General features: G+C 34.1%; 10 protein-coding genes and 1 pseudogene across 17 annotated transcripts; 6 read left to right on the forward strand and 5 right to left on the reverse strand.

Moving 5' to 3' along the window:
• Positions 1-3,002: 3,002 nt before the first annotated feature.
• On the reverse strand, positions 3,003-6,616 carry LOC114931537 (odorant receptor 30a-like). Its single transcript, XM_029303619.2, has 7 exons — positions 6,586-6,616; positions 5,899-6,168; positions 5,316-5,790; positions 4,324-4,423; positions 3,637-3,759; positions 3,410-3,565; positions 3,003-3,252 (listed from the first exon to the last, which is right to left on the reverse strand). The coding sequence occupies exons 1-7, from the start codon at positions 6,614-6,616 to the stop codon at positions 3,202-3,204; spliced, it is 1,206 nt and encodes a 401-aa protein (XP_029159452.2). The 3' UTR covers positions 3,003-3,201.
• Positions 6,617-7,666: 1,050 nt separating this feature from the next.
• On the reverse strand, positions 7,667-9,489 carry LOC114931513 (uncharacterized; annotated as a pseudogene).
• A 1,919-nt stretch (positions 9,490-11,408) lies between these two features.
• LOC114931539 (odorant receptor 10-like) lies at positions 11,409-14,119 on the forward strand. The gene is made up of 6 exons (XM_029303620.2): positions 11,409-11,538; positions 11,838-12,306; positions 12,740-12,839; positions 13,137-13,256; positions 13,717-13,872; positions 14,022-14,119. Exons 1-6 carry the CDS (start codon positions 11,412-11,414, stop codon positions 14,070-14,072), a joined length of 1,023 nt encoding a protein of 340 aa, XP_029159453.2. The 5' UTR covers positions 11,409-11,411; the 3' UTR covers positions 14,073-14,119.
• A 1,073-nt stretch (positions 14,120-15,192) lies between these two features.
• LOC114931532 (odorant receptor 30a-like) lies at positions 15,193-18,659 on the forward strand. Its single transcript, XM_029303615.2, has 7 exons — positions 15,193-15,224; positions 15,637-15,906; positions 16,009-16,480; positions 17,246-17,345; positions 17,953-18,075; positions 18,147-18,302; positions 18,460-18,659. Exons 1-7 carry the CDS (start codon positions 15,194-15,196, stop codon positions 18,508-18,510), a joined length of 1,203 nt encoding a protein of 400 aa, XP_029159448.1. The 5' UTR covers position 15,193; the 3' UTR covers positions 18,511-18,659.
• Positions 18,660-20,004: 1,345 nt separating this feature from the next.
• On the forward strand, positions 20,005-22,858 carry shu (inactive peptidyl-prolyl cis-trans isomerase shutdown). Of its 2 annotated transcripts, none has more exons than XM_029303422.2 (6): positions 20,005-20,238; positions 20,332-20,584; positions 20,782-21,242; positions 21,335-21,523; positions 21,604-21,715; positions 21,803-22,858. In XM_029303422.2, exons 1-6 carry the CDS (start codon positions 20,195-20,197, stop codon positions 22,103-22,105), a joined length of 1,362 nt encoding a protein of 453 aa, XP_029159255.1. In that variant the 5' UTR covers positions 20,005-20,194; the 3' UTR covers positions 22,106-22,858. The 2 variants fall into 2 exon arrangements, with proteins under 2 accessions (XP_029159255.1, XP_085339948.1); XM_085483822.1 differs by having other exon boundaries at positions 21,335-21,513; positions 21,588-21,715.
• Positions 22,859-22,931: 73 nt separating this feature from the next.
• On the forward strand, positions 22,932-24,620 carry LOC114931424 (pancreatic lipase-related protein 2). Its single transcript, XM_029303423.2, has 4 exons — positions 22,932-23,032; positions 23,146-23,585; positions 23,774-24,125; positions 24,207-24,620. Exons 1-4 carry the CDS (start codon positions 22,993-22,995, stop codon positions 24,422-24,424), a joined length of 1,050 nt encoding a protein of 349 aa, XP_029159256.1. The 5' UTR covers positions 22,932-22,992; the 3' UTR covers positions 24,425-24,620.
• On the reverse strand, positions 24,250-29,560 carry LOC114931421 (no mechanoreceptor potential C). Its single transcript, XM_085483823.1, has 5 exons — positions 29,499-29,560; positions 25,834-25,961; positions 25,600-25,748; positions 25,167-25,332; positions 24,250-24,918 (listed from the first exon to the last, which is right to left on the reverse strand). Coding segments are annotated over exons 1-5 (660 nt in total). The 5' UTR covers positions 29,500-29,560; the 3' UTR covers positions 24,250-24,702.
• Positions 27,650-28,597, reverse strand: LOC146722800 (uncharacterized). Its single transcript, XM_085483824.1, has 2 exons — positions 28,411-28,597; positions 27,650-28,294 (listed from the first exon to the last, which is right to left on the reverse strand). Exons 1-2 carry the CDS (start codon positions 28,539-28,541, stop codon positions 27,856-27,858), a joined length of 570 nt encoding a protein of 189 aa, XP_085339950.1. The 5' UTR covers positions 28,542-28,597; the 3' UTR covers positions 27,650-27,855.
• Positions 28,578-47,059, reverse strand: nompC (no mechanoreceptor potential C). Of its 2 annotated transcripts, XM_029303421.2 has the most exons (14): positions 46,102-47,059; positions 45,762-45,863; positions 42,013-42,114; positions 41,541-41,657; positions 40,241-40,441; positions 38,685-39,068; positions 38,213-38,533; positions 36,803-38,030; positions 36,404-36,579; positions 35,713-36,141; positions 33,589-34,621; positions 32,701-32,811; positions 30,593-30,860; positions 29,809-30,274 (listed from the first exon to the last, which is right to left on the reverse strand). In XM_029303421.2, exons 1-14 carry the CDS (start codon positions 46,432-46,434, stop codon positions 29,809-29,811), a joined length of 5,271 nt encoding a protein of 1,756 aa, XP_029159254.1. In that variant the 5' UTR covers positions 46,435-47,059. The 2 variants fall into 2 exon arrangements, with proteins under 2 accessions (XP_029159252.2, XP_029159254.1); XM_029303419.2 differs by lacking the exons at positions 29,809-30,274; positions 30,593-30,860; positions 32,701-32,811 and adding an exon at positions 28,578-28,678.
• Positions 47,060-47,850: 791 nt separating this feature from the next.
• Acsf2 (Acyl-CoA synthetase family member 2) lies at positions 47,851-55,189 on the forward strand. Of its 6 annotated transcripts, none has more exons than XM_029303518.2 (9): positions 47,851-47,910; positions 48,990-49,148; positions 49,664-50,186; positions 51,622-51,805; positions 52,438-52,647; positions 53,223-53,357; positions 53,531-53,644; positions 53,726-53,962; positions 54,241-55,189. In XM_029303518.2, exons 2-9 carry the CDS (start codon positions 49,046-49,048, stop codon positions 54,535-54,537), a joined length of 1,803 nt encoding a protein of 600 aa, XP_029159351.1. In that variant the 5' UTR covers positions 47,851-47,910; positions 48,990-49,045; the 3' UTR covers positions 54,538-55,189. The 6 variants fall into 6 exon arrangements, with proteins under 6 accessions (XP_029159351.1, XP_029159347.1, XP_029159350.1 ...); XM_029303514.2 differs by lacking the exon at positions 47,851-47,910 and adding an exon at positions 48,129-48,398; XM_029303517.2 differs by lacking the exon at positions 47,851-47,910 and adding an exon at positions 48,129-48,337.
• Positions 55,190-55,284: 95 nt separating this feature from the next.
• On the forward strand, positions 55,285-57,256 carry LOC114931467 (splicing factor U2af 38 kDa subunit-like). The gene is made up of 5 exons (XM_029303521.2): positions 55,285-55,486; positions 55,576-55,663; positions 55,971-56,037; positions 56,186-56,474; positions 56,603-57,256. The coding sequence occupies exons 1-5, from the start codon at positions 55,443-55,445 to the stop codon at positions 56,835-56,837; spliced, it is 723 nt and encodes a 240-aa protein (XP_029159354.1). The 5' UTR covers positions 55,285-55,442; the 3' UTR covers positions 56,838-57,256.
• Positions 57,257-69,546: the final 12,290 nt, after the last annotated feature.

Consider the following 69,546-nt stretch of genomic DNA (forward strand, 5'->3'; position numbering starts at 1 on the left):
CCACAAGAAACGATTCTAAACACGACTGAGCATGTATATTTTACATATCTTAAAGCTTGTCATTCTTTAAACTTTTCTTTTCAACATCGAAATCGATCTATCTTCGCTTAAAGACTTTGAACGCATATGAAAATGTGTTTTTACTATATATTAATGTGAATCTGACAGCTGACTATAAGGAATTAATTTTTTTAATACCGAAAATGATAGTACGTCGATCGCTTGCGTCGTGTATAGAAAAATCAAAATTTCAAGTTTTTCCCCAAATTAAAAATAACGCAAATCCAAATCAGCAGTCTTATTAAGAATCGTTTATAGATGTGTGAAGTGAATTTCGTTTCGCTTTAAGTTGCACACTTTAAAAAATACAGCAGTTTAAACAAAACTGTCAAAGATGAATTTTTTCAAATTTTAAGATTTTTAATTTCTGTTTTGTACATCGATGTAACATTTGAATGCAATTGTTGCAAACCACAAGAAGCGATTCTAAACACTACTGAGCATGTAAATTTGAGATATTTTTAAGTTGGTTTGTTTTTAAATTATTTGTTTCAAAATCGATATCGATCTATCACCGCTCGAAGACATATTCGCTATTGCAAATGTCGTGTTTTTAGTTATATACATACCTACATTTGCCGCTTGACTTTTAAGATTTATTTTTTTAATACGGGAACTATAATTTTGCGCTATGCGCCCGCTATTTCTCAATTTTTAATTTTATATATCTTTTAGAACTTGGCTATAATACATTTTTTTTTATATTATTTTTTCTAATATTAGTTTTATTTTTCATAATTTTAGTTTTATTTTTCCTAGTATTATTATATTATTTTTCTTAAGATTGGTATTGTTCTTCCTGATATTATTATTATAATTTCTAATATTAATTTTATATTTTTTGACATTAGTATTATTTTTCCTCAAGTTAATTTTATTATTTCTCATGTTAGTTTTATTTTTCTTAATGTTAGTTTTTAATATTAATTAATTGAAAAAAGGATAGTCGCTGTGAAGTAATTCCCTCCCAGAAAAGAAAAAAAATTTTTAGTGTTCTGCATTTAAATGAATTATTTTTTTAACAGTGTAACCTAACCAAAAATAACCTCTTATTGCGTTTAGTCGATTGTCTAAACTTACTCTGCTTTGATATATCCACTTTAATGTTCCACTGCTGCTCTGCTATAATCCTATATGGTTGGCACTGATCACTGCACGGTTTTTTTTATTATTTTATATTTATTTATCACATTTCACTACACACTATTGCACTTCGAAATGAACGTACGATACGAAAAAAAATAAGATCACTCGTGAATGCATTCGGCACTTTCGATCCCACTCGATCACGTTCGATATCGCATTCGCGAATAAAAACACGGAGAAAATATTGTTGAAAAAATATACATTTCCGATTCCGTGAAAGCGAGCGTTTGAATATTAATCACATTAAACGCATCGAAATACCCATTAACTCGATACATCTATGAAAGTGTATTATGGCGACATCTCTCGGCGCGCCGCGGCGTTACGTATCATGGCGAAGCGACACTTGCGCGCCACAGACGGTTACGCGGATGGTTTCGGTACCACAATTTCTCAAGCAACGGTCTCCAGAATTTGAATTTCTGATTTCGATAAATTTCAACTTCACGGACACTTTCACCGACACTCGGACACCCTGGAGATGCTGGAGCACTCGCGAAAGCTCCTCGTCGAGCTGATAATGACGAAATACCGCACGAGAGTTACTGTAATATGTCCAAATATAGTCAAAATACAGCCGGAAACGATATCTCAAGCGGCGGTCTCTGTCCCCTTTCCCCCCACTAGCTTGCTTCCACGAATTCGCGAATTCCGAAACTCCTGGACACCCGTCGACGCCGGGATACCCTTCGGGACGATACAGATACCTCGTGAGGCTCTCTGGCGAGCGAATAGGGCCGAAAAATGCGCGAGTATCACGGCAGAACGTCCTTCTCCCTTCCCCTCGCCCATCAACTCGCGATCCCTCCGAGACTCCCGGGTCCCCGTCGACGCCCGGATGCTCTTCGACAAGATTATTCGATTATCGCGAAACACGACACTCCCGGACTGCACTCCCGGACTGTTTATTCGCGTTTCTCGCGCACGAAATCCTGACGAGACGCGGAGCATTCGCGACGCACCTTTACTCCTCCGCCGCAGGACTTGCACTAATTGGTGGCGGCGCTGGCTGAAGTTCGTGACGTGGTGACGCCACGTCAGAATCGGCCGATTTCATGTACTACTACGCGCGGGAGTTTTCCACGCGTAAATAATAAATAATTTATAATCAGCAAATGTACATAATTTTAATTCGCCGAATATCAATTATGTACATAATTTTATTATGAGGGAATACATAATTTTAATTCTCGATTTTCTATTATGTACATAATTTTAATTTTTTATTTTTTATTATATATACATAATTTAAAATTCGGCGTATTTCTATTATGTAAATAATTCAAATTGTACATAATAGAAATCCGATCAATTAATATTATGTACATAATAAAGCTTCGGGAATTAAAATTATTTACATAATGGAAATTCAGGTATTAAAATTATGTATAATGTATATTTTAAATTCATTAATATAAATAAAGATTTAACTATAAAAAAATAAATATTAAGAATAAAAAGTAAATTTTATATATTATAATTTGTATATTTTCTATTATTCGTATTATGTGAGTTGTTTTATCATTAAATCATAATATATACAAATCTTGGTTGAATTGCATTTATCTAATACAAAATGACCATTTATAATATATTTTACGAATAGTATTAAACACAATAAAATATGAATAAATTAATTTATCTTAATGTATTTAATACAAAGAAAAAGATACAGATTTTCTTACTTCTTATATAATTAATTATAATTATTATTATAGTGAGAAAAAAATAATCAATATTGAGTCGAAATCGACTTATTCTGAGTCGATAAATTATCGAAAATTCAGATATAAATCAATCGAAATCGATGATATATCATTTAGATTTCGATATAGGTTTTGACGTTGATTCGACATCAATTCGGAAAACCATTTCTCGCTGGTATAAATGTCAAATGAATTAATATAAGTACTTAATAAATAATCGTTTCTTTTTGGAATTGTTCACGATACACTATTTTCACTATCTGAATATCTAATTAATATCGCAGAATTATTATCGATTAGCCATCAAAACAGATATGTAACCAGCTGACGTCTTGATTAACTGAAAACATGATATAATAAATAATACAGTACAGTGATAATAATGATAAATAATTATAAATCAAAAGAAAGAGGAAAATAATTTTTTTTTAATTATCTCCGTTTATAATAATCGCATTTATATATACGGGCACTAAAATTAATTAAAAGAATCTTACGCTGCAAAACATAGACAATGTCATGGGAAATATTCTGCCCGCAGTAATGAGAAGAGGTTTTTCAGAACGAATCATTATCATTAACATGTTCCTGGCTTCATTTGGCTTTAGCAAATACCACGTATAACTGTACGCCGCATAATACACTCCTTCGGCCTTCGAAGAGACAATTCTATAATATCATCATATCGAGATCAATTATTTTTATATTAACAATGTATACTTACTTTGGCTATAAGAATCTCCCCGACCACACAATATACGCACATGTGAACGAATGTATTAATAAGAATCGAAACAAGCCAACATAATCGCATAAAGGTAATATCACCACCATTTCCGTCAAGCATCTATAAGCACACAGAGACAATTTTTTTTCTTAGAATTTACCCTGAAAAATCATGGTAATCCTGGGACAATATTGGAGGAATATCATAAGAGTTTCTCTGATTAATATATTTATTATATAATAATAAAAGTATTAATATCTACCATAATAAGATATATAGAATATGTCATTCGATTAATTTTACTATGTACATATTAATATTTTTTGTTACAATAAGTATTAATCACAGAAACTTTTATAAAAATTCTTCCAATACCATATTGTCTCTAGATTATCATGATTTTCAGAGTAAATTCTAAAAGAAAGTCCTCTCCCTGCATGCATTAATATATGTACGTATGATTTCCTACGCAATTATTCGATTCTTTTGTTTGTCTAATTTATTTTAACAATCTAATTAATTTTTTTTAATGTATATGTATTATTTGCACAAAGAATTTTGAAATGATCAAGGTCACAAGTCTTTTCACCTCGTCTTCGTTTCCATTGCAACAAAAAATTGTGGACGTTTTATACTACCTTGAGACTACAATTTAATTAGCTCTTCTCCCTTTCGGCAACTTACGGAAACTAATAGAAATCCTTGAACGCAAAATAACATAGCGAAATACACTAACAATGAGAGGAGCATCAAGTTGAACGTGTTGTCAATGACATCAACGGACCTATAAAATATCACATACTGTAACATCGAATAATTTTAATATATAATAAAAGAAATTTCTTAAAGACACATTTTTGAGATATAACATATTAGAGTATAATAAATTAGCATACAAAAAGCTGCTACAAACGGATGCATTTGACATAATAATAAAAAGCGATATAAAGGTATCGTATATACATAAATGAAATAATATATGTATTGTATTATTTCTTAATATATAATTTTCAAAATATATGATATTATCATATATGAATATCAGATAAAAATGTGAAATATACTTATTTAATAAGTTGAGTGTTTGGCAAAACTGTAACATCGTTAGGAGTCGTATCATTTAATGCAAAAATGCACATAATATAAAATTTGTTTGTTACCAGTTTCTACATATATTATGACACTATAATTATATGAATAATTAGTAAAAATTAAAAATATCATTAAGGGTATCCTGAATGAATATATTTGAATTTTTTTAAATCATATACACGGAGAGAATTTTGTCTTAAAGTTTACCCTGAAAATCATAGTAATCGTAGTAAATAATATAGAATTAAAAGAATTTTATAAGAATTTCTCTGATTTATATTTACCACAATAAAAAATATTAATAATATATACATAATAAAATTAATCAAACTTTTTTTATATCTTGTTATGATAAATACTATTATTTTTTATTATAGTAAGTATTAATCAGAGAAACTCTTATAAGATTCTTACAATATTATAAAGTTCCACGATTACCATGATTTTTAATGTAAAATCTAATAAAAGAAATCTTTCTATATATACATAAAAATATATTAGAAATATTTCAGCACAATATTTAAATTTTTATACATTTGTAAATGTTTAAATAACATTTATGAACAGCGAAAATTTAAAACAACCTAATGAGACGTAAGTGATCCTCAACATTGAAGGCTATTGCGGCGCTGAAGTTTTTGAAGTCGTTCAAATTCAAAATTCGCACTTTAAGAATATCCAGTTGAGCGCAGATATGAAATACAAGCAGCCCCAAGAAATTATCAACCCCCGTGTAAGAAACCGCGGCCATCATGATCGCAATAGCTTGAGAAACGAAAATAGTTTCGTAATACGGGCTGTCCGACATGTCTCGCAAGTAATATGTTTGAAATAGAAACGGTCTTGAACCATCTCCATCTGTGAGATTCGTAAGATATCTCATCGAGTATCCAAAGATAGGAGGAATGATGAGAATGATAGCTGCAAAACCCATCATAATACATCCGAACATAATGATTGCTTTCGAAAGTTTTGCTTGCTTTCTCATGGTATTTCGTTCTTGCTCAGTCTTCGCTTTGATCCAATCATTTATCACCATGTTTATGATCGGTACAAGACCTTCGGAGAAGAAATTTAAAAATTTAATGGATAAAACTGCAATGCTCTTGAGAAATGAATGCAATAAAAATATTGCTAAAGTATACATTAATATTCATGCAGACTTACTTTCTTTGCGTTGCCACAGAAGGCCAAATTTCATGACAGTCACCGTAAAAGGTAAAGCGATCTGCAGATTGTCTGCCATCGCTAGTATGTTACCCCAGACCTTCACTAACGCGAATATTCCGGGTACAACTGCTGTGATAAACATCGTGACAAAGATAATGAAAGCGCGTAGATTTGCCAAAAATTTTTCTCGACGAGTTAACTTATCATCCGGCCAGAGACCGATGATCTTCAGAGAAGTCCGATTTACTCCGATCGCCCAATCCAAGTCTATTTCCATTTTCCTTATTAAATCACGTGATATTTGTAACAATTTTTTTAATAATTAATTTTTTTTAATGATTATATGCTCGAGTAATTAATTAAATTTAAGTGGAAAAATGGTGAAATTTCATGATAAACTTTTCCACATAAACGGCGATATTAAGATGTACCTAAATGATTAACTTGCAATTGTTTTCATCATTTAATCTTTAAATAAAATTTTTTGTCCCTTTATGTTACCGCGAAAATAAATTTCAGATTATTCCCATAAAATAGAATTTACCATAAAATCTCACCAATATTTTTAAATAACAATATATAAAAATATTATACAGATCTCTGTCAATCTCGAATCTCAAACGGCTTACATTAAATGCACCTTTGATTTATTACGATACAGAATAAAAATGAAAATATAAAGACCTGCGTATGCCAATTCCTTCGAATCGTCCATGTCGGAGGTTAAACAGAGACTGACATTTTTTATGAATTTAGCATTTCTCCCTCATTTCTCAAGACGCAGCAATTACGCATGCCCACGGCAAAAGTTTCGAAGCCCACGTGCCGTGGTGCAAAGTATCGGGCATGCATAAATATTTTAAATACCAATGTTCGCGATATCTTTTTTATTACGCTCGTCTTTTTACATGTAATTTCTCGTTCGAAGAATCGAATTCGTGGCCCCCCTACAGCATTGCTAAATAGTTCATAAATATCTAAATGGGTGCAACGGCCTCCAATTTTCCCGACATTTATTACTAATTTATCCTCCCGTGTCTTTTCTTACTGAACTTGCTCTTTTTTTTCATCAATTTAAATTTTATGAAACTTAACTAGCGCATCTTTTTTTGAGCAAACTTTAAAAATGCAGAAAAATTAATTTCGCCAAGTTTTACAAGCGATGCTTTTGAGTAGAATTTTATATCGCTAAAAGATGACAACTAAAATGCAAATGTAAGATCATTTTAAGAAGTAATAAAGAATGAATTATACGTGCAGAAGGAAACGTGTCGTGCATTTAACATTCAATAAAAGATAAAAAGATAATTGCATAAAATACAAATTGTGTGTGACAGATAACATTCATTAACAATTATTGTTTGAAGTGGTGCGATTAATATACTATGTAATGAGTAATGAAAGATAATACATTTAATAACAATTCCAAAATGTAAATTGCTATGTTAAATATGTCTGAGCTATGTATATAATTTATTAATTTAACATACATATACATATATAAACAATTATAATGTTAATTTAAAATTTATTTTAATTTGCTTCTATAATTTGTGTAGAGTCTAAATCAATTAAACAACTTGAATTGTAAAATTATATATAAGACAGTTTTATATAAAATTAGGTATATAATTTAATATACATTCGACTCGAAGTAATGATGATAAATTGATTACATATACGAAAATTTCTTTTGCTCGAGTTAGCGATATCACTTTATCACATAAATACGAATTTAATCAATTTTACACGAATTTTACGCATTAATTAAACGCTGTTTGACGCTGTATTTTTATTGCTTTATTCTATCAAAGATTGTTCAAGTCAGTGTCCAAGTATTATTAATGATTAGCATGCAATACAGATATATAACCAGCTGACGTCTTGAGTAACTGAAAACAAAATGTAATAAAACACAATTAGTGTTCAGATAAATATTTACAAAAAATTTCGTATAAAATATGTTTTAAAAAATATTTCAATCTAAGAGTGTGCAAAAAAATTATGTGAATACTTAAATAAGAATATCAGGGCTATCTTACGCTACAAAACATGGATAACGTCATTGGAAATATTTTTCCAGCGGTAATATAAAGAGGCTTTTCGGCGCGAATCATTATCAGCATCAAGCTTCTGGCTTCATTCGGTTTCAGCGTGTACCATGCAAAATCATATACCGCGTAAAATATGTCATCACACTGTATATACATTATTATTATCGAAACAAGTGTTTATTAAGATCTCACTTTCATATATGATAAAGAAAATTCACACCATCATTATTACACGTTAACTGCTGATCTACCTGATGAACCTGGCGCTTATCTTAATAAAAATTAAAAATAAATAATATAGTTCATTTGTGCTTTGTTTCTACCTGTTTGTACCGTTTGTTTTTTTGTTTGCATCTCAAAGGGTTAAATATTATCAGGGGGTTTAAAAATAATCAGCGCCTAATTTTAAGATGTTTTAATTCCATTACCTTAAAATTAGGCGCGCACTATTTATTTTTAATTTTTATTATGTTAGGCGCCAGGTTCACATTGGTGTAGACTAAAGAGCTAATATCGTTTAATTAAGAAATAATCACGATTTGTAGATATTTATGGATAAGATCAAATGATGAAAACTTTCTCATAATTCAAATATGATACTTTTTTAATGAGCATGTCACCGACCACGCAATAAACGCACATGTGAACGATACAAAATACACTAATAGTGCCAGGAGCATTAAATTGAACGTTTTGTCAATGATTTCGACAGACCTATGGAGTAACTCTTTTTTGTGCCTATGATTAAATCGAAATGCATCCTAATATAGACGTATATTTATCAAGGCTTTTAATTTTATTATAAAATGTTTGCTCGATCGTATATATGCGACTTTAATAAAGTATCGTTTAGAGAAAATTATTCCAATTTTGTCTGTGGTTTTAAGAAATTAGAATACAAGTAATACAAATAAACATAAATCGGCTAACGTTAGATTAGCGTTGAATCTGAACTATTCATTTTTTATCTGTTATAAAATAATCATGAAAAAAGATAACAAAACGCTCTTTAAGAAGAGAGATTAAGTAATAATCCGATCTGCGTCGGTGACCATAATAAATAAGGAGAATTCAATTTGCAATCTGATGAGACGTACGTGATTCCGGACATTCATGGATAATCCAACATTGAAGTCTTTAAATTCGTCAAAATTGAGCAATCGTTTTTTGAGGATCTCCATTTGACCGCAGATATGAAAGACGAGCAGTCCCAGAAAATTGTCGATACCCGTATAAGTGAAAGCGCTTAATATGATGGCCATAGCTTGAGCAAAGAACATTATCTTTAAATTTGGGCTCATCGACATATATCACGAAAATAATATGTTTGCAGTAACAATGGTTTTCCCGGATTTGTTATATTCGTCACATATCTTATGGAATATTCGAAGCACGGTGGGACGATGAGAGTAAATATCGCTATTACCATCATGATGTATCCTAATGTGATGAGTATTTTTGCAATTTTAACATTTCTCATCATGGTGACGCGTTCCTTCTCCGTCTTCTTTCGAGTCCAGTCTGTCACGATCATGTTTATGACCGACTCGAGATCTTGAAAAGATCAGAATGCAGAGCTCATATTATTATTGTCATGATTCGGCAAATTAAAAATGAGGATATAAATAATTTCATATAATAAATTGTTGATTGATCGCATATTTGTATTAAAAATTTCACGAAATTATTACGAGAAAAAAATAAATTTAATAACATGCTATACTTTTACATTATAAAAATTATTACTAAGACCGTGTGTTTATTACAGCCCCGATATATATTTAACATTTTGTACTGCAACTGTATATTTAACATTTTGTACTACAACTAATTAAAAAAATAGAATTACATGTAATGTTGCAGATTAAAGACCACATAAAAGGCTGAATTTCAATCAAATAATTTGTAAATGAATAAGCATTAAATATACGATTTCCGTTTCATTATATTATTGCAAAGAGTGAAAAATCTTTTAAAAAAAGTTTAAATGTACTCATTTATGAAATATATTATGAATAAACTATTTACCTTTTCTCAATAATATTTAAATTCATTTCTGTGCTCTTCATACAAAATTTTTCCACATATATATTTTCAAATTAAATATTGTCTATATGTTTTATGTATATTTAGATCGATTCGTTATATACAATATATATTTCTTACAATTATTTTTCGTTTCTCTTTCTTCTTTTAGAAATTCAATACTTATTTGATGTTAAATGACGTCAATTTGATTTCATTATGATACGTCAATTGTACATTTCACCGCAAAACGCTTTTCACATTAGAACTGAAATATGTCTGTTTGATGACTGAAATGTTTCATTTAATCTTCGTAATATCTTTGTACCTTCTCGTCTTATTATTCATTGTTTTCTTCACGTTGCTATAACAATGCATTATTATCAATGCATCGTTCGTAAAACTAGATACTTGTCGATTCGAGACGCTGTATAGGCGTTCATTTTTTGCACTATTATATTATTCCCTTCAATGATTAGGTTTCGTAAAATTCAAGGAATAACATTAAAAAAAGATGGACTTGGAAAAAAAGGATGGACGAAAAACAAAAGAGAGAATAAATTAATAATAAAGAGACAAAATACGAAGAACCGTTTGACTCATTTAGAAATTTATAAACTTGAAGTTAGAGATAGAGAAAAACTATGAATTCATTTACTTGATATCAAAGATTTCTAATAGTTAGATTCGTTAGAATAAAAAGAATAGACCAATTGCATTGTAATATATCTCTGATATATTTATGAGATCCTATACTTTGCATCTTATGCTTATTACTTATAAAACTTTTGTCATGAACTTGCAATTATTATCTTTTCCTAAGAGTAAGGCGATTAGATGAAAAAGAGAAATAATATGCCAGTCTTCATTTACTATCGGATATGGACAACTCTAAACATGATGAATACGCAGGTGTGATTAATTGATTTTGTCGATAATAAAGATTAATATAAAGAATATTTTATTTCGCAAGTATATTATAAATTTGTGATATGTATTATAAATTATAAAAAAAAAGATATATTTTTAGAAAATGTTTTTTCTTTCAATTATTAACTATACATATTCGAAAAATTTTACACATTTTGACGCGAATAGATAAATAGCAAAATATTGTATAGTGAACAAATAAGATTAATTTGTATATATTTGCGATTCGACTTGTATTACGCTTCATTATTTATACAGAAAAAAAATTAATTTAATAGCACAATCTCTCTGAAATAAGAAATGAATTATATTCATATAAATATTTATTAAAGATATAATTTTTACTCTATTCATATAGATTTAAACTGGGCTATTGGAATAAATCGTTTTACTTTGGCGATGATTGGTTTGTGGCCGAACGATAAATTAAATTATCGACAAAAAGTCTGGGCAAAATTTCGCTCTTTCTTCATTTTTCTTCTGTTGACCGTCGTGCAAATAATGCCTTCGATATTCTCATTAACGAGAGTGTGGAATGACATGGTGGCAATAATAGACAATTTGCAAATTACGCTACCCTTCTCAGTTTGTGCCATAAAAATTATCATCATGTGGCTTCGTAAAGAAGGTAGAGATTAATGCTTATTGCAAAGTGGAATGCTTAATAGAATAACTATATATATATAATATGTTTAAACTCTTCCTCTTTGTTCCTCTTTTCTATAAAAAAAAATTTTTTTATTTCCACTTTATTTTAAAATATTGTTCTTTACTTCGTCATATATTTTTCCGTAATAATTTCGTGAAATTTTTAATAAAAATATGCGATCAATCAGCAATTTATCATACGAAATTATTTATATCCTTATTTTTAACTTTCCAAATCATGGAATAACGATATGAACTCTGCTATCTGATCTTTTCAAGATCTCGAATCGGTCGTAAACATGATCGTGGCAGATTGGACTCGAAAGAAGACGGAGAAGGAACGCGTCACCATGATGAGCAAGGCGAAAATTGCAAGAATACTCATCATATTCGGATGCATCATGATGGTAATAGCGATATTTACTCTCATCGTCCCGCCGTGCTTTGGATATTCCATGAGATATGTGACGAATATAACGGATCCGGGGAAACCATTGTTACTGCAAACATATTATTTTCGCGATATGTCGATGAGCCCGAATTTCGAGATCATGTTCTTCGCTCAAGCTATGGCCATCATATTGGGCGCTTTCACTTATACGGGTATCGACAATTTTCTGGGACTGCTCGTCTTTCATATCTGCGGTCAAATGGAGATCCTCAAAGAGCGATTGCTCAATTTTGACGAATTCAAAGACTTCAATGTTGGATTATCCATGAATGTCCGGAATCACGTACGTCTCATCAGGTTGCAAATTGAATTCTCCTTATTTATTATGGTCACCGACGCAGATCGGATTATTACTTAATCTCTTTGCTTAAAGAGCGTTTCGTCATCTTTTTTCTTGATTATTATATAACAGATAAAAAATGAATAATTCAGATTCAACGCTAATCTAACGTTAGCCGATTTATGTTTATTTGTATTACTTGTATTCTAATTTCTTAAAACCACAGACAAAATTGGAATAATTTTCTCTAAACGATACTTTATTAAAGTCGCATATATACGATCGAGCAAACATTTTATAATGAAATTAAAAGCCTTGATAAATATACGTCTATATTAGGATGCATTTCGATTTAGTCATAGGCACAAAAAAGAGTTACATGAAAAATCTATTATATAACTAAAAATCAAGTGACTGATACTTTACAGAATGCTATACTAAACTCCATAGGTCCGTCGAAATCATTGACAAAACGTTCAATTTAATGCTCCTGGCACTATTAGTGTATTTTGGTATATTGTTTTGTCTTCAAGGCTTTCTAATTATTAACGTAAGTTATAAAAGAGAGAAAGGAGACTTCTTTTGATATATGAAATATATGAAGTCAATCAAAGATTGAAATATCTATTACCGCACAATATTTTGCACAGTACATATAATAAATATTTATATCACCAAGCTACAAAACTCTTTCACTCTCTATTTCCTCGTATAAAAGTGATATCTGATTTTAGAAAACATACTAGATTATATTAGTTTATATTTTATTATAACTTAAATTTAAAAAAAATTAAAAGTTTAAGAAAAAATGTAATTACGCGTGCAAACATTGTGTTAACGTGTATAGATGATGAATGATGGTGGCGACATCTCCGTTGTGCGAATATTTTGGCTCGTGTCAGTACTCATTAATACGTTCGTTCACATGTGCGTTTATTGCGTGGTCGGTGACATGCTCATTGAAAAAGTAAGTATCATATTTGAATTATGAGAAAGTTTTCATCATTTGACCTTATCCATATATATCTGCAAGTCGTGATTATTTCTTAATTAAACGATATTAGCTCTTTAGTCTACACCAATGTGAACCTGGTGCCTAACATAATAAAAATTAAAAATAAATAGTGCGCGCCTAATTTTAAGGTAATAAAATTAAAACATTTTAAAATTAGGCGCTGATTATTTTTTAACCCTCTGATATTATTTAACCCTTTGAGATGCAAACAAAAAAACAAACGGTACAAACAGGTAGAAACAAAGCACAAATGAACTATATTATTTATTTTTAATTTTTATTAAGATGGGCGCCAGGTTCATCAGGTAGATCAGCAGTTAACGTGTAATAATGATGGTGTGAATTTTCTTTATCATATATGAAAGTGAGATCTTAATAAACACTTGTTTCGATAATAATAATGTATATACAGTGTGATGACATATTTTACGCGGTATATGATTTTGCATGGTACACGCTGAAACCGAATGAAGCCAGAAGCTTGATGCTGATAATGATTCGCGCCGAAAAGCCTCTTTATATTACCGCTGGAAAAATATTTCCAATGACGTTATCCATGTTTTGTAGCGTAAGATAGCCCTGATATTCTTATTTAAGTATTCACATAATTTTTTTGCACACTCTTAGATTGAAATATTTTTTAAAACATATTTTATACGAATATTTTGTAAATATTTATCTGAACACTAATTGTGTTTTATTACATTTTGTTTTCAGTTACTCAAGACGTCAGCTGGTTATATATCTGTATTGCATGCTAATCATTAATAATACTTGGACACTGACTTGAACAATCTTTGATAGAATAAAGCAATAAAAATACAGCGTCAAACAGCGTTTAATTAATGCGTAAAATTCGTGTAAAATTGATTAAATTCGTATTTATGTGATAAAGTGATATCGCTAACTCGAGCAAAAGAAATTTTCGTATATGTAATCAATTTATCATCATCACTTCGCGTTGAAAGTATATTAAGTTTTATATCTAATTTTATATAAAACTGTTTCATATATAATTTTACGATTCAAGCTATTAAATTGATTTAGACTCGACACGAATTATAAAAACAAATTAAAATAAATTTCAAATTAATATTATATTTGTTATATACGTATGTTAAATTAATAAATTATATACATTGCTCAGACATATTTAACATAACAATTTACATTTTGGAATTGTTATTGAAATTATTATCTTTCATTACTCATCACATAGTATATTAATCGCACCACTTCAAACAATAATTCTTAATGAATGTTATATGTCACACACAATTTGTATTTTATGCAATTATCTTTTTATCTTTCAATGAATGTTAAATGCACGACACGTTTCCTTCTGCACGTATATTCATTCTTTATTCCTCCTTAAAATAATCTTACATTTGCATTTTGGTTGTCATCTTTTAGCGATATAAATATCTACTCAAAAGCATCGCTTGTAAAACTTAGCGATATTAATTTTTTGCATTTTTGAAGTTCGCTCAAAGAAAGACGCGCTGGTTAAGTTCCACAAAATTCAAATTGATCAAAAAAAAGAGCAAGTTCAGTAAGAAAAGACACGGGAGGATAAATTAGTAATAAATGTCGGGAAAATTGGAGGTCGTTGCACCCATTTAGATATTTATGGGCTATTTAGCAATGCTGTAGGGGGGCCATACAAATTCGATTCTTCGAACGAGAAATTACATGTAAAAAGACGAACGTAATAAAAAAGACATCGCGAACATTGGTATTTGAAATATTTATGCATGCCCGATACTTTGCACCGCGGCACGTGGGCTTCGAAACTTTTGCCGTGGGCATGCGTAATTGCTGCGTCCTGAGAAATGAGGGAGAAATACTAGATTCATCAAAAAAATGTCAGTCTCCGTTTAGCCTCCGACATGGACGATTCGAAGGAATTGGCATACGCAGGTCTTTATATTTTTATTTTTATTCTATATCGTAATAAAACAAGGGTGCATTTAAGCCGTTTGAGATTCGAGATTGACAGGGATCTGTATAATATTTTTATATATTGTTATTATGAAATATTGGTGAGATTTCACGGTGAATTCTATTATATGTGAATAATCTGAGATGTATTTTCGCGGTAACATGATGGGACAAAGAATTTTATTTAAAGATTAAGTAATGAAAACAATTGCATATGTTAATCAACTAGATATACATCTTATTATCAGCATTTATATGAAAAAGTCGTGAAATTTCACTATTTTTCCACTAAAATTATAATTAATTACACGAGCATATAATCATTAAAAAAATTAATTATTAAAAAATTACATGTAACACGTGATTAATTGAGGAAATAAAATGGAATTAGATTTAGATTGGGCGATCGGAATAAATCGGGCTTCTCTGAAGATCATCGGTCTCTGGCCGGACGATAAGTTAACTCGACGACAAAAATTTTTGGCAAATCTACGAGCTAGCATTATTTTTGTCACGATGTTTATCACAGCAGTTATACCCGGAATTATCGCATTAGTGAAGGTCTGGGGCGACATACTAGCGATGACAGACAATGTACAGATCTCTTTACCTTTTTCGATCACTGTCACGAAATTTTGCCTTCTGTGGCAACGCAAAGAAAGTAAATCTGCATTAATATTAATGTATACTATATTTTTATTGCATTCATTTCTCAAGAGCATTGCAGTTTTATCCATTAAATTTTTAAATTTTTTCTCCGAAGGTCTTGTACCGATCATAAACATGGTGAAGAATGATTGGATCAAGACGAAGACAGAACAAGAACGAAATGCCATGATAAAGCAAGCAAAAGTTGCGAGAGCAATCGTTATATTCGGATGTGTTATGATGGTTATTGCAGTTGTCCTTCTCATCATTTTTCCTATCTTTGGATACTCGATGAGATATCTTACGAATATCACAGATGGAGATGGTTCAAGACCGTTTCTATTTCAAACATATTACTTACGAGACATGTCGGACAGTCCGTATTACGAAATTATTTACGTTTTTCAAGCAATAGCGATCCTAATGGCCGCGATTTCTTACACGGGGGTCGATAACTTCTTGGCGCTGCTTGTATTTCATATCTGCGCTCAACTGGATATTCTTAGATTGCGAATGCTGAATTTGAAATTCAAAAACTTCAGCGCCGCGATAGCTCTCAATATTGAGGATCACTTGCGTCTCGTTAGGTTGTTTTAAATTTTCTCGGTTTATAAATGTGATTTAGACATTTACAAATGTATAAAAATTTAAATATTGTGCTGAAATATTTCTAATATATTTTTATGTATATATAGAAAGAATTCTTTTATTAGATTTTACATTAAAAATCATGATAATCGTGGAACTTTATAATATTGTAGGAATTTTATAAGAGTTTCTCTAATTAATATTTACTATAATAAAAAATTTTAGTATCTACTATAACAATAAGATATAAAAAAAGTTCGATTATTTTTATTATGTACATATTATCAATATTTTTTATTGTGGTAAATATTAATCAGAGAAACTTTTATGAAATTCTTCTAATACCATATTATTTACCACGATTACCATGATTTTCAGCAAATTTTAAGAGAAAATTCTCTGTGTGTATATGATTAAAAAAAGTTCAAATATGTTCATTCATTATATCCACAATCTTATTTTCAATTTATACGAATTATTTATATAATTATAGTGTCATAATAAATGTGTATAAATATTTTACATTATTATCTAATCATATATGATAATTTCATATATTTTGAAGATTATATATTAAGAAATAATATATACATAAATTATTTTGTTTGTGTATACGATACTTTTATATCGCATTTTATTATGTCAAATGCATCCGTTTGTGTAGCCGCTTTTTGTATGCCAATTTATTATACTCAAACATGTGTCTTTGAGATATTTCTTTCATTATATTGAAATTCGGTGTTACAGTATGTGATATCTTATAGGTCCGTTGATGTCATCGACAACGCGTTCAACTTGATGCTCCTGGCATTGTTAGTGTTTTTCACTATAATATTTTGCGTTCAAGGATTTCTGTTAGTTTGCGTAAGTTGCCGAAAGGGAGAAGAACTAATTGTAGTTTCAAGGTATTATAAAACGTCCACAATTTTTTGTTGCAATGGAAACGAAGACGAGGTGAAAAGACTTGTGATCTCGATCATTTCAAAATTCTTTGTGCAAATAATACATATACATTAAAAAAAATTAATTAGATTGTTAAAATAAATTAGACAAACAAAAGAATCGAATAATTGCGTAGGAAATCACACGTGCATATATTAATGCATGCAGGGAGAGGACTTTCTCTTAGAATTTACTCTGAAAATCATGGTAATCTAGAGACAATATATGGTATTGAAAGAATTTTTATTAGAGTTTCTCAAATTAATATTTACCGTAATAAAAAATATTAATACGTACATAGTAAAATTAATCTAACATATTTTATATATCTTATTGTAATAGATATTAATATTTATATATTATGATAAATATTAATCATAGAAACTCTTATAAAATTCTTCCAATATTACCATGATTTTTCAGGGTAAATTCTAAGAAATAAAATTGTTCCTATACCTACTATACCTACTATTATTATGATTTTTCAGGGTAAATTCTAAGAAATAAAATTGTTTCTGTATGCTTATAGATGCTTGACGGAAATGGTGGTGATATTACCTTTGTGCGATTATGTTGGCTTGTTTCGGTTACTATTAATATTTTCGTTCACATGTGCCTATACTGTGTGGTCGGGGAGATTCTTATAGCTAAAGTAAGTATATATTGTTAATATAAAAATAATTAATCTCGATATGATAATATTATAGAATTGATACTTCGAAGGGCGAAGGAGTGTATTATGCGGCGTATAATTATGCATGGTATTTGCTAAAGCCAAATGAAGCCAGGAACATGTTAATGATAATGATTCGTTCTGAAAAACCTCTTCTCATTACTGCAGGCGGAATGTTTCCCATGACATTGTCTATGTTTTGCAGCGTAAGATTCTTTTAATTAATTTTAGTGCCTATATATATAAATGCAATTATTATAAACGGAGATAATTAAAAAAAAATTATTTTCCTTTTTCTTTTGATTTATAATTATTTATCATTATTATCACTGTACTGTATTATTTATTATATCATGTTTTCAGTTAATCAAGACGTCAGCTGGTTACATATCTGTTTTGATGGCTAATCGATAATAATTCTGCGATATTAATTAAAAATTCAAATGGTGAAAATAGTGTATCGTGAACAATTCGAAAAAGAAATGATTATTTAAGTACTTATATTATTTTATTTGACATTTATGTGATGATCTAGAATCTAGAATATTTTAGAATGCAATTATTTTCCCGGGAAAAAATTTTTTATATATAATTCTATAATTATGTAATTATGCATAAATATATATGAAAAATATGTCTATTTTTATACATAATTATATAAATTATAAGGATTCATATATAATCATGTCAAATTATATATGAAACATTATATGTATATATTTATATATATAAAGAAATATATATATATATATATATATATAAATTTATATAATTATATATAAAGAGCACGCTTATCATAATAATTATATAAACATATTTATATATAATTTTGCGATTGTATGTATAATTTTGTTTCTATATGATTTTATATTGTTATATATAAAAAAATTTTCCCGGACTTAAACGAAAAATTAGTTACATGTATAATAATTAATGATAAAATAATTATAATTATGATGAAAAAAAGTTTTGATAATATAAATATTATGTAATGATATATACTTAAGAACGTTTTGTATATTGTAGTAATTTTATGATATTCTATTTATATTAATTATAATTAATTTATGCAGAATATTAATTATATAACGTAATGTATTGTATATAAATTCCTATTATTTTTATTTTTTGAAAGTAAAAACATATATACTCTACATACATATCAATTATTTCCTTCAATTTCCCTTTAATTAATAATAAATTAATTAATAATAAAATAATTATATAATTATGATGAAAAAATGTTTTTGATAGTATAAATATATATTATATAATCAAACATATATATACTTAAGAACGTTTGGTATATATTTTATATAGTTTGTAGTATATATATATATATATATATATATATATATATATATGTGTGTGTGTGTGTGTGTGTGTGTGTGTGTGTGTGTGATATTCTGTTTATATTAATTAATTATAATTAATTCTAAACTTTATGCATAATATTATATAATTATAATGTAATATACGTATTGTATATATAAATTCTTATTATTTATTATATTTGAAAGTAAAACCACATATGCTATGTATCAATTATTTCTTTAAATTTCCCTTTATATTGCGTATATATGTGTTGTGTCTGTGATATTGAAAGACAATTAAATTTGGAGAAAGTTATTTAACCGTGAATACTAAACTTTCTCACAGTGTAATTTTTCCATTGTGCGTACAACAATACAATGTATAGTGCATATACGATGTTTCTGTGTATAATATATGCAATGCACTTACGTAAAATGTGTTTTGAAGCCTGTTCCGATGTGGATTATCAGTATCGGTGCACTATTAAAAAAGAAAGTGCGTTCACTCAGCACTCAGATATTAATCTATTCAAAAATTCAAATATTACGTCATGCCAATTAGGAAAGAAGGTGGTGACCTCTGTCGTAAACTTTTGAGACAGTTCACTTCCGGTTTAGGTTACATTAGGTATCTGTAAGCTAGGTGTATGTGTGCAGATATACTTTTTGAGAGTGCTCTCAAAAAACGAAAGATTCAGAAGCCAAAGTTTTAAAAGTGTGAACTGAAAAATACAAGCTAAAGGATATTTCTTTGTGGTTCAGAAGAGTTGCTCAACTTTGAAAAAATGGCAAAATATATAGCAGATCCGATGGAAGGATTCAGACTTGAGTATATTAGAAGAATAATTAATTTATAATGAATTTACATATGTATGCAAGACAATATTATTATATTTATTTGGATTATATTTGTTGTTTCCAGGGATTTGATAAGTAAAGATGGAGTTACCTTTGAAATAGGACAAGATCATATTGATAATAATGATGAGGATGATGAAGAATTTTCATATTCTCCATATGTACAATACAGCAATGAAGAAATGCTAAATATGTTAAACATGAATGGTTTTGAAGATGATGATAATGATGATGATGAAAATGGAACTGTATCCCTTTGCGGTATTAGTTTTGAGAAGTTAAAAGCGAAGATGACAAGTATAACCACAAATCAAAAAGTAATCAGATTTTATATTACTTACAAATTTTTCATCAAAGAGATATAAAAGTGATATAATATTTTGAATATATTAAGATGAATATCATCAATAGAATTAAATGAAATTGAGTAAAACTTGCAAAAAAGTTAAATTTCTTTACAAGTTTTATCTAAAATTGAAAACATAATTTTAATTATAAAATTTTATTATGTTAGGTCATGAAATTTGTTAAGAAAAAAGGTGTTGGAGAGATTGTACCTAGTAATGCTCAAATTGTCGTTCATTATATTGGATACTTTGAAGACAGAGATGAACCTTTTGACTCAACTTATTCTTCCGGAAGGCCAAGAACATTGCGTTTAGGCCAAGATTATATTATACCTGGTTTAGAGATCGGCATAAGTACTATGCAGAAACATGAAATAGCAGTATTCTTGATACATCCTGATCTTGCTTATAAAGCTCTTGGCTGTCCGCCACGTATTCCACCAAATGAGGAAGTGGTATTTGTTGTCCATTTAATTAATTATATTGATGATGGTTCTGCAGAAAATTATCAAAATCTTAAAGCAGAAGAGAGGCAGTTGTTTAAAAATGTGGTAGAACCTGTGACACACATGCTTACAGCTGCTAAGTATACTTTTGAAAAGTATAATTTCAAACAAGCCATACATAAGTAAATAATTATATTATTTTATAATGATTAATCATACAATTTTTATGCAATTATATATATAAGATGGTTATACCTGTACGATCTTTTTACAGATATAAAAAAATTATTGATATCTTAGAAAATGTGCAATTAAAAAATAGTTCAGAGGAAAAAGAAATGAATGAATTGCTTTCAAAAGCATCTACTAATCTTGGAATATGTTATAACAAACTGGACTTACCACGTCTTGCCTGCATTTATTGTAAACGAGTGCCAATACCATCAGCTAAAAGTTATTACAAGTATATGAATATTGATACAACATTTATAGATTAATTATGTATTAAATAAAAATTAGAATTAAAGTAATTTTTTCTTCTAGTTTTGGAAAAGCTTTGTTGAGTCTTGGAGATTATACTGACGCAATGAAACAGTTACAAAAAGCTTATGCATTGCAGCCGGATAATGAAACTATTAGAAAACTAATTCAGCTAGTAAGTTGGAGATTTAAAAAAAAAATATTTCTTCTAATATACTAATATACATATATATGATATTATTGATATCTTTTTTACAAATAGACGAATGTGAAACAGCGTGAATATCTGGAAATCGAGAAACGCTTGTGGAAGAACTGCTTCAAGTTTGGAGAAGAACAAGCAAATAAACAAATAAAAACTAATGAACTTCGAAAAATCATTAAAGATTTATGTGAATCCGTTAGCACTAGTAAAGATGTAACAAGACAAGCTCTTCCTGAAGGTCTTACAGAAGAAGAGTACCAAATCATACAAGATGAAATTGCTGTATCAGGATTGAATATTGTTACATCTTCAAGATATGGCAAAGAAATTATGTACGTTCAAAAGAGTAACATAAAATAAGTTCTTGTTTATTCAAATTGCAACATCATGGAATTTCAAATACTATATTAGACTATTATAAGATTTTTTGAGCGATTTTGAATTTTACTTGATTATTTGGTCAACATATCTCTTTCTCTCTTGCAATGCTCAAGTTTTTGATGAATACAGAAAGTTATTGGAAAAATTTACAGAATAATTTATGCAAGATAAATAAGTCTCTTTATAAGAAAGTTCCTAGTATTTTTAATATTTTGTATCCTTAATAATACAATTAACTTGATTTTACTTTACTATTATTTCACTTATAAAATCTCTATGCCAAAGGAAAAATATAATAATTAAATTTTTTTACACACAAAAATAGAATTTAAGATTTTGTATTAAATATTACTTTTTATAAAATAAACAAAATTGAAAATGAAATGAACATTATGCATGCAATATTACACTTGCATCATTTAAGAGATGTTTCTATGACATGGGATAGAAGTTTCATTTCATCAAAGAAAATTTAGTACAAATCTGTAGTATTAAAAAATATATCATAAGATAGTTAAAATATGATTTAAAATGCGACATTTGTACATGATTTTGTATTCTTTTTATAATTATTAATAAAGTACTTTTTGTGTGAAAATATAATTGTTTATATTATTCGATGTTAAAACGTAAGATAGTATATGGAACTATATCAATCTCTATGTATGATACACACTATTTCAATATATCTATGTATGTAGAGTAAATAAATGCCGGAAGTTCGTGGAGCAATCCTCATTATGTATTTCTTATTCGGAGTTGGTAATAAGATATAATGGATCGAGCAATATAAAAAGATTTCCACTGATGTAACATCGAGGTATATAAGAAAAACTTCGCGACGCAATAATGTCAAAAATGTTAAAATGTTTCTTATTGCAACGTTCTTCATAACTTTATTCCTAAGTAATCCGATTTTTATATCTGATTTCAATTTTGTAATCGAAAATACAATTGATTTAGTTACAAATAAAGGTGAAAGTGCTATTCATATTTTCATTATTCATTGATGTTTTTAGATGTACCTCTTAATACAGCTGATTTACCGGGTCATCAATCACCAATTCAAAACTTCCCAGTTTTCCATCCTGAAGAAAGTATTCTGGATATTTTTCTGAACCCGACATCGGTTATTTCAAACGATCACACGGTGATCGGTAATATCATCGATTCAGATTTGAAAGCGGAAGATATGAATTATGAGCTTTACACTAAGGATAATAAAGAGCAATCTGTTCCTCTACAAGTGGGCGATATCGTACAACTAAAGAATTCACCATTAAATTCTACATGGCCAACCAAGATCATCGTTCACGGATGGACAGAGAATGGAAATGCTTTCTGGTTACATAACATCCGACGAAATTATCTTAGTGTTGGAGATTACAACGTAATCTGCGTGAATTGGTCCGCCGGTTCAACCAAAGAATATCTAACATCCGTCAGACTTATTCGTCAGGTAAACGATAGTATTTTTTCATATATGAAAGAAAAATAATTAATAAATTTTTAAAAATAAATTCTAATTTTCGAAATTACAATTTTAAAAATATTATATATAATTGCAAAATATGTATATCAATTAAGAATTTACTTTTTCAAAGAAATTACAGACACATATATACATACAAAAATTTATGTTCACAGATAGGAGAATACGTGGCTGCATTTATACAATTTCTTCGATCAGAGGCTCAAGTCTCTTACGATGATGTCCATATACTGGGTCATAGTTTAGGCGCCCACGTAGCTGGATATATTGGTAATTATTTATCGGGAAAACTCGGTCGAATCACCGGGCTTGATCCGGCTGGACCAGCATTCGAGACACCTTATCTAAAAGATACAGAAGAGCGACTGGATTCTGCAGATGCCAATTTCGTCGATGTTATACACACTTGTGCTGGTAGTCTGGGAATCCTTAGACCTATTGGCGACGCAGATTTTTATCCAAATGGCGGAACATTCAGGCAACCCGGATGTCCAATACTTTCAGCCCGTACGATATCGTATAACAGATTCGCAGCTTATATTTGAAGCTTACAATGTGCCATAGAACTGATCCAATTTGCATTTTCAGAATACTGTAGTCATGCTAGATCGCATCAATTTTTCGCAGAGTCCATCGTACATCCTGAAGGCTTTATCTCTGTACAATGCTCAAACTGGATAGATTTTCAGTTTGGTAAATGCAGCAATAATACCGCTTTGATGGGTGAATTTATCAGTACCGATGCTCGAGGTACTTATTATCTGGAAACGAACGCAGAACCGCCGTTTGGAAAAGGCGAGATATAAAATGAAGGTGTCGGAAATGTTTAGAGATAACTTGTAACATTGCATGTTTACTTATTACACATATATATGTATATGTATTTTATTATAATTATATAGCAATATCGCAGAAGAACGTATAAAAGAGTATAGAAAGTATTCTACTTATATGATATAATATGTATATCTAATGCACAAATACGCATTGCGATATAAAATAGAATCGTAATAAAAAAAAACATAATAAAAAAACGATATCTATTGAAAGTTGCACATATATATTGCATATTAGATTTTATTGTTTAAGCCATTCCAGCAAGCTTTGCAACTCCATCGGACGGTTTCTCCATTTCACCGCAAAACTGCATGCGATACTTTCGACGAACTGTATCCCAGTCGACGACGGTGTCTATTCTCGAAATATTACTCAAGGAACTTTGACTGTTAGCTGGACTCGATTGAAGTAATGCAAAATTAACGCTGTCCTTTGTTCGTGGTAATGGAAGTATTCTATTATTCTAAAAAAAAAACAAGAAAACATAGATAAATTAAGTGCCTGAAATTATTTAGTAAATTGCACATCATCAAAGATGACTGGAAGTAATATATAAAACTTTGGAATGTATAATGGATATCCATAAATACATTAATTAATAAATTATTATCTTATAACATGTCTACATGTAAACAATAAAGCAAAGACAAAAATGGAAATTTCAAAATCCAATGATTATGAATTAAATTAAGTACGACAATATCTACATACAGTGGAAAGTGGATATTTCGAAAAGTCACTTTGATGCATGTCTGGTTCCATATATCCACGAGATCTACCAATCTTTTTCTTTGCAATTCGTCTCCTCATATAAACACTTTTCAAGTATTCGACCCACGTGGTAATGAGATTTAACGGGGCTGGCGCAGTTCTCGTTCTTGAAAAAACAAGATCGATACGACAATATTACTTAATAAAGATTTCCAAATTCACGGCGAAAATAAAAGATTAAATTAAAATATAATTAAAATTCAAAAATTATACACTTTAAATTTTCTATGGATTTTTTCCTCTGATTAAAGAGTTACGCGACGATCAAAATTAAAGGAGAGAGGATAATTTAATTACTGCCATATAATTAAAAATAACAAAATCTAAATTTTTATTTAGAGAGAAAGAAAATTCTGAAAATGTAGAAACTTACTTTTGCATCTTACGTACTAGTTTGCTAAGACCATACTTCCATTCAATATCACTCTGTGATATTACTTTGTGATACGTATCGCTCATCATGGCAATTAATAAATTAATCAATACTATGACGCTGACGAGCATGTATAAAGAGAATGAGACCTGTAAAAACGAAAATAATTATTTGTTACATATAGGTACATAAATTTGTTGGCAGATAATGTATAATGTAATATTGATTTCTCACCTTGAAAAAATAAACCGTCCACTTTGGTTGCTGATTTTTTTTATACGTAATTGCAAAGTCATCAGTGTCTTTTTTGCCAAAAATAGCGAAGAAAAGATTCTCCGTGATATCGATCGCACTAACTTGCACTGTGCAAACAGAGGAAAAGATCAATAAATTAAATGAGTCATTATGATCAATGATAAATTAAGCTTACTTGTTATATGGAGCTTACATTATTAAAAATCGTAGATAGATTCCTAAGCTAATATAGTGGTATAATACAATTGAATTTGGTATGTGTTTATAACTAGTAGCTTCTCAGTAGTATAGCTATATTGCATTTATAATTGCAAATTTCGCACTGTTCTGATACGAAATAAAAATCAGGTGTTACTATTATCTATTCGTCGCTTCATTCTGGTTATAAGCAGAAAAATCGTATAATAAATATATATATATATATGTATTTACAGTTTTTAGGCTATTAAATTCTGTAAAAATTCATGCTGACGATAGTCAACTGTGTTATTCAGTTTTTTTTAAATAAAAATTGATTAATCAGAAGAAAAATCAGCGAACTTTATAAAATTTAAAACATGCGATGAGATGATCAGCACAATATAGATTTCGATGACAGTATAAACACTGACAATGAGTAGTAAATTGCGAAGATGTTCATATTTGACACATTGATGAGAAAAGTTTTTAAACGCAAATGGAAGATGGATGCGATGAAGTCGGCTTGCAACATGAGAACTGCATTTTGAAATTCGCTTATTTTATATGCACCCTGCGCAAATAGAGAAATTAAAAAGAATCAGCAAAGAAATTTTTTTCTGCAATATTAAATATATTAAAAAATTTTAATTTACCATATAAAAATCGTGAATTGTGTGAGTTCCAGAATTCTGTAATTTTCTTTTTTTTTTCTTTCTATAAATCTTCTTTCTCATTTTATTTTTATGATATTCGATAATGAAAATTTCAAAGGAAATCAACTTTTACATAGCTAAAAATAAATAGAATATTTAATTTCTTTATTTCAAACGTTCATATCTAAAATGATTTGAATGCAAATAGAAAGAGATTAAAAACAAATTAAAGATTTCTAAAGTAAAATTTGATTCGAAAGATTACGTATTCATTAGGTACAGAAATGAATCCCTTCGAGAATTCATTTTAATTCAACTATTTTTTACAGGATATACTTTTGATGATGCGTGCTGGCTGAACTTTACAATGTGCATATGATCGAAAGGTGAATCCAGTAGGCACCATACAACTTTGTTCAACTTCCCAATCAACGTATGTATCAGCGAATATACATGCTATACGTCAAGTTTATGTGTATGTATATAATGATGTGAGCTTCGAAGGCAGTTCTAACAGTAAGTGATATCGCGACTTCGCAGTTTCCTTATATGTATGGGATACACATTCTATAGATATGTGTACCGAGCGCGTTGATATATATAACATGTATATATTACGCGAAAATATCGTGAGCAATATGATGCAGGCATATAATGATCGGTGCGTGCATCGCATTGCAAGAGAATCATTACGTAAATATATTGCGCTATATTTATATATAAAAATACATATGTACATAATCGATAAAACATTCCAGGTGGGAGAAAGATTTGTAATTAATAATGTTAATGAGAGAGAGAGAGAGAGAGAGAGAGAGAGACTAACCATCAAACGTGACGTGGAACGATCCCTATGCACACGGGTATTCCCCATGGTAGTCTCTAAAACGTGGTACAGGCAATCGATTAGACTATGGATCACAAGGAGCGGGTTCGCTAATTAATAATAACTGTACAAGCGAGACGAGATCGAACTAGGCGTTTTATTTCAAAGGTATATTGACAAAGGCCTTCACGTGATTATACGCGATACGGTGATATGTACAAGTTGATGCATGCGATTTGGCAGCGCATTTAAAGCGGTGGATTCGCAAAAGCGAAAATCCTTTTCTCTTTCTACCGCAGAAGCTAGATATATATCTCCTTCTGCGGCGTTTTCTTTCGACGTTCAAGCACCAAGCAGCTTTGATCTGTCATTGTCGTTTGATCCTTCCAAGGCCGCCAGCGGATTCTCCGTCGACTCCTTGTTCTCTTCGACCGGCTTTTCCTCGACCTCCTCGCCGTAGAGATCCCTGTATTTGCGTCTGACGACGTCCCAGTCGACAACATTGTCGATCTTGACGGTGTTACCGAAGGACAATTGGCTGCCGAGTGGACTCAGATGAGTGACCGATAAGGCGACACTGTCCTTGTGTCCTATCTGTCTGCCCTTCACTTTTGACAACCATTTTGCCCCCATTTTAGAACGAGGTGACATGCGATGGCCGGTCATCAGGTGCATCAGAGAGGGTCGTGTCGATTTCTTGGAGAAACGTTTCTTGCAGAGCTTGCACAAGTACGTGATCCATGTAGACAGGAGGTTCAGCGGAGACGGTGCCGTGGTGGTCCTGTTACATATCAAATACGGATCGATTAGTGATTAGTGCGGCAGATGACGTGCAACGAATCGTTCCTTTCTTCTTTACCATCATTTTTCCTCTATAAAATTGTTTTTTCTTCTTACCTTACCATGTTTCGAACAAGCTTGCTCAATCCGTACTTCCATTCGATATCCGACTGAGCTTGTATCCGTTGATAGGTATCGCTCATCATAGCGATTAAGAGATTAATAAGCACCACCACCGACACCAACATGTAAATGCCGAAGGCGAGCTTGAAGAGGACCCTCGTCTAATCGGGCTGGTTCATTTCTTCCTTGAATTGTTCGTGTGTCGTTTGACCGAAGATGGCGAAGAACAACAACTCGACCACGTATATGGGACTTATCCTGACTGTAAATACGGGTTAATAACGTGTCTCGTAAAATATGCCTCGTGTAAATGCGCGTGAACGTTTGCAAAGTTCTCTTCCACTGTTTAAATACATGCTAACGTTGCTACTACTTCAAAAACGTCGCGAAATAAATCGACTTCAAGCCATACAAGATATATGCTTGCTGTAATTCGCATGAACTCTTTGATTCTGTCGTCAGAAAAGGTTCAAGCGACCTACGAAAAACGCATTTTTTTCTAACGAGACGGTTTCTAATTTAAGCGCATGAGACATAAGAGGAACTAGGAGATTGTGACGTTATATGTTACGTGCAATTGTCCTAGATATGCAAAAAACATCTTAAAATTGAGGTACCTTTAAATAATGCGCTTTTAAAAAACGTGTTATCAATAATGTTTTAATATTATGTGAACTATCTGCGTAAACATTAATTAAAGTTAACAATGTAGTTTTAACTTTCTCAAATATCCTTTCCATTTGTTTCTACAGAAAACAAATAAATTTTTCTTTTTGACTCAAATTAATGTTTACGAATAGGCTCTGAAAAAAAATTATACCGCAACGAGTCGATCGAGATTCTGCATCCTACAAGGTACGCTAGAAAAATTATGGTGTCGCGAATGAATAATCCAACATTTAATGAAGTATCGAACGAGCGGATATGGCGGGGATTTGACATTCGCAGGCATCATTCGGTCATGCCGTGTGACGGAGAAGGATATGACGTGTCGACAAAATTGGTTCATATCTGACAAACAACATCAATTATACATATGCGTTCCTACGAGATTTCACGAATCACGTCGGGAATTTACTTACTCAGATGTTTTTAAAATGCTAGGCCGGTGGTCGCGCAAAGATCGATCCTTTATGGTCTCGCTCGATCGTCGGGGATTTCGTGTCTGCGATTTACGATTTTACGTAAAAAAACTGTTCGTGACCTGAGTGTGGAGGGTATCTTCTTTACAGCGCACTTTGTATTTCTAAGTCTGTCTGTTTAGTATACATAATATAGCGGAACGCGCTCTTGCGACTTCAGTATCTGATCGCTCGTTTGCTCGCGCTGCTGCGTTTCTTTTATCTTTTCACGCAGACTCGCGTTCAGCATCCTCGACGTAGACGGCAATCTTTACACAGGCGGATTCGGAACCGTCGTCGCCGGTATCGTCGAGGCGTTGGAAGCCGTTTGCCCTCTCTCGTCCTCGTTCTCGTCCTCGTCGGTCTTCTCTTCCTTCTCCCCATCGTCCTTCTCGGGCTCGTTGCCAGTCAGGGCGAGATACTTCTTCCTGATCGAGTCCCAGTCCACCACGTTTTCTATTCTGGTCGCCGTGTTGAAAGACAGCTGGCTACCTAGCGGGCTGAGGTGCATCACGGAGAGGGTCACGCTGTCCTTCGGACGGACCTGACCTTTCTTAACTTTCGCCAACCACTTTGCGCCCATCTTCGATCTGGGCGATAAACGGCTGGCGTGTTGCAGCCCCATCATGTGCACCAACGACGGTCGTTTGCGTTTAGCCTTGCGTTGCTTGCATAGCTTGATGAAGTACACCATCCAGGTGGTGAGCAAGTTTAACGGGGACGGAGCTGTGGTAGTTCTGCAACACGCAATCGCGTTTCCTACACGGAGTGCTCCGTTAACCCCGTATGCTTAACAGCGAGCTACTTAAGGGTCGAGACTGTACGAAACTTGTATACTGTACATTATGTAAAGACGAAGGACTCTTAGTATCTTGGTCAGACGCGCGAATGAGAAATGCGAGAGTCGCGAGAGATAACGTTATACTTAATTTTTAACTGGGATAAGAGAGATAATTCGATATGCTATTTTTATCAGCGCCCAGTTATATGTCCATATATGCTTATCTCGCGCGCCTGCTTATATTCGGGTTCTTAAAAGATCGCGCGGGGCTTACCTGTGCATGTTACGGATCAGTTTACTGAGTCCATATTTCCACTCAATGTCCGACTGCGCCTGAATCCGCTGATACGTGTCGCTCATCATGGCGATCAGCAGATTAATCAACACCACTACTGAGACCAACATGTACACGCCAAAGGTCAACTTGAAGAGGACCGAGGTCCACTGCGGCTGATTGTGCTCGACCTTTAGCTCGCCGTGGGTCGTTTGTCCAAAGACGGCGAAGAACAGATACTCGAAGGCGAGTATTGGATTCATCTTTACTGGAATTACGAGGCACACACAACACACACAAGATGTTTCTTGCTAGCTCTAAGAGCTCTTCCTTTCTCTTTTTTAGCTCATTTTGCCATTCGTGCCATTACAGATTCTGGCTACTACTGGTGGGTACTCGCTATTTTATAATATATGATAATGCACACGTGTGAAGGTTTCCATAACGTATATAATAACGAACGATCGATCGAGCGAGCGAGCGAGCGAACAAACGAGCAAACGGAGGAACGAACATGCTCATGCATCTTTTTATATAAACTCTGGCCATGCTCTGCAGCTGCAGCTGCGGACTAATGCAGCGCCGGATGCATGCCATGAACAATTTCTCATTGCAGATTGCGTTCATCGTCGAGTACGTACTGCCACTTGGATCTTTCAAACCTCGTCGCTCTTTAATTCGCCTTGCTTTTACATCCGATTCGGATGTAATCGCTTTCGCGTAACTCATATTTCTGTGTTTTTTTTTCTTTTCTATTAGTCGCCTCTGAAAGACTACTCGTGAAATTTTGTATGCACGACGGATCCGGAGTCTTGTTAAATTTATGAAGAGAGAGAGAAAGAGAGAGATGCATTTCGTTTATCGATGCGTTTCTTTCTCGAGGCAGCCAGTGGTCGAACGATCGGTTTTATCGTACAATCGTGCGTATATATTGTGCTGAATGAGAGAGGGGGTGGAGATTTCAAAACGTACCGCACATATGTTTGTAATGGATAAAAAAAAGATGCGGCATGCAGCTTGGGGATGCACGCCTCCCCCTTGCATGTCTGGCTTACGCGAATCTTCAAAGGCGGACGCGATGTATATCGCGTAGAAATGTTGCTTGCATGCAAGGACACGGGAGAGGGATGGAAAGATCTTTTCTTGCCCGAAAGGACAAGCTACCTTGTAACGATCTGGTTTGAAAAAAAAAAAAAAATAGAAAAGAAACGCGAATATAGATAATTCTTTGTGGAATGGATGAAATTCGTAAAGATCGATCTTGAAAAGTCACACATAAAACGAGCGCGTGCGATTGATGCACATCATTCATGAATTGAGACAACATCGGCGTTCACTAGCATAGAACGGTTCTAAAAACCTACTAAATAAATACAGGTAAAATATACAGATACATAGAAACACACACACGTACAGGTACACAAATGTGTGCGTTCATGTATGTACATATACATATATAAACATATACGTACAGCGAGACATGGGGATGCACACGAACAGAGGCTGTGAAAGAAAACACGAGCACATATGCTCCGACCAATAATACTAATCGATATCTAATCAATTGCATAGACAGAACTTCGTCTGAGATCAATGTAAGATATTCATTCGTTACGCTGCGACGCAGTCACGTAGTTCAGATCTTAATCAAGAATATTTTTTAAAAATGTCAAACAAATTTAATTTTACAGTTTAATTTAAATAATTATTGTAATTTTTGCAATATTATATTTGATATATATATATATATATATGTGTGTGTTTGATGTGTAATTAGATATTAACGAACTTCATTGATTATTTTCTCTCTTCATAGTGTCGCTTCCGAATCGCAGCATACGAAATGAATCGAACGAGGAATGCTTTTCGTTGCGAATATCTTTTCTGTCTTCTCTTTTTGTTTTGTTCTTTTTTTTTTTTCATCATATCAGGCAGCAGTCTCAGCAGACAACATACACACGCACACACACTGGCCAAATGCACGATGCAGACGAGACGACACCGAGATGGATCGTGTCCTGCATTCAGTTTCGCGTGTGCGATTGTTGTTTAGTTCGCTTTCCGCGCGGTTGCTTCTGATTAATCTTTTCTCAACCAGCAAAACTTACTATCTCTGTCGTTATCGTCACAACACTCTTTTTTCTTGTAGCGGCCGAAGCGACGAGGAGGCGCCGTTGGTGGCGTCTCCATCATCCATTCCGTAACATTGGCCAACACATCTATCATTGTAATTCATTCGATTATGGTTTCGTATCGTTCCGCATGTCTCTGAGTATGATCGATATAAAGCAGACTTTCTTGCTTTGGAATCTCGAGAAATAATAATTATAAAAAATATATCTATCGCGCGAATTGACCACAGCATTATAATGATATTTTTTGAGACGGGAGTAAATTTAGCGGAAAGATGAGGAATTTTTTGGGGAGGCAAGGAAAGTACATTCTTGCTTCACAAGCTGTACGATATATAAACTAGTCACCAAAACCTGCAAAATTTCACTTTAGATTTCAACGTTACATGCATTTGTAAGATCGAAATCTATATTCATTGAAATTATATACAGTTTTATAATTCGATATAAAACTATATATAAACTGACAATGGAAATGTGAAAGGAACGCGGTTTTACCAATTTATACGAAAGATCTATATAAAGGGAACTGTGTCGTTATTTATACCCACGCGAAATTAGCACCTGCGTGGGCGAAAGCACTGTCTACATCCTGTTCATAGAACCAGTATACCGCGTCGAAGCGATTGCCAATCTAAGATCTAACCCTACGTAAATATATCTACATAATGTATCTATAGTATCTACAGTATATATGTATATGTGCGCGCATTTATGTATATATATATGGTATATCTTTTATAGATGGAGGGAGCTGTAAAAAATCAATTAATTGCGCCACTGGCTCTGGATTGGCGTCAAATTATACAGTAAAACAAGAGATCGATTGAAGAAGGGAAAACATAGAAAGAATCTCGAACTTACCATCGTGGAACGCCTTCTTCGGTTTTCTTTCTTCCGCGCGCGCCTCCTGCGGCGACTGATAGTTCTTGAATGCCTGATTGAGCGCGACGAAGTGCATGGAGAAGCCGAAGACGAAGATGGCCAACACCGCGAGAAACCTCGCGAGATCCTTCATAAGATTACCAATAATGATCGCCCAGGGTCCGAACAAGTGATGGAACGACAGAAAGTCCAATATCTGCACGCAAGCTAAAAGGAAACTGAGGGCAAAAAGCTGGTTTCTCAGGTAGAGCAGGGTTGGCCAGTACAGTTTCTCGATGAATACGAATCCCATCAGGTGAAAGGCCACGCCGAATATACCGAAGAGCAATACTGCCAGTTTGATCCAGCCCAAACCGCTCTTGTCGCTAGGATTCGTTAATTCGAACAGCAACAGGCCTGATAGCATCACCAGCAGACACCACTCGTACCAGTATGGTATCAGGTTCACCCTCACCACAACTGGATAAATCGGCGTGATGCCGACCAGCAGTAGAAGAATCATCAGATAGATGTGGGACGTGAGATAAGACATGAACTTGATGATGGGCACGTTATTGTACTTGTGTCCGAGCGGAAGAGCGAACACTACCCAGACGGGCGGGCAGATGATGAAGGCGATGAATAGCAGCATCGTCCGGAAGGCGTTCCAATTCAAGCTACCCTGCCAAAGTTCCTGCAGGTAACGTTGCACCACCGTGTGCGCGATTACCTCCTTCTGTTCGTTCTCGATCAGCACATCCAGGAACTCGACGTTTCGGCGATCCATCGATGTCAAGATCCTCCCGGCTGAATCGGCACCCGCTGCCAAAGCAAGCAACTCGGTCGCCATCGCCTCGCACTGTTTCCCAGCTGCGATCAGATCCTTGGCGCGTTCCTTCTCCTTCTCGGAGAGCTTCATATAAATATTGGACAATTTGGCCGCGGTGTCCACTGGTGCCGGCGATACCAAAACAAATTCTTCTATCGGCTTATTGTTGTGGCTCTTACTGCAGACCATCATGTTGTAGACAAACTGTAAATACAACAGTTTGTTCGAATTAAAAAATTGGTTTGAACGAAAGAAGAAAAGGTTTCTGCAGTCTATGTTCTTGATATCATATCATAATTATTAATTGATAAAATAAGGAATTTTTTATCATATATTTTATTTATATCCAAATATTTTATATTGTTCAATATTATTATTTATATATAATTTATATATAATTATTTATATATAATATTATTATTTATATATAATTTATATATTAATATTATTATTTTTTATATTAGATTATTATATAACTTCAAATTATTATTATTATTATTTTTTAATTACGTTATAATTACATCACGACATTCTAAATGGTTTACATTATCTTACAATTGAATCATCAGATTTTCTGTTCCATTTTAAATTGCGATCAATAAATTTAGATAGACATCATGTTTTATGGATGTGATAATTCTAGTCTTTAATTCGCAGTCCTTTCTCTAATTACTATGAAGCTTGATTTATCGTATTGGTAAAGTTTTTTGCAACGATACAACTGCAGAATATTATGCGATAGTGATACTTGTTTTAAAATTATTTAAGCTGAACGCGTATATTATCAATAAATTTTCGATCACGAAACCGGTATAACTACACCTCGCGTGCGTACCTAACATTAAAGAAAATTTATTAGTTCGATTTGCCGACTTTGTCTGAGAAAATTAGTAAACTTTCTAAATATTGTACATCTTTTGATTCCACGAAATGTTATTACATGTTTTGAGGATTTTAAAAACCTCTAACTCTTAATAATTCTACCACATAATTGATACTGAATTTACGATGACAAAAAGCCACATTATTGATTGTTTCTTAATGAAATCGTGATATCCAGAACGTTTTTTCAATTATATTATGATATTCAAAAGCTTTTCATTAACATAAAAATTTTTTAAATTTAAATAATTTTATACAATAATTAAAATTATTATTTAATATAACAAATCATTAACAAAGATATAAAATTCATAACTATTCAAGAAAATTTCCAAATTCAGAAATTCTGATGTTTGAGAAATTTCTTTTTTTCAGAGTTTCCGAATTATTCTGATTGATTACCAATATCTTACCCTTTTATCATCCATCAGGGCGTACGTATCGTGTTCTTTCTCCATGAGATACTTGAGCACATCGTTGTGACCCTCGGATGCTGCGAACCAAATCGGCGCGCAGCCAAGATTCGTTTCGGTCTTCGGGGATGCACCGCTTTCCACTAGCAACTTGACGACGTCCAGATGACCGGCGCGTGCTGCGCAATGTAGCGCCGTCCAGCCGTTCTTGTCGGTCGCGTTTATTTCCGCTCCCTGGCCCAAGAGAACCTCCACCATTTGATAATGACCGTGGGTCGCCGCAATGTGTAATCCCGTTTTGCCGTAACGATCCGCGCTGTGCAGCAATTCCGCCGATCTGCTTAACAATAGGCCCACGACAGTTATGTGACCGCCGAAACAGGCCAGATGCAAGGGGTTCCATCCGTTTTCCGTCGTCGCTGCGTCTACCTGCAAGTTTTTAAAGCTCATGTAAGTTTAATTTTCTTAATTTTAAAATTAATTTTTATTTGCACAGATCCGAATAAAAAATAGCAGTTGAATATATAGATATGTGAACTTCATGTTGGAATATATATCATTTGGATACTTTGACAAAATTTTGTATCTGACAGTGATGGCATACAAATTTAATTATAAAATTAAGCAATTAAATTTCTATAAAACATAAATGATAATTATTCATGATTGATTGAAAGTTTTACCGAATTACCTGAACTCCGGCAGAATTAAGAAGAAGTCGCACGACGTTCTCGTTTCCAGAATAAGCAGCGAGATGAAGAGGAGTCATGCCAGATTCTGCTCCCAATTCTCCTACCAGAGAGCCTCCGGTTGGTGGATCAGATTTTACAGTTCCAGGTATATGAGTCAGTAATTCTCTAACCGTATCTAGAATCAATTAAGAATAGATATCTGTTAATGATTTGATTTTATAAAAACGTGTGAAAAATTTGCACAAAGTATTATTATTTCAATTAAATATAATTAATGTGATTTAATAATAACTTAATTTGTCGTCTAATATTAATTGATATATTAATAATGTAGTTAACATTGTTAATGTAGTAACTATAGATAAGCGTGATATTATTAGTGTCTTATTTTTGCTCACCAGCTTGCCCAAAGTAAGCAGCAACGTGAAGCGCCGTGACGCCGAGCTTCTTGCTAACTATCCTGAGAGATTGAGATGACCTCATCACCTCGAGTACCTGGCCGTGACCGTATTCAGCCGCCAGATGAACCGCGGTGAAACCCGCGCGATTCTCGTCGGAGCAGGACGCTCCGGCTCTAACTAAAACCTTCACCACCTCGGCATGTCCACCTTCCGCTGCCAGCTGCAACGGTGTCGCGTCCGTCAATTTATTTCTGGCAGTAATCACGCCCTGTCTATCGAACTTCATCAATTCCTCGATCACTCGAACGCTGCCTTGCATCGCGGCGATGTGGGCGCAAGTGTTCCCGTCTTTGGTGCAGGCCATCACGAGACTAGGATGTCTCTGTAAAAAAAGCTGCACCACTTCGGCAAAGTTGTTCATAGCGGCGGCGTGGATCGGCTTCTGTCCCTGATCGTCCGTGGCGTCTATGTTGGCACCGAGTTCCAATAAAAGTTTGCAGACCTCCAGCTGACCGGCTCCCGCCGCCAGATGCAGAGGAGTCTGTTTCCTGAGGGTGAGCACGTCTATCGCTGCGCCGTGATCTTGGATGAGAAAACGAACGAGATGCGTGTAACCGTTCATGGCAGCCAGATGCAGGGCGGTTCTTCCTACGCGAGACTTGGAATTTATGAAAGCTTTGTTTGCCAATAACGCGTCGCACACTTGCAAGTAGCCGTGCTCGGCGGCTAAATGCAAAGCGGATCTACCCTCGAGATCGAACACGTCGACTCTGCCGTGATTGGCGAGAAGAGTCGTCACCAGTTCCATATGGCCTCGATTGGAGGCGATCAGCAACGGCGTCCAACCCACGGCGTTCTGCCGGTTCAAGGCCTTTTGCACTTCCGTGGCCGACATCCGGCTGATCATCTCCTCCAGAACCTCGTTGTTACCCGCGAGAGCGCAATGATGGAATGCCGTTTCCTGAGCTTGTTTGGTCTGCAGCGAGACGTCCGCATTACTGTCGAGAAGGGCGCGTACGACGGCGCGATCATCACCGGGGATTATGACCTCCGAAGGTTCGACTTGAGCGGCGTAATGAAGAGCGCTGGCACCGTCGTTAGTTAGACTGTTAACGTAAGCGGTCGCCACGTCCGGACCCTTCGTGTCTCTTACAAATTCTATCAAGTGCCGAACCACATCCGCTCGGCAACCCCTGCAGGCTAAATGCAAGGGCGTCTCTCCGTTCTGCGAGAAAAATAAAAATCTCGAAATATAATAAGTTATTTAACAGTTTGATATTGAAAGATATTTCTGAAAATGAGTAAAGAATAGTATAAATTATTCAACTGTTTAATTATCGCAACATATCAGCGTAAAACAAATGTATTTTGAAATTAGAGATCTTAATTCTTGTTTGGTCGACGTACTTTCGACTTAAACATCGGATCCCCGCCATCGTCGAGAAGCAGAAGAAGCGTCGCTAAATTTCCATAACTGGCTGCTACGTGGACAGGTGTTTGACCGTCGTCAGTTGTCAAATTAGGTCCTGCTCCGGATTTCAGTAGCATCAGAGCACATCTGTCACCGTCTAGCACCCTGGCGGCTATGTGAAGCGGAGTTTCTCGAAGTTTTCCACCCCTTACGTGTACTTCAGCACCGTATCCTAAAAGTGTTTCCACGACAGCCGGTTTGGCACTTTCCACGGCTATATGGAGCGCCGTATAATTATCGTTAGTTACCGCGTCCACCTGTTTAGCGAAAAAAAAAAAAAAAATGAAAAATGTAATCATTTGGAATGAATATTCTCATCTAATTAAATTCTAACATTATAATAGTAAATATGTTAGATTATACAAATGATATGTATTCAAAAGAAAATCAGTTTCACACATAACTTACCTTCTCTCCACGTTGCAGCAAAGTGCTAATAATACCCACATGACCGTATCTCGCAGCCGTATGAATGGATCTAGCGCCACGTTTGTTTGGCATATGCAGGTAGACGCCCTTCTTGAAGAGCATAGTGGCACATTCCGAGTGTCCGTTCAGCGATGCTATATGCATCAGAGTCGAACCGTCTTTCGTTCTTTCGAAGATACTCGCTTTGAATTTATCAGCCAGCAGCTCGATGATAGAAGCGTGACCGTTCTCAGCGGCCAGGTGCATCGGCGTTCGATCCTGATGATCGGTGATCGACGCGGAGGCTCTGACACCGTAAAAATATTTCACCAAAGTTTCGTCACCTTCGGCGCTCGCTATATGTAACGCGGTTTGTCCATCACCCTGAAATAAATGCTGCACGCTGATATTTCTCAAATAGAATTATGCATGCATTATTTAACATTGCGTCACGCGTAATTCTGTAGAAGACTGTATATGAAAACTTTATTTTCATTTAAAAAATTAGAAAAATTTTGCCTCACCCTTGCACTGGATTGATATAAATTAAAAAGAAATATTTAATGAGTTACTAAATAATAATTAGTTTTTATTTTAATAATTAAGCATTATTTTGCTTTTTAATATCATTCAGTTTTATATGTAAGAAGAAAAATGCGATGTTTCTATGAGCGCCTAATGCCAGTAGCTTCTCTTAATACGTATCGTCGTTGACTGAAAATATAATCCTGCCTACGATATTATCCTTGCTCGACGCAATGCGGTTAATCTCATTACGCATGCATGCCCTCATACACGTATCCGCAATTTTTTTGTAACACAATTAAGACCTTAAGACCTTTGCATTGCTGAACACATTATTACGCGTCAGCAAAGGAAAGGTTAAAGATCATAAAATAATTTTGTAAAATGAATGCTGTTACGGTAAAAAAAAAACCTTTAGAATTCTTTCGTTAATTTTACGAAATTGTTTTGTTCTCAATTATGTAGATACATAATCTCGCTGTTCTGTCTAACGATGTTTGTAACAATTTGTAAGTCATTTCTATATCATGTATGATCGATCTCGCCAAGTTTTGTACTCAATTTGCATGTAGCGTTAAGCTTAAGTTAGAATAGATATTGATAGTTGTATATACTTGATGCTTTGTGTTTAACTTGGCCTCCTTGTAAACTTACTCGTAAATCTTGCATCAAATTTCTGTTGACTTTATCAATTTTAGACAATAAAAAAATATTTTATATACATTATACGTATATATAATTATTGAAATTGCCTATTATAATATGCAAACAAAATGGAAGAAGTAATTCTCTCCAACTGAATTGAGATATCGTTGAAAGAAAATGGTTAAGAATATTGCGTATATAATAGCTTGTTGAAAACCGGTGAAAAATTTGCGTTGCAGTCTATAATTTACAAACTTAGTTTCAGAAGTACTAAAAGTACTTATGTAATCTTCAAAGTTTAAATGACACGACCGATTACCGGCTTAATTTTGCGTTTCATTTAGGATCTTCGTGCTTTAATGTATATTTAACGTAATTTAACATACATTTTGCATGTCGACAGGCGCGCCGTAATCTACCAGGATCCGCACCATGTCGATGTCTCTTCTTCTAGCAGCCAAATGCAACGCAGAATCACCTGCCGGATTGGTGGCCCTCAGCTGATCAGGCGCTTGCTGTGACAGAAGTTCCCGACACATGGACTGATTGCCAGCTTCGACTGCTAGCAAAAGAGGTATCTTTCCTTTCTGCGAGGATTGAGATTTGAAAAGAATTATTCAGAGTAAAATAATGTTTTCTGTAAAAAGAAAGGTACTCAATAATTATATTAATATAATATGTAAAAAAAAAAAACAATTCATTTGTATACTTTGAATAACTTGCACATGTTCATTACTACTTCTATCCAGAGAGAATTTTGTCTTAGAATTTACTCTAGAATATTGGAAGAATGTTATGTCCATAGTAAAATTTATGTACATATTAATATTTTTTATTGCGGTAAATAATCAGAGAAACTCATAAAATTCTTTCAATACCATATTGTCCCACGATTACCATGATTTTCAGGATAAATTCTAGAGAGAATTCTCTTCGTGTAAAAAATTTAAGAAATATTTTATTTTATTTTACTATCCATGAAAATATGATCTCTTGAAATTTTATAAATATTATCAATTTACGCCATTTATAGAAAAATTTATTGTAACAGCTGTTATAAGAAGAAAAGGCGTCATAAAAGACATTGTTATCGATCTCTCATGTAAGAAATCTTTCTCGACGGGTACTATCGTGACAGGTGACACGAGCATTTTTCGTGTTTGTCCGAAACATACACACATCTAAATATGCGCGTCTCGTCTCGATATATCATGGCTATTGTTTTTTTCCTGCAGACGACGAGGATCGCCGTGACTGTCGACGTTCGTCGACGCCTCCGGATCGGTGGCGTCGTACTATCGCGACGGGGGTGCATGACAGAGAGCAAGAGAGAAAGACGGAGAAAGAGACAGGGTGGAAAAAGCAAACTGGAGAAGAGTTATGGCGCCGTTCGGTACCAGGTAGCGATCTCTCGGCTCGCGGCACCTGTCACGCGAGAAACGCGGACGCGAAATGGGAGCATCGTGCCGCGGCTCATTGCAGAAAAACCTCTATCTTCGTTCGATTTGAAGTTTCGGGGCCAGCGCAAATTTACCGTGGCGTGGCATGATTATAGAAACTCATCCTGACCTGAGATGATCGTCGGTTAATTTTTGGACCCCTCGAGAAGCGACACATTTAATCGGCGAGCTTTATTGCTCGCTCTATATGTTGCGCAAGTTTGTGAAATAATGTCGCTACACTTACCCCGTCGACCTTTAGCCTGATGTCCCGTCCGGCAGCCCCTAATAAAGCTCGTAGAATCGACGTCGCAGTACCCGTTTGCCTTGATGCCACCAAATGAACCGCTGTTTGTTGTCTTGGCTAAATGTATAAATATATGTCAAGAACTTATAAATACTTTATGACGAAAACTTTATCTTACAAGTATAATAATAACGTTAAAAAAATTTGCATGATAATTCTATATAATCGTTAATTCAACATTTAAATGGGATCTAAATAAAATATTCACGAAATTTATTCTGTTTATTTCTGTAGCTGAAGAAATAAAGTATAAAAATTAAAGAAATAAAATAAAATTTTATGCAATTATTCGAAAAAAAATTGATTATACAGAATAGCTCTTCCAATATGATATTTATATAAGATAATTGTTGCGATGAATTTCTTTTGCAATTTTTGTCGAAAATTTGCAAGAATGAATATTTATTCGTACCCCTCCCGTGGCGTAGGGATCAACCCCTCTCTTGGACAGCAACAACTTAACAACATCCTCTCTCGAATACATAGCAGCGATATGGAGAGCATTGTAATTATCCTGCAGAAAATGTAATAGAATATCTTACATTCAATAAAATGTTTATATTTATCAAAAAAGTCTTATACATATACTCTCTCTCTTGTTCGTTATAAAATTAATTAATAAATCTTACATTTTAGAAAGTATTTATAGCTATCAAAAAAATCTTATGCATATATTTGTTAATTATTAATACAATTAAACTTTATATTCTTTCTCGGAATTCAACATAACATTTTTAATTACTAATTATAGTTGCGCAATTATCTAATTTTAATGATTTTCTTAAATGTTTATGAGAGGAAGCGATATTTGGGAAGAACGATATGATTATCGGTTATCATTTCCGTTGACCCAGGAAGATAATAAACGGACTTTTATGAAGATAGAATCATAAAAGCCATAAAAATTTTGCTCTGCCGCACCCGCAAATTCGGGCTAATCTTTAATAATAGTTTTCAGACTTTCAATCATGTGTATCATGTATCAGCATGCTATTCGAAAATTATATCAAAATCATCGTGGGAGTGGTAGACAGTAAATCGATAGTAGCGAATACGTAACATCTTGCATATGTTTGCATAATGATAACATAGTTAATGCTCGTTTCTTTCATGTTTTTTACAAAACGTTTATAAGATGTATTGTGTTTTTTAACGCAAGTAACACGAATAATCATGTTGCTAAATATTATTTTTTTATATTTGCATAAAAAACATAAACAATATAATAATTAAATGCTCTTTAATTCAAATAAAGTATTACAAATATAAACGGCTAATAAGAGCAGATGCAACATCAAGGTTAAACAACTAATTTATTACATACATAAATTAGATGTAATAAATTAGTTGTTTAATCTTGATGTTGCATCTGCTCTTATTAGCCGTTTATATTTGTAATACTTTATTTAAAAAACATAATTATTTAATATTGTATTTTTTTCTATAATTGTTCTCTTGTATAATTTTTCTTATTCTCGACCAATTTCTTAAAGTCTCTAATGTTCGATAAAATTGTAGTTATTATTACAGTCGTCCCTGTGTTTGGTGCCAAAAATTATGAGTATGGTTACTTACTTTTAGATTATTTACGACAGAAAAAAATTTATTTGTTAATAAACAAGGCCCGAAAGAGTTCCGTTTAACAATATATTTATATATATGCGCACAAATTTCTGCGTAGACGCCTAAATACTCGTTTAACAATTTTCCTGCATGCAAAAAATCCAGGCAAAGGAAAGGATCCAAAAACAAGAGATATATGTATGACAAAAGATATACATTAAATGTGAAAATCAATAAAAATCTCGACAGCAATTGACGTGGCGCAAATATGGGCCGCATTAGAAGTCTGGTCAAATCCAGACTTGCGGCCGTTTAACTTTATAATGAATACCACACCATTTATATATCAAGCGCAAGGATGGCCCTGATATGTATCTTTCCAATTCTTTTAGATAAGGTTGTAGTGTGGCAAACTTGCATGGTGCTATCAAGTGTCGTGGCACCGGCAAGGCAATTTCTACCAGGGTAGATTATAATAAGATATATTATTTATAATAAGCTTATAATAGAGAGAGAGAGAGAGAGAGAGAGAGAGAGAAAGAGAGAGAGAGAGAGAACTTCATCTATATAATATACATAAATAATTAAATACAATACACACATTACACTTTTATATCAGAAGAAAGTTTCTTAATAGAGATTTTAAACGTAATTAAATCACGGTAAAAAACATTTTGTATTTCTGTTAAAATTATCTCGTGTAGAAATTTTTGTGTTAAATTTTTAACATACTCTTATGTTAATGTAACATATTGCCGTTGTGTTATTTTGAGATGTCTGTGTTGAGTTAAAATTCACTATTTTTAAATGTTAAAACAACACACTTAAATAAAAATGTATGAATTCTTAATGATATATTTTATATGTTAAATTAACATACTTATAAAGTTAAATTTAATTAAAATAAAATGTAAATTTTACATTTTTTGAAGTAGTTGTTTAAAGATTTTAATGAAATTAAGATGTTAAATTTACATTATCGGTCTGTTAAGAATTCTATATTTTAACATTAAAAAATGTTAACGTAACATTTTTTAAATGTTTGTTGTAACTTATGAACAGATAACTTATGTTACTTTTCTTTCTATTACAATTTTTATCTGTTAAATCGACATATTTTTTATGTTATTTATCATACAGAGATTGTTTTCTTTAAAAAATGTAAAAATTACATTTTATTTTAATTAAATTTAACTTTATAAGTATGTTTATTTAATATAAACCTTATTTCCAGGATATTGATGTAATATTAATTTCGAAAAATTATATACGTCAAAAGATTAATCTTACGTTTAATTGCAATGGCTTTCACGTCTGATTAAAGGCTTAATTAATTATAAATTTTTATCTGTTAAATCGACATATTTTTTATGTTATTTATCATACAGAGATTGTTTTCTTTAAAAAATGTAAAAATTACATTTTATTTTAATTAAATTTAACTTTATAAGTATGTTTATTTAATATAAACCTTATTTCCAGATAACATCCAAGTGTTACATTTTTGTGTTATTTTTCGCATATTACGTGTGTTATTTATTTACATATTTGTCTTCTGTTAAATTGACATTAAAATTAGAGTGGATAAATTGGAACATGTGAAATGTGTTAAATTTAACACAAATTTTTGATAGCTGCGGTGATGCGTGACAAAATGTCTATAGTGATCAGGCAATCTGTGCTAAGTCACTCAAGGTGATAAGAAAGAGGAAAAGCAAGTCGAGCGAACGATTGCGTGAAGGAAAGCCAAGGTTAAGAGATTATGTTTACTGACCAAATGGACAAGACGGGTAAAGGGACAAGTAGGTCAGTCAGCCAGCCATCAACTTCAACGAAAAAGCAGTCCGATTCTTAGAAAAGATTAAAGTTGGAACTTTGTCGTTAGTCACCACAGATTTTAACTGCAATGGATTTTTTTGTGTCTAATAAAGGGTCAATTATGTAGCGCGTTGGTGTAACCTTAGTGTAACCTTCTGAAAGTTGCTGAAAATACCACCGGAAGGACTTGTAATATTGATTTCGAAAAATTATATACGTCAGAAGATTAATCTTACGTTTAATTGCAATGGCTTTCACGTCTGATTAAAGGCTTAATTAATTATGGTAAGTGTAGATAAGATTAGAAGCGTAACCTTCTAAATGTCATGGGGAAAAACTGTGCGTATGTATTCCTTTAATCTCGTTTTGTTCATTCGGTCAGTAGGTATGAGCTCCTTAACCTTGGCCCTCCTTCACGCAATCGTTCCCTCCACTTGTTTTCCACCTTCTACCCACTCGAGTGACTTGACTTAGCACAAATCGCTTGATCATTAGCTGTACATGTTTCGTGGCACGCGTCACCTTCGCGGCTATTACGTGCCAGTGCCACGTAATTCAAGCACGAAGACTTATCGCGACGGCAATGAATAAACAAACGACAATGAATCAAATCTTTCCTTTTCAAGTGGAGTTTTTTTTTCAAAAAACTCGCTCTTAATTTGTTCCTTGCTTTCTTTCGCGAGATTATATATAATTTATATTTTTTTTCAAATAGATAAATTTTCTTGACTATTAAATAATTATTTTCAAATCACGCGTTCGTGATTACAAAATACTTACATTGTTTCTGGCGCTCACGTCGGATCCGAGCTCAATCATTCGATCGAGCAACGCGCTGCGGTTGTCCTTCACTGCATACATCAACGGCGTCATCCCCGTCATCTGGAAATTAAAAGTCTCCAGATTAAAAGGAGCACACGAATTTGCTATATAATGCATTCTTTTCTCGTGCAAAATTTTTCGCTAAAATTCTCTAAGAAAAATCACGCGAACATTCTTTCGACTACCTATCTCAAGTCTTAATTAAATACATTAATTTTTTCATCTACGACTCTTTTTTCCAGAATGTTTATCTAATACTATAAGAAACTCTCTTTTTCCATGTATCGATGGAACTGACCGGGTCCAGGACGCCGGCGAGCGGGACGATGAAGCCATCCTCTCCCGCACTTTGCACCGTCTTCTCCAGAGATTTGAGCAGCTGGTCCACGGGGGCCCATTCGCCGCGCGCCGCCAGGCCCAGGAGCCTTTGGGCCCCTTCCCTGGCGGTCGCTCCGGCGGAGCTGGGCTTACTTCCGGGCTGCGAAGGCTCTCCTCCGGCGGCGGCGGCGCCATTGCTTCCGGTCGAGGCCGAACCACCATCGTCCTTTCCGCCCGTCGGGCTGTCCTCTTTGTTGGAGGGATTCTTCTTGTCGTCCTTGCCTCCCGGTGGCTTCTTGCTGTTACTGCTCATGCTATGCCGTGCGATCCCTTCGCGCGGAACGCGAGCATGATTCGTTCAAGTGACTCACTCTTGTTCGAAATTGCACATCGTTGACGATACAACAGCGAGGAATAAATAAACGCCACTAAATAGATGCTTCATTGTTTAATGCGACATGGAACACTACTTGGCAAGGAGAAAGTTGAACGATCCTCACGTTTATCACATAACGATTTCGAGGGACCTCCTGCTAATGCGAGGAGAGGCAGTTTTGCTTCATTGATGAGAAAATAATAATTCCTTGAAATATATCTCTGAATAATTGTAATATCGTCCTGATACGAATGACAGGTTCTCGCACAACCGACACTGCTAATTATTTGATTGTTCGAATAAAAATATGAACGGGGTACCAAGCAAGTGTTAACGGCACGGTTAGTCTAGCGATTCTGAAGACGCTACGAAAACCGAGAGGGTCGAAGAAGGAGAGAGAGGGTTGCTTTTCCTTCGGGCCTTGCTCGCTCGACCAATCGCCGACTCGTTCTCGTTGTTTCATTAGGGTAACGTTGCGCCAATACTTGCTCACCCTCGATCTATGCACGGATTGCAAGAGCTCTCGCACACAAGGGTAAATCTCGTGGTAGGCTGTGCTAGTCGTCGTTGGTAGCAGCTACGGAAATCAAGCAAGAGGTGGTGGGTTCAGGTCGAGGAAGGGCGAGGAGTCGCGGAGGGGCTGTTATGGCTGCCGCCGACACGCGACTTCCGGACCAACCTGGCAGGCACGCTATCCGTCTATCTCGAGTCTCCTCGACTCTGCCACGGCTCTGACGTCCCTCGATTCCTTTTCGCTTTCGCTCGCCCGAGATTAAAAAGACTCGCTCGCGCGTGGTCTCTATTTTTCGCTCTCTCGACATGGTATACATACTTTCGGCGTGGCGTACATACAGGAAAATGTAAGCCGCGTGATAAGAACGTGATAAGTTACTTAATATATATATAGTTGAACAATGTACTCCTGCGAACTAATTACTTTTGAAAAATAGCCCGGAGATGTTAGACAAATATTATTTTTATGATAAAATTGTATGTCGAGAAAACTGACGAGATTCGAGATCTTTAAACCTTGAAAATCGAATATTTTTTTTCAAGCTTTATTTAACCATAAATATTATGTTAAATTATAGATAATAAATATATAGCTATTATATTTATATACGCGTTTGTTAATTACTGTATTGATTTAAAAATAAAGAATTTGCATTTATAAAAACAACAGCATAAAGTATCGATCATTTCTTGTTGTGATAAGTTTGTGTCGTATTTAAATTGCTAAGTAGTATCTTGAATAGATTAAAGAAACGATGATTATGCTACTAAATGTCAATATCAAAGTTTATATTCTAGTATCAAGTTTAAATCAAGGATTTTCTCTGTATATAAATGTGACAAAGGCACTAGCGTCGACTTAAGTTAGTTTATATCAACGAATATATGCAGAGACATCATGTTAGTGAAATCAAATAATGTTTTGTGTTTATCTATATATGTAATTTTACACAATGGAAGAAGATTTATCATTAGGAACTTGGATTTTGAGACAGTGATTGATTTAAGTACTTTGAAATTTATTCTTTCGAAAATAAAATAAATTCCGAGAATAGAGTAAATTCCCTTCTTTCTTCACGTAAAGTAGCATATACATATATACACAACTTTATTTCATTATCAAAAAAAGAATGGTATAAACGAGAATTTATACTGATAAAACATATCAGTTGCGTATAAATACTCTCTGTTAACAGTCTCTCTACTGCATTGCAGTGAAATCAGTGATCTACGTATTGTGTCCTATAACGCCTATTTCTATATTCACGATATATATTCTGTACCGAATGTACTAAATCAACAAACAAGTGCTCCGACAGTGCGTGTGGTATATTTCGAACGGAAATGCTTAATGCATATCCAAATAAGATGGATAGAACGGAAATCGTGTAAAATTGATAGGATGATAAATAGATAAAATCGCGATAAAAAGGAAGACTCATGATATCATAGTGATATCATTTTAAAAAATCGCGATATTATTTTTCTAGATGTATTAATAAAGTTTTAATTGAAATATAAAATTTTATATCGTACTGAAAAAAACGTGATAATGTCATAATGCCTTGCAAAATATTATTTTAATATTATTAACTTGACATATATATGTTGATAAAATATTTTTATATTTTAAATGTGTCTCTTTTCGAAAAATCGTATTCTAGTAATGCCTTCTAAAAGCCCATTACATATGAATTTATTAAATAATATTTAAATAGTTTACAAATTATAAAGAAATTACATATTTAAAGCTATTTACAAACATTATGCAATTTATATAATCTTTATTTTAAGACGTAGAATAAATATACGCGATAATATTAAAAAAATGCATTTTTCTCTCTTTTAAGAAATAATACGAAATTCCATAATTACATTCATATTACGAAAAGATGACTCAACTATAGATATCATAATTATGAAAAAAAGATAAGAATTTGATAACAAAATCCAACTGTTTCATTATATTCCGTTTGCAGTTTCAGTGCATACTGTACTTTCTTAAGTGACACAAGTGTGACTATTTTTCGAAAAAATGCTTTCCCTGTTTAAATCAAATTCACGATATGCTATGTTCAGGATTTTGAATCATCATCATTTTTCACGATGTTTTTCTGTGTTGCATGCTAATTTTAGAGGTAAGTAAATAAATTATAATAGAAATAATGTAAAAAACGTTAAAGTTCGTACTATACTTTATCATTTTATTGAAAGATGTGGCGAATCTATTGATTATTTCCATATTTAAAAGAGGCAGTAGATTTATTAATTAGATTTTATTCAATTTCCAAAAATATAGATATTAGATTGAGTTAATAATAGTTAAATTAATAATAGAGTTAATAACTTATCAAATGAAAAATCGTTACTTGATATTCTTATTAAATTAAATAAAAATAAATATTCTTTTATTTTAGATTATTATTATTTGTTTGCATTAATGGCTATTAAAATTAATTATACAAAAATATAAACTATATAAAAAATATAAAAGAAAAAAATAGAAATTGAATTTCAAATATTAAGAATTGTACAAGTCTCTCAATATCACAAATAAAAATATAATAAAAATAAGTATAAATAAAATTCACTTTCAAAGATATATAATTCGAAAAATCATTGTATAGATTTATATAGTAAGTAATCATTGCAGAACGATGTCATCACAAGTTAAACATCCAAGCAAGAGCTAATCTTTCTCAAGCAATCAAAGCTGCTCACATGTATAATCCTGGCGAATTTCCATTATTGGACAAAACCATCGGACAGATACTCGGCGAAGCTGTTGCAACCTGGCCCGAACGAACTTGCGTCGTTTCGCTTCACCAAAATATTCGATTAACGTTCTCCGAGCTTCTTCGACGAGTTGACGCGGTGGCGGCGGGTCTCAAGAAATTAGGCATGAAAAAAGGCGATCGACTGGGCATTTGGGGTCCAAATGATCTCGAATGGTTCATAACTTCCCTGAGTGCATCGAGGGCGGGATTAATCGTCGTCGCGATTAACCCGGCTTATCAACAGAGTGAATTAGTATATTGTTTGCAAAAAGTTGGGGTAAAAGCGATTGTCTCGCCAGCCACGTTCAAAATGCACAATTATCCGAGGATGTTACTGGCCGCCAAAGAAGTGTGTCCCACTTTGGAACATATTATCATTTATTCACCTGATCATGTGACGTAAGATTTATATATTATCTCTACTTATAATATTATCATATGGGAATATTAATTATTTAAATTATATGGTGTAGAGACTTTGTAATTGATTTCATCATTGACGTTTAAAAATTGTGCTGTCTTAAATGAACTTAAAAGGATTCTCTACGAAATCTTAGATCGCTGTTTTAATCAGTAACTTTTCTCATTTACTTTTAAAAAATAAGAGACTTTATAATTTATGTCATTATTTTTACATTTGTATGTGTTTGACCAGAAAATTAATTATCTTCATCAAATTGATTAGCAGATAATTTATAACATTTTTATGAGAAAAACAATTACATATATCAAAATTACAAATTTTTTTTAAGTAGCTTTTTTTAAAGAAAAAATATTATTTTCTATCTATTAATAATTGCTTTTTCAAATATGATTAATTAGCAATATGCTAGAATGTATTCAAATAAGGTAATTTATTTTGGCCTTGTGCTTGCTCAGCTAGATGTGAATTTGAGCATGCGATTATTCGTGAACTTGTAATATGTCCACACATCAAAATTTTCTCACTGATTCGTGAATATCGCGTGAGTCTTCGCACTTTGACTGACGGAAACCTTTCGCTAGATTTTACGAAATGGATTAAGAACATATCGTGACTATTGTATCAAATTACATTTCATATACTCATATTTTTATAGATATTTCAATATAATCACAAACCACATATATGTCCTATGATAGCACTATATTTTAAGCATTGAAAAATTTTGTACGCAGTCTGTTGTTCTTATTATTTTATGTTACAATTTTATATATAGATAGATTTCTTTTCCTAAACGTTTAATAAAATTTTTCTGATATAGAAAACATTTTACATATAAATATAAATATAATTATTTAATTTTATAATTATTTTATTTCTACATATATTAGAACAAGAATCGATGTTTAAAATGCATACGTTCTATTATATTAATAAAACATTATATTGAGTCTTATTATAGCAATTGATTAACATAATGTCATAATAAAATTTCAATATATTTGCTAATAAATAACTGGGGCATAAAGATCTTGGTTCGATGATAAAATAACATATCTATTTTAGGTTAAGAAAAATAATAAAGAATACGACTTAAAATATTGAAAAAGATAACGAGGGAAAGTAAAGCAAAACATAGTTTCGATATCGAGATGAATGTTAATCACACAAGCACTTTCGTTGAAACTGCTTTTTACGTATTTTTATCATATGTTTTCTGTTCTTGCGTGTTCATCTAGTACTACCGTTCTCTGACTTTTACGATCAATCGATTTGATGAATAATCCTTGCCGTATAGAAGAATCATGGAGCAATTAGACTAATAGCTTTACCGAGATCTATCCATTCGCGCTCGTAAACAACATGTCATTGAGAAGCGATGTAAGCGATATTAGCACGTTTAATTTATAGCGGTACTCATCGTTTCACTGATGTTGAGGCTTCGGCAACAAAAGCGGAAGTGGAAGCGATCGCCGCCGAACAGAGCGAAATATCCTGTAACGATGGATGCAACATACAGTTTACATCTGGTTCCACTGGCAAATCCAAGGCCACTCTACTCTCACATAAGTCTCTTGTGAATAACAGCAAAGAGGTAAGACGATAAAATCAGATATATTATTTCATAATTAGTTGTGTCAAAGTAAATTAACAAATTATATATGGTGCACTATTTCTTTTAGCTTAAATTAATATAAATACAAAAATTTTTTGTAACAAATTTTTGTCTAACAAAGCTAAAAATATTTCTTCGTAAAACGCATTAAAATGATTATTTTATCTTTTTTTATCTTTAAATGTATCTTGACGTAACGTGTTTCTAGATTAAAGCTTTCTTCATTCCCATATATGCACAAAATTTTGTTTATCAGTTTATTCTTATTCTATTTTATTTCCTTGTAATTTCAAAATAATTAGAAAAACAATACTTTTTTCTAATAACTTTTATATAAATTAGTTTAAATGGTATAAACTCGTTATTTAAGTTATTCCAAAAAAATCTTACATTATGTTTCATTTATACAAACAGAAAATATATGAGAATCAAACTGACTTTTACTCACTTGGCCTTGAAGATAATGTAATGATTTCTTAGATTTGTTCAGTTTCAAGTACGAATAACTGCTTACATTAAATGTCTCGATAAACTTTCAAATCTCAAGATATCTTAAATAGCTGTATTTAATATTTTAGAAAAAAATTTTTGTATATTTTTATATGTGATAGAATTCACGAAGAACAAACCTAAATATCGACAACAAAATATGTTTAAATGTACCGTTCTTCCACGCTTTCGGATTAACAATGGCCAATATACTCATCTTGCATACTGGAAACACTCTCGTTATAGAAGATCGTTCCTTCAATCCGGTAAAAACATTGAAGGCGATAGCGCAAGAAAAGTGTGCCATAACATATGGAACGCCAACTATGTGGGTAAGAATAGAAGACAAGGCAAGCTAGATTTGTTAGAAAAATTTCCATTCTATGCAGCACATAAGCAGATCTCGTGATAATATATAGCATTCATACATAAAAATATTCTGTTATGCAATAGCTACATTGTAAAAAATATGCAAAAATTATATAATAAATAAATAAAAAATTATACAATAAATAATGAAAATTAATATTAATATTTTTAGTTTTAGTAGCAGTATATAGTTGTCCGCTATTTATAAAAATGTACGTGATATGTAAATTGCTAAGTCATGCACACTAGATAAGATTTCAATTCTTAAGAAATCATACGTTGCGTAAATAAATTCTGACGTCGTTACATTAATTTCAAAAAATTACAATTTTTCTTTGTTTAAAAATAAAGGCTGTAAATAATTTTTAAACAAAGAAAGATGCTGTAAATTACAGCACATTTTTAATTTGCTTGTTGTTCTCAACTAAATTTTTTGCAAAATTTAATAAAAATTAGTATTTTAAGTAAGTTGTTCTCAACCGAATTTGTTGCAAAAATTAATATTTTAATTAAGTCTTACTTTTGGCTTTATTGCTAGGTGAACTTACTCGAGGCACAACAGCGATTGCAACTACCGATGGATAGTCTTCAGGCAGGAATTATTGGTGGTGCACCTGCCTCTTCTGAACTTTTCAAGCGAATACGAGGGTTACTCGGTTTTAATGATATGATGGTAAGTTTACAATCAAGACTATAACTCTTCACAACATCTATCGTGTTAATTATATAATACATGTAAATCATAAAATTTTAACATGTTAAAAATCGATTTTTTGAATAAATCCGATTTTTACCATGTTAAAATTTCATAAATAAATAATGTAAGATACATTTTCGATTATACAGAGCATATACGGTCTCACAGAAACGACAGCTGTAGTATTTCAATCAGTACGTGGAGAAGAAAATCATTTGGCTGAGAACACCGTGGGTCATTTAGCAAATCATATCGAAGCAATGGTATATACATATTAATTTCTATTCTGACACTTCAAATAGAATTATAGCTTTTAAAGTTTTGTTAACGTATTTGACGAGAAGGTTGTCGATCAAAATGGTGTGTCCGTTCCCTTCGGAAAACCTGGCGAACTTTGGGTACGCGGATATTGTAACATGTTACAATACTGGGACGACGAAGAAAATACAAGAAAGACATTGACGCAAGATGGTTGGTTAAAAACTGGCGATCAATTCATCTTGCAAGAAAACGGATATGGTATTATAATCGGAAGATTAAAAGACATGCTCATTCGGGGAGGAGAAAATATTTTCCCTAAGGTAAAACTATGTCATTATTATTAATTGTATATAATTCGCATTATTTGGCATAACTAAACTGTCTATTATTTTATAATAATATGTTAAAGAAGGAGGCATCTGCGAAATTGACAATTTATATAAATTCTTTTACAATTTAATATAAATATAAATTTATCTGTTTATTATTCAATTATAATTATTCTAGAAAACTATTCTATATAGATTTGATCTTGTTTTCTTCTTCTTGAAACAAAAATCAATGTATTAAATTATTCGATTCTTATCTTTTATTGTAGGAAATCGAAGACTTTCTAATGACTCATCCTAAAGTAAAAGAGGCGCAAGTTATAGGAGCACATGATGAAGTCTATGGAGAAGAAATTTGTGCTTGCATTCAACTTAGAGACGATGTAACCATGACAAAAAATGAACTGACAGATTATTGTAAAGGCAAAATAGCACATTATAAAATACCGCGTTATGTGCACTTTGTAGATGAATATCCAAAAACCACTAGCGGAAAAATTCAAAAATTCCGTTTAAAAGAACAATTGGAGAACAGTGGTGTGATACCGCCGAGATCAAATCATTGACAATAAAATATAATTTATATATTATTTATAATAAAATTAATATCATATATAATATATATAATAATATATGTATATTATATATGATACTAGGCATAGTGACGCCGACTTTGATTTTTTCGTGGGAAGACCCACGCGGCCGCGCGATTTTCGAAATGCGCTAGAAATTTATTTATGATGTATATAGTTTTTGAATGTCGCAGAATCTTTAGATTTTCTGTCTAAAATAAAACATCTCCACTGGATTTTAGAGCAAAAAATTAATTGTGATCATTGCTAGAACGATAATTCCGCGTGTATTAATTAATATATATAATTATTATATATATATATTTATTAATTATATATACAATATAAATAAATATATACACATAAATATATGATTAAGAAATCCTATAATTGTCTGCTCTTTACAAACTTCGATTAATTTAATCATTTTTATTAATTTGTAGAATAATTAACATCAAAATTTCTAAATGATATCAAACTATTGATATAAGAAATAATATAGAAATATTATTGCTCTCTTGGCTATTCTACAAAAGTTAATTAATAATTAAGTAATAGGAAATTGTTCCGAGTGATAATAAGAGTCGAATATGTTATTAAATGGAAAGTATCTATTATAAAAGAATAAAGGCTCTGCGCATAATAAGCGTTTTCGATTTATTAAAAAATTTCTGATATTTAATATGCACTCCTAATATTTTTCTATTGTACGTATAGGATCTAAAGAGAGAGAATTGATCAGAGTTGGATATAAATTCTTCGTCGGTAAAGTAATTTCCTAATATGTAGTTATTTGTGTCGTGCGCGAAATATTTCGGAGCATTTGAAAGCGAAAACAATTTCATTTTTCGTAATACATGTAATTGTGAGACCCGTTCATATCGGACGATTTTTCCACCATGGCTGAATATCTGGCATCAATTTTTGGAACCGAGAAAGACAAGTAATTCCACATATTACCATTTTAAGCATTTGATACCTAAAATTATAGGTTAGGATTCAATGTAAAGTTTGGTCATTTATTTTTTCCAGAGTGAATTGCTCCTTTTATTTCAAGATTGGTGCCTGTCGACATGGTGATCGTTGTTCGCGAATTCACAACAAGCCGACTTTTAGTCAGGTAAGCAAATCAAATTGCATTTGCAAATCTTGTATAATAATTTGCATTGCAATGTTTATATCCGGGATAATATATATTTACAAAAGGTTATATTCTATCCCAATCTATCTCGTTTACAACTGCAACAACTATTCTTTTGTATAGCTAAATATGTTATTCCATAATGTAAATTTTTTTATACTTATATGCAAGCAGATTTATATCAATATTTTTACTTTGATTGCATTTTGTGATACGATCATTTATGATATTTAAAATGATCCAAAAATTCCGCGATACATCGTTCATTCAAGTCTGTATTCTTCAGACGTGTCTACTCCAGAATCTTTACGTGAATCCTCAGAATTCTGCCAAAAGCGCAGATGGATCGCATCGTAAGTACACATGTTGTATTATAACTTCTAATGAAATAATATTACATATGTATCTAAATATATTATACAAGCTAAAATATATTAAGCTCTGATAAGAATAACATTGGATAAATTTGTGCACATAATTGAGGACATATCTCTATTTTAGTGGTTGCAAATGTATCAGACGAAGAGATGCAAGAGCATTATGATAACTTTTTTGAAGACGTTTTTATCGAATGCGAGGACAAATATGGCGAGATCGAAGAGATGAACGTGTGCGATAATCTCGGCGATCATCTGGTCGGGAACGTTTACATCAAATTTCGCAGAGAGGAAGATGCGGAAAGGGCGGTTAACGATCTCAACAATCGTTGGTTTGGTGGCAGACCCGTTTACGCAGAGCTCTCTCCCGTCACCGATTTTCGCGAGGCTTGTTGTCGTCAATATGAAATGGGGTAATTATCAATCACATATTAATCATATAAAGAATATATAATAAGGCTAGATAAGATATAGAGCGTAATGTGATCCAAGAGCGTGTAAAAACCGTAGAAATCAAAGAGCATGTGCATTGTGTGTTTAGTGAATGTACCCGTTCCGGATTTTGTAACTTCATGCACTTGAAGCCCATCTCCCGGGAACTTCGTCGGTACTTGTACAGCAGGAAGAAGGGAAAAGGTCGATCGAGATCGCGTTCAAGATCACGCGGTCGCGATCGCAGGAGGAGATCCAGATCGCGTGACAGAAGATCCAGGTCTAAAGAGCGACGTAAAGGAAGAGACGAGAAAAGCAGAGATGGCCGATCTGGTCGTTATTAAAATTAATTTCCGTCAATGTATTTTTTTTTTAGTTTTTCTTATTTTAAAATTGATTCTAATTTTATTTGAAATTATATATATTTAACTAAATGACTCGCAGCATTATTCTTTATTATTAAATGTTTAATTATTAAACAAAAAATATAAAAAGATAAAATATTAAAGTATATAAAAGATATTTTTGTTTTGGAAAATATTAAACAATTACTTTTTTATACACAATTATCTCTGAAATATTTCATGTAGTACTGAAATATTTCTTGATTTCTTTTTGCGAGTTCTGTGATCACGATAATTTTTATAAATATTAATTTTTATAAATGTTGTGAAATTTTTTGCGTTTTCATATTAGAAATGATTCACTCTGCCTAAACTGTACGCATAGATTTTTAGTTTTTACATTAAAGTATTGATACAAATATGTTGACAGTGTTCTATGATTTCCCTTTCACATTCGGAATATTAAAATATAAATCTACATTAATGATTAATTATATGTGTATTTTATATACAATTTGTGTATATAATATATATATATGCTGTATATAATATCTTTATATATTTTTTTATTTTGTTTAGATAATATGTATTTATATCAAATTATGATATACCCGATATTTCAATAATTATTTTATAATGATATTTATATTTTGAAGATAGTATATTTTTAAAAGAAAAGCTAAAGATAGGTATATTAAAATGTTTTATCGAATTTTATATTATCAACATATTATGATAGAAACTTGTGTCGTTTGCCGCAAGATTTCGCTTGCGGTATATCTTGAATGTAACAAGTCCTATTCCTTTATTGTAGCAAATTACTTCTTCAGATATTAAATATTATTTTAAAACACCTTTGCAAATTTCGAGAAAACAATATAAAAAAATAATGCATGTAAATTTTAAAATAAAAATTATTTTCTCGAAAAAATGTACATTTATGAAGAATAACTATCTTCAGTTCTGCAGTTGCACTATAAGTCTCATAAAACAGAACTTATTTCAGAAAGGCCATCTAAAAATGAAAAAAATCTAAAGAGAGAATCGTAAAAAATATATAATAAATAAAATATACAATTCTAAATTAATTCCCATCAATAGCAGGTTTTCAATAATAGAAGCTTGCAATTTTCATGCGCGATGATTATTCGCGAGTCTTTGCTCTTTAAATTTTTTATCTTAATCGACACCGGATGCTTACTCGTTGTCTCGTGCCGACCAACTGTTGCTCAACAAGTTGTTGTTGAAAGATGATGCGAAACTGCGACGGGCGTGCGCGCAGCCAAGCAAGAGTGGCAAAAAAATTGGAAGAAAGCAAGGAGAATAAAAAAACGAAATAAAGGGAAAAACGTAGATGAGGGGTGGAACGGCCAAGGGTTTTCAAGGAGAATCACGTCTCGAAATCGGTTCGTCTGTACCGGGCACGTGTTTCAGCTGGGCCTAATTGACGGGGCTTTCTCGGGCCGATGGGCCTCTCGCTCCGCTTCAAAACTTGGAACGGGCGTGCATTACCGCAGCAGATGGTGGTCGTGATTGCAGCTGCCTTCCCAAGAACACCTGCCTTTTCCTTCGAACGACTATCGGAATACCGATATCTGTTCCTTTTTCGTAGCCATGAATTTCGCCGTTCGTCCAGTTTATCTTACTTTCGAGATTGCTCTGTCAGCTCGTTATCGCTTTTCGGAGAAATAATTATTTCGACGGTAGTCATAAGTCAACGGAATGATGAGTCACAGTCGATTAATTAACACGTTCATTCGTGCCCACAATATTAACATACGATCACGTAATATGGTTGCATAAAACACGGTCGATTTCGCAAAACATGTACATGATTATTCCACACGTTAAATTCAAATGTGAATGATTTGTAAATACATTTGCAAATCTCCATCATGATTTAATGAGTTTTACAGCGCGAATTTGGTTTTCCAAATTTTCATATCTTCATTATATTTGTTCCATTATTTTTGTAACGTCACCAGACAAATAAATTACGATTCATCGAATATCAACTATAAATATCCTTTAGCAGATATTTTAATAAACAGGGGTGTAATGAATAATGAAAAAATTAAGAGAAATCTTATAGCTATTTTCTGAATTAATTTTAATTAACAGAATTATCATGGGATCATTTTTCCGCATTATCTTCGATATTCTCTTTTACGACAAATTTCGTGAAAAATCCCTTGAATGTATGTAACAGAAAAAAGCCTCGCGGGCATCAATACACGAGGATGCAAATTGAAAGCCCAGGAACGACAGTCCGCGAACAGGCTATCTGAGTACTATAATTAATCCTGGCGATCCGCCAAACACATCTCCTAGCCACAAAAGAGAGATTCGTTTCTATGCTGCCAGATAATGAGGGCAGAAGGACAAGAGAGAGAGAGAGAGAGAGAGGAAACAGATCGGCCTTCGAAATATGCGCGCAGAAAATCGCGCGCGCCCAGCGGGTCTGGACCCGGGAACAATGGACAATCCTGACCGCGATTTCCCTCGTCCGGGAAACGAGCTAACGAGCTGTCAAATGTCATCGAGCCGAAAGGGCCCGGGCGCTGTTGAATGTCGATGGCACGACGATGCATCTTCGATCGGCTTTCCCGTATCGAGCTTTCCGGAACAGGACATGTCCCCGTCTTCCGCTAACTGCGACGAAGATTGGCAATTACGTCGGTCGGGATCAGTTTGATATTGAAAACTGGAAACGTTTCAAATAACAATCGGAAGAATCTCGAGAGCCTCGTCGAATAAAACTGCGCGCGCGAAGCGTTTTTCACCCGCTCGCGATATCACGATCCTTCTCGCAATTATCGCAATTATATACGGAACGTATATATGCCTTATTAGCGTTATATATCGACGTGCAAAGTCATATTATCAGGCGGTTAATTATTTCCGCGCTCTCTTCTAACGTCGCCTCTAACGTGATTAAATCGATTTAACGGACGGTACGCGAAAATTGCAATCGAACGTCGAGAGGCGAGTTACCTTTGCGACATAAATGATTTATGAAAGCGGAGAGGAAACGAGAGCAGTCGGGGAAAAGAGAGGACCGTTTCATAAAATACGGATAACTGCGTGTCGAACAACGATGAAAGAGAGAGAGAGAGAGAGAAGACAGGAAGATTGAGAGCGATGGAGGAAAGAGAACGCCTTTCAATCCCTCTGTATGAGACGACTGGTTCGATATGATAGAAAAAAAAATATAACGCGAGGCCATTTAATCGCGGGGCATCGAATGCCGCCTGCGAAAAGCCGGCTCTCGAAAAAAAAAAAAAAAAAAAAGAGATGGGCAGGCGTGTCCGAAATTTGATGCGGGATCCCAGCCGGTGATCTTGCAGGTGATCCGAGAAAGACGAAGGTGGGCTACCTTATACCGGGCGCATGCACACACATTGGCGTGGAGAAAAATAACCGGTGGAAATTTGTAGTACGCGCAACGTGACGACCTAATTGGTATAATAATAAAAATGGCGCGTTTCAGCGTTACCATGCCGGTGAATTCTCGTTTATATGCAAATGCGGCCCGGCCGCGACGCTCTAACGACTATACCCGAACCTTTGCAAAAAGCCGATCCGCTTCTTCTGCCGGCGTTAAAACAATCTAGATGATCTAATCGCGCGAGTCTCGACTCTCTGAAAAAATATTATATCCCGTGAGCATTTTACCGATGGTTACACACCCCACGCGTCGTTCTAATTCGCGTAATTTCTTTTTTCAACGTTTTTATTGACGCGCGAACTCATTCCAAACTATATTTACAATGAAGCGTTCATCCAGTTTGACGGTGTTTTCAAATCTGCATACAAACGTGAAATTATGTATCGCGAAACTTTAACAATATATATTTTATTACACGGTTGTAATGAAAGCGTATCAATTCTGTATGTATAATAATACAGTATAATATACATTATTGATGTAATCGAACAGTAACACGAGCAATATAAAATTAAAACAATACCTATATATCAAAATACACGTAGAACATTTAATAAATCTAAACTGCGTTGTTATTTTATATCACGAGTATAACTTGATTCTTGATTTTATAAAAATCTCAATGGAAATTGATTATAGGACAGAGATCTTTCTAATGTATATATATATAATTCACTGTATTTATATTACTCTCCTTCCTTAAAATTACTTGATTAACGTATTTCCACGAGAATCGAGCGTGTATTCTCTCGGGATATACTTTGCACAACGATGGGGCGATATAGCGATTTCGAGAGATTTACGAGAGACGTTCTTTATACCCTTCCTCCTTTAGAAAAGAAAACCAGTTCATCAGAATTCATTGCAATCGGCATAATCGAAATCTGTTTTTGTTCTTCCTCGATTGTACCGCGATAATGGACAATGACATTGCTATAGAGGGATGCGAGAGAGAGGCGCATGAAGAATGAATGGAAAAAATGGAAAGAGCCGGGAGAGACTGTCGTCGTCGTCGAGGGTCGAAACGACTCCCAAGAAGGAGAACGGGAGAATAACGGGCGAGTTTAATATGGCGCCTCGGGGCTCGTTTAATCATTTAATCGAGTCCCCGGCATACCTCGGTTCTTCGTTCGCCTCGTTTGCACCTCGTCTCGCCTCTTCTTCATCGCGACGAATATCTTTCCCGTCGAAGGGCGGCCTGACGATTCTTATTTAAGGACAAATTCGCCAGCATTCCCTTCATCCTTTCGTCCCTTGTTCCTTTCGAGCAGTCGCGAGCCCTTTAAGCCAAGCTCCGTAATATCCGGTGGCGAAACTCATCCACCCTGGATCGATATCCGCGAATAGGCCGACAACCGTATAAATGGCGATCCTAGACAGCAATATTCAAATACAAAGACTCCGGCTGAGCCTTTTCGAGTGCAGACCAAACACTCGACACGGTCTAGTGGGCGGATCGCGGTAACTTGCGAGAACATCGATGTAATGAAAAAATCTGAGAGCGCACGACCTACGCGTCTCTCGAGTTCATAAGGTCGCGCGTGAATCTTTTTGAAGAATTGCGTTCAAAATTACGCGTCATTTTTCCTAGACAATTCTATTTTTTCATTCCAATTTTTTTGAACACTTTTTACCCGTCGAAAATTATTAAAAAGTACATTTCGAATGGAATTGATGTAAGGAAAAGAAAGATCATTTTTCATAGTCGAAGGAAATATTCCCTTAAAGCGTCTTCGGGTCAATATAATTTTATGATAAACAATTGAGAAATTTATCGAATTATTGAATTATTACTACGAATGCGGACCTCAGCGCATTCTAGCTCGATCGCGCGTGAAAAAGGGTAACGACACACTAGGGGTGGAAAATAATGGCAGCGAGATGGGCGAGAGAATTACGAGCTTGTCAAAAACGCGACATCTAGCCAAAAAGCACCAGTTTCGCCTCTCTCTTCATTTCCCCTTTTCCTCATATCGCATTCCTTGGCATCGGTTCCGCTCGGTGGTGCGACAGATTACGCGAGAAGAGGTAGAAAACGGCGAGAATGGAGAACGCTCGGAGAGCGTAATAATTCGGTGCTAAATGCCGAGAAAACCCGGCCACGCTCTGACGGTTAGTAGGTGGTTCGTAATGCCAGGTCAGAGTTCGCCTAGCTGTCGAAAATAACGACGAGGCATTCGGGAAATATTTTCCAAATTACCCGAAATTAAATACAAGTGGCTCGTGAGAACGTAGAAAAAAGATGAAATACATACTGTTTGATAGATTTAACGAAGAAAATGAAAGAAGAGTCGAATGCAACCACGATAACACGTTTTATTCCGTTCATTTGATTCTTTCGTAATCGTTTTGACTTACTAATTGCAATTAATATTGCCAGAGAAGAAAAGCTTCCTGACAAGCAAAGCCGGAAGAAGAAGCGAGGCAAAACAATGGGAAGCAAACGAGCTCTAAAAAATCTGCAAAAGTAGAAGTAGTTGAGGATGTTTAATGGAGCGTCTCGAAGTAAAGAAACGAGCCGCTGCGCGAGTGCTCTCGAGAATCCTTCTTGTTGTAAGATCGGATAGCTTTGTTCGGAAAATCCTGTGACTTATAATTTGTCGAAAAGATTGGAGATTGAATGTAAGAGCACAAGATATATCTACCCCACAATTATTGTATATTTTTTAAAATCTTACTTAATCTTTCTTTCTTTTCTTGAGCTTGGCAGACAATTATTTGACATAATTCTTTTTTTTTTATCGTTCACATAATTCAAATACCTACATTTTTTTCAAGTATATAAATCTCGAGAGCAATTAAATATAAAAATGACAATTTTCACATTTTAATAAAGCTTTGCGTTTTGCGATTCATTATCGGTTGATCTCGAAATAAAAATTGAAACGTTTGGTAACTGAATGTTGAAACTATCTTCGACGCGCGTTACATATTTCTTCATATCGACAGCAATTTCCAAGGTACTTCCTTATATTGCTGAAGGCTCGCGAGCTTCTTTTGTTCGAGATCAAAGGGTCGTACGAACATACAGCTACGCCCGGATATGAGAATTTGCGCGCGTTTCCGATAGAATTTGCGCGATAGGTCTATTCCGTTACAAATCTTTTGCCGCCAATAAAGGTCTTTATTCGGAAAAGCTTCCGCGGAGGAGGATTACGAGAACGTGGATTCACTATTGGCTTTTTCAACGCGAGGAAACTCGGATGGGACGCGGAAATCCGGTTCTCCGAGCGTTTAATTGGGATTTTATACGACGAATTAGACTAAAAGGCTATCCGCGTAGGATCGCTTAACGAGTATATGGAAGAAAACCTCGGATGTCAGAGTGCTGGACTCGCGTTGTCCCACTGATACGACAGATATTTAAACTCGGTTGACTTTTCAGTTCTTTGCTCGCATAACACCTACAGGCGACACTGAAAAAAAAAATACATACACCTGGAAAAGCGTCTAGTTACTTTGCGCTCTCTAGTTTAGAAGATGACGTTCATAGAGAGATCCTTTTCAACTACTACGTAATGGGCTACTGAATCTCTCTGTAGTTAAGCTTAAACTCTGGAATCGCTTTATATTTTTTCTTTAAATATAAGCTGTTCTCTTTTCGTTCGCAAGCTTCGTCACTTTCGTTAATAAGAGAGATAAAAGGCAATAGATAAAAAGTTTAATTAATGAAAAGCTTGAGATTATATATACACACATAATAAATATGTATCATTTTACGCGAGAAAAATTATTCTCTTTTCAGAAAATTCAATCACGAATACGCGGCTGGTACAAATGTAATCGCGTCTTTCTACTATGCATCTAACATTTCGATTTATTCAATAGCAAGATGAATAAACAATGTTTTAGTTATAACCGCATTGCGGTTCTCATAGATTAATCATTAAAACATTGTTATATTCATGTCTGAGCGCTTTGAATAGATCGAAATATTCGCCTGCGCGATATGTATATCTTTGTACCACGTGGCGTGAAAATTAATTGATCGAAGCGCGAAAATTATCCCATAAAAAATGAATTCGATACTGTATAAGAGACGGCGATGTTTGAGACGGTGCACGTCGTTGCGGTAGATTTACGCCGACCGATTTTCTCGTCTATCTGATGGCAGTCGGCGAAAAAGAAGGGTAGGATTGGGGAAGGGCGGAAGGCACGCTCCGTCGATTTCGAATCCCTTTTCCCCTACCCTTCTGATTCTTCCCACGTCCATTTCCCTTTGTCGACGCGTTTTCCTGCGGTTGCCGGCACTATGGCCGCTCTTCGTCGTGTGCCGCCCTTTATCGATCGCGAAACGCGAAATAGGGATTCCCTTAATTTAGACTCCGTTTTGATGGAACACTCGCCCGATAATGGATTCGGGATGCTTTGACGTTTGGACGTTTCCCCCGTACAGGGTGCTCTGATTTAGTGTAGATTTGCCTTCGAGAAACAGAGAACAAAGGCGCTCGTGAAGAGGATGTTGGGGCCACCAGCGAGTAAAAAGCTGTAAATGTTTCTGTTTACGCTGAGACGACGCTGCGACAATCGTCGTTAAGACAAAGAGCTTCTCTTTCTCAATGGCTTCAATCCTACCGATGCCAATAATAGTCGAAGGAATAATTTTACGCGATCCTGAAGAAAAGAAAATAGGGATGACAGAGTAACTGATCAAACTGTCTGTTTTTCATCGGTAATTACCTCCCAAAAAAAAAAAAAATCACGCGCCGATATAAATAGAAGTAAATGACTGCTAAATACCGCGCCGACGATAAATACGTGCGACAACAGTTTCAATTAGATTCCGTTTTCCACTATTTTTCATTATTTTGCTAATGCACACCCGGTGTTCCTCAGATCAATAGGCCGCGCGTTTCCTCTTTGTTTTTTCAAACGTTAAGCTCAATTTACAGTCATATGTGGCAGTTGATATTTACTCTACTTCAAAGTGTAAAACAATTAACGACACCAAACAAATGGCAGCCAAACAAAAATGTCTATATTTGAACAATTATCATTGTGTTTGCTGAAAACCGACGATATTTTTTTGAATGATCGCGCGCGAGAATGTTACAACGTTTTACATTCAACGATGAGACGCGATATTACGAAACAAGTGTTACACCGAGAGACAACTTGCTCGTTCCGTTTTCGCGAAGGTGACGACGAAAATTGATAGAACCTTCCACGGAACAGTACGGATTTTTTTGTATAAATTTTCCGCCTTTATTCAGTATTTGAGTGCATTGTACTCGGCGAACAATAACTCATCTCGATATTGCTAGGCTGGCTTTCGTATCCGATATTCCCTGTGCATATCGATACCGCTTACTCTTTCCTTTCGCCGCTTTTCGTCCCTCTCTATATACCTACGTCTCTCTTTCTCTCATCTTCTCGTTCCCACCCTATGTAAATCTCCTCCCTTTCTCTCTCTCCTTCTCGTAGCTTCGACGTTCTCTCTTCTACCTTTTCTGCCAATAAAGTGCATGCCCGTTCGCGATTTTACGAGGCGAGACGAAACTTCGTCTATTAACCCATGACTTATTAGTTGGCTGCGATGCACGCGAGTTGCAAGCGATCACGTCGATGACATATTTGACCGATCAATATAACGTATTCATTGAAATGCTAACGATGCAACGAGATTAGGATGTATCGACGCAGCATCCGCTGCTGGATAAAGTAGACGAGATTTTGTTCAAATACGGTATTAATACACGGATAATGCTTTTGTGGCTAAAAATGTTTCGTTCAACTTATCTACGGCCATTTAACTATTTTAGTTTCGAAACAGATTGTTCGTGTTGGAACGATCACGTCGATGACATATTTGACCGATGAATATAACATATTCATTGAAATGCTAACGATGCAACGAGATTAGGACGTATCGACGCAGCGTCCGCTGCTGGATAAAGTAGACGAGATTTTGTTCAAATACGGTATTAATACATGGATAATGCTTTTGTGGCTAAAAATGTTTCGTTCAACTTATCTACATTTAACTATTTTAACTATTTTAGTTTCGAAACAGATTGTTCGTGTTGGAAACATCGCTCTAGTTTTAATCTCGCACGTTATCACGGATGTGATCTTTTTTAAGCGATATATACATATAAAATAATTAAATATATAAATAAATAAATAAATATATATATATATATATCATTTTTAAACCTTTAAAAATTAAAGCATACATTTATGATACATGAAAAATATTTTAATCTCTATTACTTGCAATCGCAAATTTCAAAACTGCACCAAACAATTATTCATATCGTATGTAATATTTTTTGTCCCCCTGTCAAAATTGAGAGATATGCCGAGTAAATTTTTAATTGCTCCTAAATGTGCGCGAGGATATTTTTGCCTGCCATTTAGCACCTGCCGGCATTCTCTCGGCTTCCACCACACTCCACATCTGTCACAATCCCAACGATCTCTCTCAACGTTCGAGCTCGGCCGTCCGATATTTTCACGCAAAATAATCTCTCCGGACAGGAGACACACTTAGCCAGGTGTGTCTCGAGTTTAAGCAAGCCTTCTCCTCCAATCTTCAAATAAATCTGAGCGCAGGCAGAAAAGCAACGCGTTCTTAAATATTTCATTTTTTGACAAGGGGATATAAAAGAGAGAAAGTTAAAGGAATCGATCAAAGTTGAAAGAATCAAGAATACGCGAACAAATAATAAAAACAAACTATCGAACGTCTCGCAGCTTTCCTACCGGGGATTAAAGGATAACCTCTGAGCGTCTTATTATTCGCTCTGGAGAGCTCTCGTGCACTCTTGTCGCGCTTATGTTTGCGCGGCACGTGGGTTCTCTCGGTTGTGGGATTCTCTCCGACGCGACGGTGCGAGCGCGAATAAGGAGCCGGATAATGAAGGATGGAGCGGGCGGCCGGTCAGCACGGTCAGTGTTTGAGAAGCACTAGTCCGGTCCCTGCAGAGTGGTCGGTCTTCTACAAGGCGGACGGAACGGGCCACTTCCCGTGGGAGCCCGTTCCATCTATCGCTACCTGGCCGAGTGCCTGAGCGCGTGAGTGAGAAACCAGGTTATATGCAGATACGTACTCCCATGCCCCGTATTCCGCCCCTTTTTGCGACCACCATCCCCTTCTGCCTACTTTCCTATACGGATTGTCACCCTCGAGGATCTCGCAACGGTGCCCCGCGGTACGTGCTACGTCGAGAAAAGGAGTCTTTCCCCGTTAACAGACACACATACATACATGTATGGAAGCGCATGTATATATACGTCCTCGTCATCCTCCTTCATGTGATATCCTACGGCTTTCATCCTTCGCGAATCGATATTACGCGTAGCGCCACGTCTACTTTAAAACCACTCTCGACGCTTTCTCTTTCTCGCTCGCTCGATGAAAACCTCGGAATCGGAGACTCTCCGACAATGGCGGGTGGGTAATGTTGCTTTGATATATCGCTCGCTTTTATACCGCGCGATACGCGTACATCTTTTTGCTAACGCATAAAGTTGATTCTATCCTTTCACTTTATCACTCGTATCGCGTCGATCTCGCGGAAAATGTATAAATGCGTGTTTAATTATTATTGCGCAATCATCTCTCTTTTCGTTTGCCTCGTTCTTTTTTCTTCGAATTAATTAATTTGAAGTTAATTAGCCTCTTTCTGAGTAAGAGATATATTGTATATCATTTCTCGCGATTGTGGTAACAAGATGTAGTTTTGATTTTTAAACAAAGAGGATACAAGTACGCTGGCCTTAATAAGCCATCTCACGGGCTCTTTCGAAAAAATGATGAAATTACCCGAGTTATCCGGACTCGAATGGGAAGCATCGCACGTGCAGGGCACGCGTCTCTGCTCAAGTTACGGAATAAATGATGTAAGCGTAAGTTTTCAAGACCTTCGGCGAGCCAGATGCGTAAAGTTTTCTTTTTTCGAAGGATTCGGATCGACCGCCCGGAAGTTTTATGTTGCTTCCGTCCGAAACGACGTTAACGAATCCTTATCGAATTATCGTGGAGGGATAAAGGGGCCTGAGAGAGAGGAAGGAAATATAGTACGACAGATGGAGATCCTCTTAGAGATGACCGTCAAAGTTTCGACAATTTGTCGACCAAATTTTCTCAAAAATTTTCCTAGTTAATAGCTCAATGAAGGTAAAACGATAGTAATTACTCGGCTCAAGTACTCTCGCGATCTTCCTTCGCTATTTGCGTTCTATTGTTTTCCCGTAACCGACTAGTTATACGAATGAATTCAGCGAATGGTCCTCGAGTGCATGCATAATAATCTCCTTTACACGAAATGCCCGGTATTTTGCATTAAAAATGGGAAAATTGCGCGTCACGTAAAGACTCGTTCAATTTAATTGTCATCGGAATTACGTGTGTTGTAACGAATAATCCAATTTCGATCAAAATTGGCTAATTTTTTCCCTTTTTCGCTTGCACAAAGTTACATTTGCTTCCCGCGATGCAGCTACAATTTCGATAACGCGAGTGTCAACATCCCTGTATTTTTTTTTTTGCAGATGCTTTTTTTCAAAACGCCAAATGTCATCTGCATATAAGGAAACTAGTGTATAGAAATCCACGTTTCAACGATGTCTTCAATTTTTCAAGTCCTCGCTATCGGCCATCGATCATCGAAACAGTCTTTTTTTTTTTTTTTTTAACTCTCTTTGCTGGTGATTCGCTTATCGAGTAGCGAAAAATAGAAAAACCAATAAAAAAGAAAAGCTCGCGGCGGTAAATGCTTCCGCCATCATTGACGACGAGTTCTGGATTCCGCGGCGTCCTGGATTCGTCGCGTCGCAAGATCGTTAATCGCGTTACGGATCGAAGAAGAAGCGAGAGGACCGATCTCTCGAATATCCCGCCACTCACATTTTTCCCTTCTCGTAATTCTTCCACTGCCAGATTCGATTAGACATTTTCCTTCCGCAGGTCGGATTATGCGAGAAGATTTCGCCGGATAGGGGAAGAGTTACTTCTCACCACCCCTGGGTTTACCCTGCTTCCTTCGCGCTCAGAAAAGTTCCCCGCGACTATCTCCTTCCCGGGATCTTCGTTTTCTTTCCGATTTTCCTCTTGAAATATGTATAATGTATATAACCGCTCGTCCGTTTCGAAAGTGGGAAACTTACCTCGGGACACTCTCCTTCACGCAGAGAGCGGAGGCTGACTTTTCTCTCCCGGTGTTTCTTTCCGTTCCGGTTGCTTCCGAGATTACGAGATTTCATTTAAATTATAATCGCGAGCGCCACAGCGACGCCCCGACCGGAATGGATTTAATT

This window comes from Nylanderia fulva, unplaced genomic scaffold, assembly GCF_048542155.1.
Source record: "Nylanderia fulva isolate GAGA-0341 unplaced genomic scaffold, ASM4854215v1 Scaffold27, whole genome shotgun sequence".
NCBI lineage: Eukaryota > Metazoa > Arthropoda > Insecta > Hymenoptera > Formicidae > Nylanderia > Nylanderia fulva.

What these genes read in the sequence shown, in the direction of transcription:
- LOC114931537 (XM_029303619.2), bottom strand. Translation starts at nt 6,616, where the DNA reads ATGGACGATTCGAAGGAATTGGCATACGCAG. An exon ending in TCTGTGGCAACGCAAAGAAA is followed by an intron (nt 5,791 to 5,898) that starts GTAAGTCTGCAT and finishes TCTTCTCCGAAG; the next exon opens with GTCTTGTACCGATCATAAAC. An exon ending in GGGAGATTCTTATAGCCAAA is followed by an intron (nt 3,566 to 3,636) that starts GTAAGTATACAT and finishes GTCTCTTCGAAG; the next exon opens with GCCGAAGGAGTGTATTATGC.
- LOC114931539 (XM_029303620.2), top strand. Translation starts at nt 11,412, where the DNA reads ATGCCTTCGATATTCTCATTAACGAGAGTGTGGAATGACATGGTGGCA. An exon ending in AATCACGTACGTCTCATCAG is followed by an intron (nt 12,307 to 12,739) that starts GTTGCAAATTGA and finishes TAAACTCCATAG; the next exon opens with GTCCGTCGAAATCATTGACA. An exon ending in AAGGCTTTCTAATTATTAAC is followed by an intron (nt 12,840 to 13,136) that starts GTAAGTTATAAA and finishes TAACGTGTATAG; the next exon opens with ATGATGAATGATGGTGGCGA.
- LOC114931532 (XM_029303615.2), top strand. Translation starts at nt 15,194, where the DNA reads ATGGACGATTCGAAGGAATTGGCATACGCAG. An exon ending in GGGAGATTCTTATAGCTAAA is followed by an intron (nt 18,076 to 18,146) that starts GTAAGTATATAT and finishes GATACTTCGAAG; the next exon opens with GGCGAAGGAGTGTATTATGC. An exon ending in CATTGTCTATGTTTTGCAGC is followed by an intron (nt 18,303 to 18,459) that starts GTAAGATTCTTT and finishes TCATGTTTTCAG; the next exon opens with TTAATCAAGACGTCAGCTGG.
- shu (XM_085483822.1), top strand. Translation starts at nt 20,195, where the DNA reads ATGGCAAAATATATAGCAGATCCGATGGAAGGATTCAGACTTGA. An exon ending in TTCAAACAAGCCATACATAA is followed by an intron (nt 21,243 to 21,334) that starts GTAAATAATTAT and finishes ATCTTTTTACAG; the next exon opens with ATATAAAAAAATTATTGATA. An exon ending in TTAGAAAACTAATTCAGCTA is followed by an intron (nt 21,716 to 21,802) that starts GTAAGTTGGAGA and finishes TTTTACAAATAG; the next exon opens with ACGAATGTGAAACAGCGTGA.
- LOC114931424 (XM_029303423.2), top strand. Translation starts at nt 22,993, where the DNA reads ATGTTTCTTATTGCAACGTTCTTCATAACTTTATTCCTAA. An exon ending in CTTCATAACTTTATTCCTAA is followed by an intron (nt 23,033 to 23,145) that starts GTAATCCGATTT and finishes TGATGTTTTTAG; the next exon opens with ATGTACCTCTTAATACAGCT. An exon ending in CCGTCAGACTTATTCGTCAG is followed by an intron (nt 23,586 to 23,773) that starts GTAAACGATAGT and finishes TTATGTTCACAG; the next exon opens with ATAGGAGAATACGTGGCTGC.
- LOC146722800 (XM_085483824.1), bottom strand. Translation starts at nt 28,541, where the DNA reads ATGTTGGTGTCGGTGGTGGTGCTTATTAATCTCTTAATCGCTATGATG. An exon ending in CTTGTTCGAAACATGGTAAG is followed by an intron (nt 28,295 to 28,410) that starts GTAAGAAGAAAA and finishes GATATGTAACAG; the next exon opens with GACCACCACGGCACCGTCTC.
- LOC114931421 (XM_085483823.1), bottom strand. An exon ending in GGACGGTTTATTTTTTCAAG is followed by an intron (nt 25,749 to 25,833) that starts GTGAGAAATCAA and finishes TCGTTTTTACAG; the next exon opens with GTCTCATTCTCTTTATACAT. An exon ending in CTAGTACGTAAGATGCAAAA is followed by an intron (nt 25,333 to 25,599) that starts GTAAGTTTCTAC and finishes TGTTTTTTCAAG; the next exon opens with AACGAGAACTGCGCCAGCCC.
- nompC (XM_029303421.2), bottom strand. Translation starts at nt 46,434, where the DNA reads ATGAGCAGTAACAGCAAGAAGCCACCGGGAGGCAAGGACGACAAGAAG. An exon ending in CGCCTGTCGACATGCAAAAT is followed by an intron (nt 39,069 to 40,240) that starts GTATGTTAAATT and finishes CATTTATTTCAG; the next exon opens with GGTGATGGACAAACCGCGTT. An exon ending in TGCTGCAACGTGGAGAGAAG is followed by an intron (nt 38,534 to 38,684) that starts GTAAGTTATGTG and finishes TTCGCTAAACAG; the next exon opens with GTGGACGCGGTAACTAACGA.
- Acsf2 (XM_029303518.2), top strand. Translation starts at nt 49,046, where the DNA reads ATGCTTTCCCTGTTTAAATCAAATTCACGATATGCTATGTTCAGGATT. An exon ending in TCGGTTTTAATGATATGATG is followed by an intron (nt 53,358 to 53,530) that starts GTAAGTTTACAA and finishes TCGATTATACAG; the next exon opens with AGCATATACGGTCTCACAGA. An exon ending in CAAATCATATCGAAGCAATG is followed by an intron (nt 53,645 to 53,725) that starts GTATATACATAT and finishes TTTGACGAGAAG; the next exon opens with GTTGTCGATCAAAATGGTGT.
- LOC114931467 (XM_029303521.2), top strand. Translation starts at nt 55,443, where the DNA reads ATGGCTGAATATCTGGCATCAATTTTTGGAACCGAGAAAGACAA. An exon ending in TTTGGAACCGAGAAAGACAA is followed by an intron (nt 55,487 to 55,575) that starts GTAATTCCACAT and finishes TATTTTTTCCAG; the next exon opens with AGTGAATTGCTCCTTTTATT. An exon ending in AAGCGCAGATGGATCGCATC is followed by an intron (nt 56,038 to 56,185) that starts GTAAGTACACAT and finishes TCTCTATTTTAG; the next exon opens with TGGTTGCAAATGTATCAGAC.